Here is a 72,089-nt window from a genome sequence, read left to right as displayed (position 1 = left end):
TTCATTTTTTCAACATAGTGTCTTGTACATCTCATTGTTGCAATGGGTCCACCTGTATCCCTATCTAAATGATTTGTTTTTTTCCTTCCCCTCCCCAAATTATACCTATATCAAATACAGTGAAAACAGAGGTTATACCATGGGGGAGAGACATACAAAGCAGCAAAACAATCACCTTATAAATAGGTTAGAAACAATAGCAAGAAAGAAAAAACCACTTGTGTCCTTATCTTGGGGTTCATTTCACCTAACATCATCTTATCTGACCGTTTCTGCTTGTCTCAGACATATACTAGTTATTGAAAATAAGGGAAACCATGGGACCTATGTTTCTTTGGGCCTGGCTTAATTCACTTAATATAATTTTTTCCAAGTCTTTCCATTTCCTAACAAATGGGGCAATGTCATTCTTTCCGATGGAGGCACATTATTTTATCTACCTACCTACCTATCTATCTAGATAAAAACTAAAGCATGGCGAAGCTTTCGTCACAAGGATACAAAGAAAGGGCCATATAAATGAGTAAATCCAGGTATCTCCAAAGCCTTTCATCTTACTCCACGCAAAATGGCTCTTTGATGCCTTGACTTTGGTGAATGGCCAATCTCCCTCAGGGAAAACATCTAGTTTTGTTAGGACAACTACCTCCCCTTTTCTGCCTCTGTCCTTCTTCCTGATCCAATGGTCATGCCTTAATCTTTAGTATGCATTGTGTTTCTATTCATTCTAGCGGACACAGTGAACAAACTTTTGACTTGGAAGTATTCTCAGACAATGCAGTTCATAATGACTCAATTCAATTCTAGTAAAGAAGTCTTTAGTATGATTTTTTCTCTCACTACGTTCTTAGGAAACATTCTTTCTGTGATTGTGGACATTTGTGTCATAGTGTGACTATCTCCTATGTTTACTTTTCTTTTCTCTTTGTTGGAAACAAGTTGGAGAAAGACAGGTGTCTTTCCATCTTTTGCATTTCCCATTTATCTGGACCGAGAAGGCATCTTATAGATCTTAATCTCCACTCAGTACTATTTCATATCTCCACAACCTAAGTCAACATACAAATGTGCACTGTATTTTATTTAGTATTTATGTCCATCATAACCAATTGGAGATGTACTTCAGCTGATACTTTATCAAAGAGGTCATTGATATCTAAATTTAACTGATCAATTTTAAGTGGCGATTCATCTTAGATATCTACTTCCAAAAACAAGGAGATGTCTAAAATGATCACAAATAAAATCCGATTAAGTACTCTTGAGCTATCCTAGATTTTTATGGAATATTTGCCATGGACTAGGGTGTTGGAAACTGATTTGATCTCTAGTCAGAATAAAGATAGTCTTGTACCAAGCCTGAGTTACTAGCTTTCCTCGATGTTTTTAGATTTCCCATGCATCAATTATGCATTACTGTTATGCATTACTGTATTTGTAATTCTCATTATGCAGGGAGGTAACTGGTTTAGAGAAGTTGAATAACTTACCAAGGGCTATCAGCACTAAGGGCCACACCGAAATGTAATGTCTGATGACAAAACCTCAACTTGACCATATTTCTCTGTCATTTTCCTCACAATGTTTTGAAACAACAACAAAATAATTGCTCTCACTCAATGACAAAATTGTTCAGACAAGGACTTGTATTATATTACAAATAAAGAAAACATACTAAGAATCCTTAAAACCATATTTTTTTTCTATTTTGCTTGTAGAGTTGTGAATGCAGCTTTAAGAGGATAAAATGCCAATCTTGAATAATCAAATGGAAATATATTTCTTTTTTTGGAAATATATTTCAATTGTGATATTTGAATAAGTCTTAAACATCCTTATAAATAACTGACAAGTTCATTCTGAGTTCAGAAATTCTCACATTCCCTTTAAGGATTCATTTCTTTGTCTCTGAAGGCATAATTCAGTTCCTTTCTTTTTCTAGAAAATGTTTGTGAATACCAAAAAAGAGAGCACTCTTGTTACTTTGTCAAAAAAATTGCCACTATAGGAAAAGTAAATCAAAAAGAGGAGAAATGTATTGCTCACAGCACCTAATTAATGCAGCTTGGGACCCATGTTGTTTTAAGTTTACTACTCCTAGTCGCCTTTTCAAAAAGTTGCTTGATGAATATAATCTTTCCCCAGAGATCTATAAAACTATTGATCAGGCATCTTAAGTTGCACAAGAACATAACACATAAGAATGCTTAAACTGAGTCACACCAGCAGGTCATTGAGCCCTATTATTCTGCAAATTTGCTAAATATGAAGATGATTTCTTTAACTTTAATGTAATCTGTAGGTCCGCAGATTGCTTTGAGTACCTTGGAACATTTTAAAAAATATAGTTCTTAATATATCACTCAGGATAAAACAGTTTTATTTTGGACATGATGTGTGGAATATCAGAGCCAAGGAGCAACTTAGCTAATAGTATCTCCTCAGTAACAGAGCAGAAAAGAAAGGTGCCAGGTGGAATGATAGGAATATAATATGATCTTTTTGTATAAGCAAAAATACATACAGGATTTGGTAATATTCTTATGTAGCACTGATTCTAGTCCTAGGGATCTTCTACTTTCTAAATTCTACTAATGAAATGCTTATAGTAACTTTCTGGTGTAGGCATACATATTACTTTCAGATGAGGAAACTGAGGCACTAAACTTATTCAAGAATACACAGTTCCTAAGTGAGCTAGGATTAGAGTTCATACATTTGCTTCCAGCAATTCTAACCAACATGCTTTCCTGTTCTTTTACTTGACTATGTAAGCATAAGGGTTATAGATTCCCTTATGAGAGTTACAGAAATTGGTTGAAACTTAAGAACACAATGTATTGTTTCCTTCCTTCCTTCCTTCCTTCCTTCCTTCCTTCTTTCCTGCCTGCCTGCCTGCCTGCCTGTCTGTCTGCCTGCTTGCCTTCCTGCCTTCCTTCCTTCCTGTCCTTTGCTGGTAGGTATTACGCTCTGCCACTTAAGCAGCCCTTTTTACTTTGTCATTTTTTTCATAAGATGTTGTGTTTTTTGTATTTTGTTTTAATAATTCTATTATATTTTTAAAAATAAATTTTATTTTATTGTAAAGATGATATACAAAGGTGTTACATTTTCAAAAGTAAGGTAATGAGTACATTGTGATGATCATGTGGTTCTTGCCCTTGATCCTGTTGATGTGTTGAATTATATTGATTGACTTGCATATATTGAACCAGCTTTGCATCCCTGGAATGAATCCTGTTTACTCATTAGTTGTTGAAGGCAGTTGGCCAGAAATTTATTGAGTTTTGCCTTGATCTTCGTTAGAGAAATGGATCTATATTTCCCTTTCTTTGATGGGTCCCTATCTGGTTTGGGGATGAGGGTTATGCTAGTCTGAGAAAAATTTTGGTAGTTATCTTTCACTTTAAATATCATTGAAGAGTTTGAAGAATATTGGAGTGAGTTCTCCTTTGAAGGCCTTATAGAATTCAGCTATGGATCTCTCTGGTCCTGGGCTTTTCTTAGATGGAAGGTCTTCTATTGCCACTTGTATTTCAATACTTGATTTGGGGGTATTTAGTTGGTTTAAATCTTCTTGGTTTAGTTTGGGTATATCAATATTAGCTCCGAAGTCTTCCATTTCTTCCAGATTCCCAAATTTGTTAGCATAACTGTTTGTAAGATATTACCTTATAATGTTCAATAATGCACTGAGTCTTGCTCATTTCTGTTGTATATTTTTATTATTTTTAAGTAATTGTACAAAGGAGTTGTCTTTTAGTGAAGCAGTTTTTGAGCACAATGAGTCTTGATCAATGTCACTCCTTTCTTTTCTTTCTTCTTTTTTTTTGTCAGCCTTGGAGCTTGAACTTGGGGTCTGGGTGCTGTGTCTGAGCTCTTCTACTCAAGTTTGGTGATCTATCACTGTGAGCCACCCTTCAGTTCCCATTATCTGGTGGATAATTACAGATAAGAGTCTCACAGACTTTTCTGCCTGGGCTGGCTTTGAATTGTGATCCTCAAATCACAATCCTCAGATCTCAGCCTCATGAGTATATAAGGTTACAGATGTGAGCTACCACCACCTGTCTTCAAAAAGTCACCCATTTCAACATGCTCACCCATCCCTCCTCATCCACCCCTTCCCTCACATTTCTTAATTTTATGGATAATATATTGATTTTATCTTTTTTCTTTGCCTAGGGCAATCTTGGATTTAACCCTTTTTACCTAAGCCTCCCACATGACTTGATTGCAGTCTGACCACCAGGACTAGTTTCTGTTTGCTGAGATGAGGTTTCACTAATTTTTTGCCTGGACTGGCCTGAATGAGCCTTTGACCTGGAAGTATTCTCAGACAACACAGTTCATAATGACTCAATTCAATTATAGTAATGAAGTCTCTATTATGATTTTTTTCTTTCCCTACGTTCTCAGGAAACATTCTTTCTGTGATAGTGGACATTTGTATCATAGTGCAATTATCTCCTATGTTTACTTTTTCTTTCCTCTTTGTTGGAAATAAGTTGGAGAAAGATAGCTCTCTTTCCATCTTTTGCATTTCTCATTGTATCTGAGAGGGGCTTATTTGTTGTAAGTTGTTACCTGCTGAATACTAACTGGGATCACAGAAGCCTATGCTACCATGTCTGGCATGTTGTATGATTAAGTTATTTTCTAACTCCTCCCGAATTAGGCTCGAAGAACAGAGATATTGATGAGAACATACAATAAACCACAGGTAGATTACATTATTAAAATCTCTGTCAGAAAGCTTTGATGAGTACTACCAATGTATTCTTGAAGCATAAAAAATAGAAAAGGAGCCATAGGCTATCTTTGATGAAGAAAGAATAGTGAAAGCTGGTGAATAAAGACAAGAAGTACCAGCTACATGGAGACTGCCTAGAATAAATGTGCTAGGTTCTGACAGGCAAAGGGGGGCCCAGCAGTACCTGTAGGGATTTGAGCACTGGGCATTTTCCAAGGGAGTCTGCCAAACAAGCAAAACAAACACGAGAACAAGTTAGCTACAGAGGTTAAAAAACATCAGAGTGCAGAGAGCTAGCTAAGGAGTTAGGTAGATTTCATTTTAAGCTATTAGCTATCCTGACAGGCTGACAGCTACTTTTAGGATAAAGACAAGGAATTAGTGAAAAGCCAGCAGGGATCTGAGGCAGTGGCTCAGTGGTAGAGTGCTTGCCTAGTCCAGGGCTTGATCCTCAACACTACATGGAAGAAAACAAAAAAGCAGTGACACTGGTGGGGATGGAGAAGGAGGGACTGCTTTTGCAGACAGTTTTACAAGATCCTTTGAAAATATAAGCCAGAAGGTGGATGACTCCAGAGAGAACACCATGTTTTACAAGGCACTGGCTGAGACATTTGATGGACACATGCTAATCCCATTGAAGCACCAATGCAAGCACACTCACTATGTAGGCAAAGATGAGTGATTGTATTCCAATAAAACCTTATTTGAGGATGTCGATATTTGAATGTCACAGAATTTTCATGCATCACAGTGCATCATTCCTCCCTTGATTTTTCTTTAACCCTTTAAACATGTAAAAGAACCTTCTTATCTCAGGGGCTATACAAAAACAGGTAATGGGGAAGATTTGACCTTAAGGCCATAGTTTATACTGGATGCCATCTAGGAAAAATAACCAGTTTCAAGGAACTATGCATGTGATTCTAGACCCATTTTCTCTATGAGACTTACAGAAATGTTACAAGAACTCCTGATTTTCTGCGTGCCAAGTATGGATCTGAACTCTGGAGGTAAAGGATGAACAAAAGAGGAAATCTCCTGCTGCTATAAAGCATATATCTCTTACTTTTCTTCAATGGATGTGAGAGGAGAAAATCATTAAAATGTACTGCATACTGAACTGGTGCCCTGGGCTGGGAATGTCCACACCACTTTGTCCCTGTCATTGCTGAGATGTGCCAGCAAAGTGGCCACTGAGACACCTGCTGCTGGCTGCCCTGTGTCTGACGTGAACAGTGCTCCCTAGAACCGTGATGGGGTGTCTGGGATCTGCTATCTCCTTCTCATGAAATAAGATATTTATTTATCCTAAGTCAATTTGCTTGGAGGCAAGACAAGATCTAGTATGTATGCTTCTACACTTTCTTGTCTTACATTTTTTTTCTTCTAATGATTGTACATACACACATAAAAAAAGCCCTAAAGATAAAACAATCACCTTGTGGCATTCTTTTCTAAGAGTATATGAAAAGGTGAGGTCAAGTTCAAGTACAATTCACTCAGCACTCTTTCCCCTTAGATTTCTTTTGTAGAACCACTGAACTATAACTGGGGATTTGACTCTATGGAAATAAAAGGTTTTTCCCCAGTATTGTATTTATATAACATGCACATTTCCTTATTATATCCCTTCTATTTCTTTGTATTCCTTATAAGTAATATATTCCTCTATTTCCTAATTATATTTATATCATCGTTTCCCCCTTAATGTTATTCTTACATCTGTATTTGGTTATATTTTTAGGTTAAGTTGCATCCCACATGGGTTTCAAGATATATGTCTCTTCTCAATTCCTTATTTCCCACAGTCTAATATCAACTTTGAAAGTTCCCACGAGACTTTTATGACTATATTTAAATGTGATGAGCCAGCTTTCGAAAAATGAAACCCTTAAATTTCCCATTTTACCAGACAACAAAACAAACAAGCAAGTGGGTGCTCAGGGTGGAAGAAACTTTAATGTAGCTGAAAAGGAAGACATGTGACCCTAAATCTGTATCAGCTTGGAAACCAACTTGATAAAGTGAGGAAGAAGAGACCAAGTTTTAAAGTCACCCAGAGGTATGAATCTGCTCGTTATTTCTCATACTGGAGTTCTTTTTTCCTATTTAATAAAGTGGCATTTCCTTCATCCGTTTATATGACCCAGCCAACTACTTTTGTGAGCCACATGGATCTATCTGGAAGGAGAAATCTTACAATGCACTGCTGAGTGACCAGACTGGAAATGGACTCAAAATCTATTACCTGGGTGATCTAAGCAGTAGATGAATTAATTCATGAAAGAGAAATCATGGTAAAGTTAAAATATCTCTAAAATTCTTATGATAAGTAAACCAAAATATCTCTGTGCTTCAAACAGTGCATAGCAGAGTAGTTACGTCTGATGCATGACTGTGAATAATTTTTATTCTGACCAGTAATTCTATAGTTAAGAAAATTTTGGTATGCAGCCAGATGGGGGATGCAGATGTCTCCAGTGTGGTCCAGATGTGCAAAAGCATCTCATTGGTAGCCAGATCCATAGAAGGATGATCAGTGTGTTTGGAGTCAGTGCTAACCACAACGTACATTGTAAGGCCAAAGCAGCTTGCGATTTCTGTTTCTACAGTGAATTGAGCCTGCTGCCCTGTTTGGGCCTCCAGCTGAGCCTGACTTAACTTCCTTGAATTCTGCTACCATTTTTTCCAGCATCCTTTTAAGTCCTGTTTCTTTGTCTCCCTTTCTCCTTAAATGTTCATAACCTAATCCCTACAGCCTACATATGTCTGATTTGATATGGTGAAGATATCTTAGAAGAAGTAAAAGTTAATTTGACTCACTATTTCAGAAGTTTCAGTTCAGCATCAGCTGGTTTTGCTTTGGGCCTGACATGAGACAGAACATCATGGTCGATGAAGTGTGTATTGGCGAGGGGGCTTCCAGGGCAACCAGGAAGGAAAGACGGAAAATGAGAAACCACAGGTAAAATATACTGTTCAGGAAAGGGTGGTGTGACATGTCCTCCAAGTAGGGCTTCTGTCCTAAAGTCTGTCACCTTTCAATAGTCTATACAGCTATGACTCTACCAACAGAATAATCCATTGATGAAGTTATGAGTCCTCATGAACCAATTATCTCTGAACACTGGTGCCTTGGGCATCAAGCCTTTAACATATGAGCTATTGGGGGCCACTACACCCAAAGTATACCACATTATACCATACACTCAAAGAGGGCTCCGATGGAAAAGCAGAGGCTCCTGCTTGCCAGAGAAGGCAAGCAGACAGCAACAGAAACAAAGAAGTTGAAGAGATGTGAAGATGAGAACAGTGCTTGGATTTATTTTATTGTTGGAAGGGGACCATGAGCCAAAGCATTTGGGCAGCATTCAGATGCTGGGGTAGTGAAGGTAATGGATGTTTACCTAGAGGCTTAAGATGAAGCACATTCCTGCAGATCCATTTTAGACTTCTGATCTGTCATTTGTCATACTTTTGTTATTTGTGGCCATTTGTTTCAGCAATAATAGTCAACGAATATACACCTTGACCCCAAATCCTCCTTTTGTACTGCACTTCCCTTCTGTTAGACATGTGTATATATAGTATTCTAAATCTTATGAATCATGCTGGGTATGATTGGAGCACAACTTTAATCCGGAACTCTGGAAGATGAGTTAGGAGAATCAGGAATTCAAGACCAACCTAGAATACATAGGGGAATGCTGCCTCAAAAACAAACTACAAAAACAAAATAAAGTGAAAACCTATAACGCCTAAGAATTGCTTGATGTTTTTCAAATAACGTTTTTCCCACACGATCATTACAATCAAGCTAGATGAGCTTTATCATCAAGTCTCGACACCCTTTAAGTTCAGATTCTTTAGTGGTGGTACGCCATCATATTTATGTTCCATGTCTTCATGTAACTGTCCATAGCTTGGAAGGCCAATCTTCCAAGTAGTAAGATTTCAGGCCCATCTTACTATTCATGGAACCTTCTGTTATTTGGGGACTCACTTTGAAGGAAATCTTCCCATGAGCCCTATGTTAGCAAGAGGCACAGGCCTGGCCTCACTCATTTTCTGACTCAGGCTCCCACGTAAGCCCTTTTCACTCTCTCTAGGAGACTCACTCTACTGCCATGACACATGGCAAGCTCATGTTACTGGACTCCTCTAAAGCTTCCCACACCCCAGGAACTCTGATATCACAGGTTGTGAGCAGGGTTGAAAGAGACATTTGCTCTTTCACACTCCGATAAAAGGCCTTGCAGAAACTCACCTTATGTCCAGCTCTGTAGGGAATCACTTTGAATAACTCTATCAACTTTGGCCTTTAATTCTCCATCTCTGTAGTTGGTCCGAATGATGTAGCCAGAAACAGCGATGGATACAGTATGAACCTCTTCATCACACTATTAATACTCCATCACCGAGGCCTCCTGTCTATAATTCAAATTAAAAAGAAGTCTTATGCATGTGGATGAATTAAGAGATGAAGGGGGGACGTTTCTCTAGACTGGATGCATGTAGGAAAATTGATAACTGATACTGACCGGTACTCTGACCTGTACTTCCATCCTTATTTAGAAACCCTGGTTTGGTAGTATATTGCTGTTATAGCTTTCAGCGTCCCTCTTGGCCCTGTATTTTTAGTCTTGTTGATACCTGATCCTGCCTCCTTGGGAAACAAGAGAAGAACTATTTAATAATTCAAAGCCCATTTGGAGGTCATCTGACAAAGTCCTCAAATTAAGGCCTTTCATGGTGTGGCATTAAGCAGTTCTCTTCTGAGTTTCAGAGAAACCTCTTTATTTAGACCAATGCTGATTTCATCTTGTAGTTAGGTACTCAAAATAATCTGAAGAAGGATCAGGCTGCCTTTGCTTCTATATTTCTATGTGTTCTTCTGAAAGTATCTAGTAACACAGGAATAGATAAACTGACTTTCCGGCTCTGTGCATCTCATCACCCAGGGACCAGGCCAAGATGTAGCATGTGGCAGATTTGATATCAGTGGTGGCCTACAATTTGGTACCTATTTTGGAGATCTTGATGCCACATTCTTTGAGATGGGACTCAGTGGCTCCACAGGAATCTTATTGCAATTCAAATCTATTGAACATTTTTACATACCATAGTTTAGACTAGGGCTGAGAAATGAATCTTTAGAAGAAGGAATGAAAAGCTTTTCTTCAAAACAAAACAAAACAACCCCCTCTTTTTTTTTTATCACTTCTGTCTAGTCTATCACCTGCTATTATACTTATTTGGAAAAAAGTAACCAAAGGAAAAGGGTGGTAAGCACAAAGAGATTAAAAAACCGGGACTGGGAAGGTGGCTCAGTGGTAGAGCACTTGCCTTGCATGCCTGAGGCCCTGGGTTCGATTCCTCAGCACCACATAAGCAAAAAAGAAAAAAGCTGGAAGTGGTGCTGTGGCTCAAGTGGTAGAGCACTAGCCTTAAGCTGAAGAGCTGAGGGACAGCGCCCAGGCCCAGAGTTCAGGCCCCACGACTGACCCAAAATAAATAAATAAATAAAGTTTCTATTTATTTTTGTTTCTTTTTCAATTTTTTAATTTTATTTTACTGAAAAGGTAATGAGTGTGTGGGGGGAGGGGCTATAAAGTTTCCCTTTCTCCCAAATATAAGCCACAGGAACATCCTCTGAGATTCAAGTCTTATTTGATTCCTGAATTTGTTGCTTGGGAATATTTATTTATTTATTGTCAAAGTATTGTACAGAGGGGATACAGTCACATAAGTAAGGTAATAAGTACGTTTCTTGTCAAACTTGTTATCCCTTCCCCAAAAGGTTAAACATTCTGCAAAGGATATTTGTCAACTGTTACATGCCTATATGTGCTTTTGTCCTTAAGGGATTTCAGTCCATCAACTGAAGTGGGGTAGAATAAGGACAAGTTTTTGGACATGTATTTTAGTTACAGAATTAAAAGGAAGAAGGGAGACATTTCCATGTTCAGTTTTCAGTGACAATCCATTTCATGGTGTGGTTTCACTGGCACGTCTGCTCCCTGAGGGAATAATCTCATGTGAATTGCTCTTCCTGCACTGCATTGTCTACCACAGTGGACAAGTCCTAGGTACTCAATGAATGACAGTTTATCAAACAAATAAACACAGCTATTCCAAGTGAAGAATTTGAGATTATTGGTTTCTCCACTTGATGCTGCCATGTGAATAAAGTACTGTATTCAACTGAATCTTCTGCCTAACAACAGAATCTTACATTTTTAAATCCTTACAAAACTACACACACAACACAAACAAAACTTACTATGATGCACATGCAGAATTTACTCAAAATCATCTGAGTGATATTAGTGAGTAAACTAGTTTGGAGAAAGAAATTCTAGGCATTGTCAAATAATTTTGCAGATGGCAAATCTCTCATTCTTACAAATGGTTTCCATGTTCTTTCTTTGTCTTGAGAAATTCATGTCTCCGGTTCCTTTCACTCTGGGCTAACCTATGAAACAATATCTTTGTTATCAACTAAGCATATTCCAGTAATGCAAATCTTATCAGCAAACTGAAAACCATCCTTTACTAGCAATAAAACATTTAACATCTGCATTTTATTTCATGGAAATCCTTTTCCAGCCAAGTTATGTAGGAAAGTAGGAAAGTGCAGATTTTATAGAGAGATCTTGTTCAACAATGTGACTCTTGATTCTTAAAAATAAAACACTGAGTTTCTCTACAACTACTAGTTTATCTATTTTCTTAGGAAATAACCTATAAACCTCTAGAATCATGTGGATTTTTAATTTTACTCTTTAATTATTCTTATCTAAGAGTTACCATGACAGACAAAGGAATTCATCATAGCCTATGTTGAGATTCAAGCATGATTTGATTAGAGAATCTTATAACTAATAGAATAGGATAATCTTCTATATCTCATGATTTAGAAACTGGAGATTGGAATGTTTTAAGTTCAACAAACTTGTAAAGCAGAGTGATTTGAACTCTGCCACCGCACAGGTTTGTGGGAACGTCCCATGAATAGAAGCAAACTTTCTTCTCTCTCTTTTTTTTCCCTTTTTTCTTTCATAGTTTCAAGCTGATTTTATTCTACCTGGTATGTTATAAATGGAAAAAGACATCCTTGAGCTGACTGTCAATTCAGAGATTGCTTTAGTACAGATTTCTCAGTAGACTGCTGGTGAGCTCGGCTCACTGGCAACTGTGATCAGAAGCATCGTAAAGATAAAGGCAGAAAGGTTTCTTAACAGTTTTAAAATTAACAAATGGCAACTTCCTTTGTTGATCTCAAAATCCCTTACATGAAAAGTCAGTCACTAAAGGTATTGGTAGGGGTTCATTTACAAACATCATTCTAGAGGAAACAAAACCATGCCATTTTCCTCCTTAGAAATGGCCAATGTCAGTCTAATGAGAAATGCACACTTATCATTCCAGCAACTAGGTAGGCAGAGATAAGGGGATCAGGTTTCCTGGCCAGCCTTGTTTGAGCAAATCAACAAGACTCAGTCACAAAAACAAAATACAAGCAAAAATGTTAGGGGCTGGGAAGATGGCTCAGTGGTAGAGTGCTTGCCTTGCATGCATGAGGTCTTGGGTTTGATTCCTTAGCACCACATAAGCAGAAAAAGTTGGAAGTGGCACTGTGGCTCAAGTGGTAGAGCACTAGCCTTGAGCTGAAGAGCTGAGGGACAGTGCCCAAAGTTCAAACCCCATGACCACCACCAACAACAACAAAAAATGTTTAGGGCATGGTTTCCAGGTTAGAATGGTCACGTTATGTTCCCAAGGTTCTGGGTTCAATAAACGTTAATACTTCAAGAAAAAGAGAAAGGAAAGGAAAAGAGAAAGAAAAGGGAAAAGGGAGAGAGGGAGAGACAGATTGAGGAGCGAGACCCAATGTCTTGTCACACATGAAATAATCCAACAAAATGCCAAGAATCCAGGTCCCATCGGAATTTCCATTGTACCTCTTGAATCTTGATCCTCAGCTCTTCTGTTGCCCTCTTCATTTGTTTCCATAGTTCCATAGCATTCATGGTTCCCTTTATCAGATTGTCTCTGCCCACAGGTCTTTTCATGAATTCACTGAAATGCTGTCTCTGCACAGACTGTCCATCATTCATCCTCTGTGATTTAGCTCTTGCTGTGACAGTATAAACTCTGCAAGAAGCTTCCCTTTTGTCTAGTGCTATTGTCTTTACCAGTGAATTGTTACGAAGTGGGAAGATGCCATCCAGTATTTGCTAAATAGCTTTTTAAAAAAAGTATGCTTCTTATTCTTATGTACCTTAATTTAACAAAGTAACTTAGCTTCAGTGGTCTACTCAAGATCAAGTCATCAACTGATGAAGTAGCATGGTTGTCAATTGTTTTCTGCTGTCTTGAAATGAGAATTACTTTGTGTTAATCTTTGCCTTTGTTTTTTTTTACTGTTTTCTTCTTTTTAAAATAATTATACTCTTCTCTAAATAATAGTAAGGAAACACTTGTTTTGTTATTTAGAGAAGGATGCCTAGTTTATGAGCAACATTCCCAGTTTTCCATCCAGGAACCTGAAGAGTACATAACAATCTGTGACCATTTGTGTCAAAAATTAAAAAAAAAATCAACATTTGTGTGTGCCTGTATGTGCATTAGGAGACTCTAGAAGGCTATGCAATAAAGCATAAAGGACATTCAGTGAGAGGTAGAGACAATGGATTAGAAAAACAGATAAAATAATATTTGACTCTACAAATTGTAAAGCATTTGGAAACCTTTAAATACTAAAGTAGTAACACTTGTCACACAATTTTTTTAAGTATTTACATATTAAAGGTCACACATGGTCATTTTTACTCTCAGAGGCAGATGGGCAATGTGTTGATAATCTGCATGTGGTCACTAAGTTGAGCAGTTGGGAGTAGGTCTCAGGGTCATTAGTTGTCAAGTTGAGCTCCTGTACAAAAATCCAGAACACATAAGAAGTTCTAAATGTGAACCAATAAATTCTCTTCCACACTAGATAAGAAGGGGAAAAAAACTTATTAAACTTTGGTTGAGAAAACTTAAAGACAAATTCAGATTCCTTTCTTAATTGAAATTAGCTATTCTTTTATTCGAATGACTTTCATGTTGTATAAGTGAATACCACATTCACAATTGTTGCAAAATCTCCCATCTTGACTGATAACAAGTAGGAGAATTGGAATTTAGAATGAGGATTTCATTTAGATGGTGACCATTGACATTGAAAGAAATATAATGATTTTTAGGAGATTTTATAACATGGCTGGCTAAACTCACCACAAACCATCAGACATAATTAAGGTTTAAAAAGTTGATTGACAGTTATGAATTAGTGTGGGGAGGCTAAAAATATGAAAGGCACATCTATGTATACGGGTAAAGATGAATGAACTAATTTTTCTTGGATTATAGGCCTATGAATTTGCAGCATTCCCAATGAATAAAAGAATCCTCTATATAAGCCTTGAGATATTTCTCTGTATTTTCACATTGCATTTTTTTTCTGGGCTAGCGAATTTAATTAAATCTTCTCTAAAACACTAGATGTTAAGAAGCATATAAAACCTAAGATCCTGAGATCTCCCATTTTAGCTTTGATTAAAATCGATGAGTTTGGAGTTTTCTGTTAAAACTTCTAGCTTTCAGCAACCCTTTCTTTTTGGAGAAACAGCTTTTCTTTGTGTAACAAAAAGGCTTAGGAGAGCTTCTTTTTGGAAAAAAAAAGGCTTAAAGACTGCTGAGTCTTAAAATAGCCTTTGAGAAGAGCAGTAGAGGAAGTCAAGGTGTGCAAATGTACTGGGTACAAAACTAAGGGAGTGCAGACTTCCTGATTTAGCAAGAGCCCTCTGTTGGGGTTACAGATGCCAATTCAGGCTCCTGCTGTGTATTACCATCCCCAGAACTCATTACTAAGAGAACAGGCCTTTTCCTTTGTCTTTCCCACCCATTTATCCCATTCCTTAAACAGCCCACAATATCTCAGTGCAAACATTGTATTCATAATGTCATTAATTGACTACACGTATAGAAATCCTGCATTAGTGCAAAAATGTATTTCTCATGACTTTTTTTTTTAATCGCAAGAGATTTGAGATTTATTGGGTGTCTATACTAGAAGTTCTTAGAAAAGAGACATTGGCTCTACCTTTAAGGAATTCCTCAGATAGAGTGAAGAAGACAGAGTATGAAAATTCTGTGTATTAGAGTTTTTCTGTTATAAAAAGTCTCATTTCAGTTAGATAACCTAGCAAAAAGAAAGACTAAAAGCAACAAAAAAAGACAAAAAGTAATCCACAAATAAGTCAAGATGATATCTTCAATTAATATATAAATCTGTAGCCATCAATCACAGTCATTTGACTCTGAGATTTAAGATTGACCAAAGCAATGGGAAAATGAATATGGCAATCATTTACCTCAGAATTAGCTAAAGGAAAGCTCAGTGCAAGATGTACTGTGTCACCATGAAATTTTGAGAAAACAAAGATGAGATGTTCTTCTGTTTTCTCTGAAACTATTTGGAAGATAGGAAGGAGACAGGTACTGGTGGCTCATGCCTGTCATCCTAGCTACTCAGGGACTGATATCTGAGGATTGTGATTCCAAGCCAGCCCAGGCAGGAAAGTCATCACCAAGGAAACCAAAGATGAAGCTGTGGACTAGCCCTGAGCAAAATAGCCCAAGGACAGCACTCAGGCCCTAAATTTAAGCCCTAGGACTGACAATAATAGTAATAGTAATAATAATACCAATTAAAAAATTCTGTGTATGTTGATTACCCACTTGGACATTGCTTGATTTTCTAGTCTTTCTATTGCTGTTTGGAATGGTGGGTAGAAAAGAGCCTCCTCTTTGCAGTGGATTGGTAGAGCTGGATAAGTTCTTTAGCAAACCAACTCCAAACTGCGTTATAATTCAGTGCATAAATGCATTTCATGTTCACACAGAAGGGCAGATAAACAGGTTGGTGGAATTCTTGGCTTCAACAAGTCAGTCCAAGATGAAGATTAGAAAGGTATAGCTATCTCCAGCTAGGTAGCTCCTAAGGTTACCCTGAGGTGGTCCCCATTCTTATAGAAAGGAGGAGATAAGTCTGGAAGCGATTCACATGCTATTTCAGTGAGCTGTACTTGAAGTGTTTCTGCTCACCGTTTTGCTGACTAGAGTTTAGTGGGTACCTGATGACTAAGTAAACTGGGAAATGTGGTCTAATTCTGAGCTCAGAATAAAGAATATAGATTTTAAGGCATACCTATAAATCTCTGATTTGAAGCAGAGATTTTCCCAGGCATAGCACCCTGCCATATCAATTTAGTTGATAAAAGTCTTCTTTATCTCTCAAATATGTCAGAGTCAAATAACTGATTAATGGCTAGAGATTTATATATTAATTGAAGATATCACCTTAGCTTAATTGTGTATTACTTTTTGTACTTTTTGATTGCTTTTTGTCTTTTTTTTGGCTAGGAGATTGGGTTATTTAATTGAAATGAGACTTTTTATAACACAAGAAAGATTGTATTTATTATTATTGTCCATTGTTTCAAAACTATGTAAAAGACTCCCAACAAATCTTTCTTGTAATACACATAAGCAGACATACTATACTTTACAAATAATTATTTGCACTAATGCATTTTAGTGAATACCATTGCTGTGATTCTTACAAGAGTTTGCATATTATTGCTATGATTTTTTTTTCAAGAAAGGTTCTGGAATTAGTTGCAAGGAGAAGATTCATCTAGGACACATTTGCATGCATTCTTTCCCCCATTTATTCTGCAAATATTTACTGTGTTCCTTATATATGCTGGCCTGATGCAATGGGCTTGTTCCAGTCAATGGGCATTGATAATATGTCAGAGGCAAAGCTGGGTGGCACACATCTGTTTCCTCTTTTAATCCTCCTGAAATCCTTCTGAGGCAGAAGTTAAAGCCTCTGAAAAATTGAAGAGCTTCTGAGATTCAATTATTTAACCAAGGTCACTTATTAGTTAAATAGAGTAGCATAAGTAGTTTTAGAGAACCAAATCCATATGATTGAAAACTGTTCTTTCTAGCAACCTAGATTTTTTTAAAGCTAAATGTATATTGCTCTGATCATTAGCATAATAAGACTGAGAAGTTGATACCTTTTTGCACATAAAATAAAGCAATGGGGTAGGAAAGAATTAAATAATTTCATTGATGATACTGGGTTTTTTTTCTCTCTCTCTTTTGTCGGTTGTGGGACTTGAACACTGGGTCTGGGCACTGTTCCTCAGCTCTTCAGCCCAAGGTGAGTGCTCTACCACTTGAGCCACAGCTCCACTTCATGATACTGGGTTTTTGCTCAGTACAGTAGGGCTTGAACTCATGGTCTTGTGCTTGCATTTGACTTTCTTATTCAAGCTGGTTCTCTACCACTTGATCCATGCCCCTAGTCTGGCTTTTTACTAGTTAATTGGAGATAGTATGTCACAAGCTTTGCTGCCCATGCTTGCTGTAAACCTTAGTTCCTGTAGGATTGCAACAGTTTAAGTCGAAGCCATGGATTTGAAGTGCCAAGCACAGATGTGTTCTTCTGCTGGCAACAATTGTGAAAAGCTTCCTAAAGAAGCATGGAGAAAGACCATAGAAAAAAATCTATGTCTTTCTGGGGAGATTTAATATCACATGCTTTCTACAGGAACTACTTCTAACTTCCCGAAACTATGGAAGTAAAACAATGAAACTTTCACAAGATTGAGAGATGCTGGAACATAGAAATGTTATGACTGCTTGCCTACGGCCCAGTTGATTAGTACAAGGTGATGATCCCAGATAAAGGAGACCTATGGTATACAGGTACCAACCAGCCCATTAGCCTGATTGCAGTACTAGGGGTAATTATGTGTCCTTGTGAAAATAAGACAAGAGAGGTCATGAAGAATAGTTGTGATTGGCATAAATACATTTACCACTCACTAATTAATAAGTCTGATTCCAACTTTGATAGAGAAAGGGTTGCTTTATTGAAGAAGACATCAATTTATAGAATATTGATTTTTGAAAAGTATCTATAAATCTTTGCCCTAAATGATAGGATCTGGAAAAGAAATGGCCCAAGTTACCTCGCATAATGACATGCTATATTAGTTGACTTTACCCTAGAATGTTTATTTATAAGCTTCCTATTATCATATGTACCATTTATAATATACTCTGAACTGTTGGGTCATTTAATAGACATCAATGGAGCAGCTACAGTACATCTAAGCTGGGAATTAAGTGTTCAACATGTCAACAAAATCCCTGTTCTGGTCACACTTAGCTCTTCTAGGGAAGACAAGCAAGCATGTAAATAGAAATTAAATGGCATTTAAGGTACTAATGCAAATTAAAGTATTTAGAGGTGAAGGAGCAACTTTTCTTAAAAGAAATTGAATTAAGAGACCAGAATGTTTTGGTAGAGAGAGAAAGTCTATTTAAATAAACTATGGAGGGGTGGAGGAACTATTTGGGGATGGAAATGAGTGAATAGAAGCAAACACAGAAAGGGGGTATTTAAAGCACAGGAAATAGCAAGTAGTGAGTCTGATCCAGGAAAAAAAAAGGGGAGGATAAAATTAGAAATAAATTAATAGGTAGCCAGCATCCTTGCAGACCATGGCAAAGACTCTGAGGAGATGCGGTTGGCTTTAAAGGGGGGATTAGAGTAGCTTAGTGAACTGCACTAGCCTAAAAACAGAAGAACATCCATTCAGAAAGGGCTTAGATTTCTATGTTAGGACACTAGGTTTGACTTTGCCCAGAACGACAACATTAAACAAAATGAGACAGTTAATTGTGAGTCATAAATTTCCAGTTTTAGCTATGATTTATATTAAAAGTCATGCAGGTAAGTTCCATGTCCCTTTTCCAGAAAGCTTACATTTTAGTAGAGGAGGCAAGAAACTGGCAGCTAAATAATGGTATGCAAGTCAGAAACCAAACCAAGCAGTGGCAGATGGGTTGAAATAGTGGCTATGAAAGGGACTAGGAGGCCGGAAGGAACTCTTCTTTTTAAATTTGTTTTCATTTTCCCCCCTTTTTTCCCATTTGAAGTCCATATAAACCTTTGAAGATAAGACTGCTCACTATATTCCACATTGATAATAACCTCTTCTCCTTTCTTTACTTCTCTCTCTTTCTCATTACTCCCATTTGCTTTTCCCTGAACCATTTTATGACAAATTACATAAATGATGCCCCTTTACATCTAACTCCATAAAACTTCCAATTTTATAAAGGGATATTTTCTTGCATAGCAACTCCACAATTATACACATAAGGAAACTTGCATTGCTACAATACCATAACCTAATATACAGATCTTATTCAAGTTTGACCAGTTTTCTAACTAATGGCATTTTTTTCCTCCTGAAACAAAAATCCTAAAATAGGCATGACACTCAGTTTCTATATTTTTTGTAGACTCCATTAATTTGGGGTGACTCGTCAGTCTTACTTGTGTTTCATGACCTAGATAATTTTGAAGAGTATACACCAACTTTTATGAAGTGTCGTCGATTCCCAGTGAATAGATTGAGAATCTGTAGTTAGTTGATAGGAATAAAAGAGATATTGAGCATTATTTGCACATGCTCATGAGGTTAGTTTGTTCCATTGCTAGTGAGCTAATCCTGGTCATTTAGTTAAGGTTAAGGTTTTGCTTATATTAGCAATGGTGGTTAGGTAGACAAATTTCTTGAAAGGTTGCAGTAAAATTCCTATTTTCCCTGTGTACTTAGTAAGCATATTTAGAGTTGATCCTTTAAATATATTGTAAGAAATGGTGGGACAAAAAGGTGCACTAATTCAGCAGTGAAACCTACCAGACACTATGTGAGAAATTAACTATGTACTGTTGATGGGCGAAGGGGCAGCCCAGAGAGAATGAGGGGAGGGCTGATATTGTTCAAAAGGAAGTGTACTCATCACCTGACTTATGTAACTGTAATCTCTCTGAACATCACCTTTACAAGAAAATTGAAAAAAATTAAAGAGCCTAGGACTTTTCAAACTTTCACTCACTTGCTATTCCATAGATCCTGTGATTTTCTTGCCTGAATCATTTCTTTCTTTTTAAAAAAATCTTTATTGTAAAGATGATCAGCAGAGGGGTTACAGTTAGGTAAATAAGGTAATGAGTCCTGCATTTTCTCTCTGTTTTAGTTTTCTGTATCCTTTGTCTTGTATATAAATTTATCTTATCCTTGGAAGGGAAAGGGAATCACAGAAACAGCAGGGTGAAGGAGAAGAGTAGGAAGGGGTAATCAGGAGAAAATCAATCATTTCTGATGATAGTTTCAAAATATTATTTTCTAATCTCACCTTCCCTTCTACATTTTCTAGCTGGCTTTCTCTTCTATTGATTTATTTATATTAGTGTGGACTCCTGGATTCATATTTTATTCAATAGCTTGAATCATTTAGTATTATTTATTTTGACTTGTGTGGATGTCCCAGATTTGACCAGTGGGAGCTCTATTGTGTGTCCTCTGCACTTTGATTGAGCATGCCCTTACTTTCTGGCATAATGAAGTTCTCCAGTCTCATTGTTTATATTTCTTAACTTAGAACTTGAAGGGATATCATGTTTTAGAAGATCTTTGAAGCTATCATACTAATGGCATAACGTAGACAGCTATGTGGTTGTCTTGGAGTTGGAGTGGGTGTGTAGGAATCATCAGCACATAGTCCAAAGGTAGTGATATTATTCCAAGTTCAAGGATCAGAAAGAAAGTTTTTGTGACTCAGTAGTGGTTTGAGAGGGAGAATTACATCAAATGAGGTCAGAAGCACTCAGAGATTTGTAGCAGCATCATTATGAGTGTAAGATTTGCATGACTAATGGGAAAGGATGAGAAGGGGAAACAAAGGAGGAGGCAACAATGCTTGTTAAGAAATATACTCATTACCTTGCCCATGTAATTGTAACCCCTCTGTACAGAATTTTCACAATAAAAGAAAAGATTTGCATGACTAACACCATACATATATTAGCCATTGCTAGAGATGTGTTGAATCCCACCCAGACTGAGTTAAAAATATCCCTTCAAAGGGCTAAAAGATGGGGGAAAGACATGTGAAGGGAAAACACAACAGTAAAAATAGAAAACAGTAAAAATAGAGATGCAAATAAATGCTCATCCCTGGACTTCACTAAGTTATAATTCATTAGCGGAGTAAAGGGAACTTTCACAGATTATTTTTCAGCAGATCTTAAGCAAAAACCAACAGATAATAGGATGAGTTGTGTGTTTTCTCAGCATTCAGGGAGACATATTTATGCTTCTCTAGTGTCACAAAAAAAGGAAGAAAAATAATTATCAAGGAAACATAGAAGAAGTAGAGGGATATTGTACCTAAGAGAGATCATTCTATAGTATAGAAGGTGTGCTTAAGGAAAGGAATGGGTATTATTCCAGGGTCTCCATAGGCAGCAATCTTCCAAGACCACTACTGAGAACAATTATTCTTAGTCTATAAATAAATGCAAGTCTCAAAGAAGGGAAACTTCAGGAAAGAAAAAAATGCAAGGTAAATCTTTCTACTACAAGGCTGTGGAGAGAACAGATTAGCATTTTCTAGTACCGTAGCACTGATCATTAGAAAATATCACCTTTACTTGAAATCTGTATAAATTTTGACCGTGGTGTTTGGATTATACTCAATGGTTCCTCCGTTTCTAAGACCTCACAGGAAAAGAACTCCATTCAGATACTATGGAAGTGGAATCACTGAAAAACTTGGAGCAGCAGAATGAAACATCCCTTCATGAAGGAAGGATTTTCTCCTCCTTCTAAACCAGTGCTAAGTACAGGCTACGATGGGAAATGTTAAATTACTCTTTCCGTACTTGTCCACATCTCTCTTTCCTTTTCACTCAGTCTTAACCAGTCCTTCCTTCTTGCTTTCCCCTGTCCTTTATGGATTTATTTATTGATGTCAGTGTGGACTCTTGGATTTTTATTTTACTTCAATGCTTTTACTATTAGTAATAAAACTGTTAGGTATGGTTTGTACATTTATTGTTATACTTTTGTGGCTCTATATTTCAATTTGTCCAATGCAAATAATTTTTGATTACACCATTTAATCAAAATCTGTGTGAGCCACAAATACTGCCTGACACAAAAGACAAACTCAATAAATGTTTTATTGACAAAGGACTAAACAAAATGAGAGAGTCCCAGGGACATAAGTATCAGCTAATCATCAACTACTTGAACAGATACTATAGTAGATTTTACTGTTATTGGGTTGGCATTAGTTTTTCAGAGCTCGTGTGTGTGTGTGTGTGTGTGTGTGTGTGTGTGTGTGTGTGTGTGTATGTGTACGTGTGGAACAGTGTATAGGTTGCTATGACTGTAATAAGATAGCAGTTTAAAATATATTTCATAAATGTTCCCACAAACAATTTAAAATAAGCTCCTCATAGTCTGGCGAGAGAACATGAGTTCTCATTTTTGTTTTTGATTGAAAATTGAACTGTAGGATTAAAAGATGCCTAAGGACTCAAGCAGATGAGACATCTCTCCTTTCATTGTGAGGGCCTCCAGGCTCCCATATGGAAGTGACATGTATCATAGTATCCTGATCTGGCCCTTGAGCATCAGCATTTCAGAGCTCCAAGGTCCTTACTCACCGTGTGGTTATGACCCCTTAACTGCTATGTGAGACTTCATTATTGTGCTTGCTCAAAATAAGGCAGAGACGCTGGAGAGAAATTAAGAGAGCACGTGGTTAATGGTATTAGTGGTGTTTTAGATTAAAACTGAAGTGTAATCAAGTCAGATATCTTTTCCTATCTAAGACCATTCTGGTGCAAAGGTCATTTCTTTCTTGTGTGCTGTGGTGGTGATTAGTACACAAGGGTTTTGAAGTTATTCCGAATTTCTGGCATCTGTTGCCAGGTAGATCTTCCCATTTTTAGAGAGTTTCAGGAAGTGTAGGAGAGGCTCTCTCGCTCCCCTTTCTCTACGCAGTATTTAGTTCTGAGTCCAGCTTGCTGTAGGTGTGTAATAAATAAACTTAGTGATGAATATATAAATGCATGTGTGTGCATACACACTATCCATATATAAACTGTTACGTGCTGGGTTAGGGACTTCAAAAATTAAGAGTGAAAACCACGTTTGGTTTGTAAAAATCTTTTTTGCCAAAGAAGCAAACAAAAGAAAGCACAAAGAAACAACAGGAACTGTCTCTCCAAAATGATGTCAGTTGGAAAAGGTTTAAAAAAAAAAACTAAAAAAAAGTTCTTTCACAATAGCTTATTTTTTTTAAATAAGGGCAGAAGTAATTTATAATCTAATTCTCCCAATACTGCAGCATGTTTGCTTAAATGAATGAATCAAAAAGTAAATGAGAGAATGCTTTTGACAAAAACAAAGAGCTTTCTTTGGAATTGGTACGATTGCCTTCACATCCAATCTATTTTAAATATAAACTATGCATAAACTCATTGTATGCACACTACTTCTCTGTCTCTGTCTCTGCCCATTTGTCTGTCTGTCTGTCTCTCTCTCTTTCACTCACACACACACACACACACACACACACACACAAACACTCTTTTATTCCCAGGCTGTCTCATGGGGTCCGTAAGTAACCTCACCTTTAGGTATGCTTTGGGGATTGTAACTTAAGCCTGTTTGGCAGATCTTGAGTAGGTGGTGGAGACAGAGCAGCTTTGAATGGGCCCTTTGATAGAGCTTAGCATCAGCTATCACCAGCACCTCACTCTCATTAGCACTTGCCCCTCAGGGCAGCCCTCTGCCCAAGGAAAATTGGATGGGAGCTGGCCTCACATTGGCCCATTCCACTCTCTCACCAGGACTTTCCTCATTGGCCTGCTGCACAGTTGTCAGGTGTTTACTTAGTTCTTCGTTCAGACACTGGGGACATCTTCTGCACACTCTGCCTGTCTCTCCTAGGTTGCTGACGTGAACTCAGGCAAGGACGAGGCAGCTTCTGGGGAATCTATGGCCCTGGAGGCTCAGGGTGCCCAGCAGCTGGCCTGCCTCCATTGTGTGCCAGTAAATGCTCAGAACTTTTGCTCCACTCCCAGGGGACTCCCCATTAAAATGATTTTGCATTCACTACCTGCCAACCGTTGCTGTAAGTGAGCCAAGAGGAGCAGCCGATTAGGCATAATTATGAATTCTGAGTGGAAGGGAGTAGTTTAAGATTGTTTTTCGTGAAAGACCTATTTTATTTCCCCACCCTTGAAAATACACATAAGGAAGTATTGAATGCTCCATGGAGTCTTTATATTTAAATGTGCTTTGCAATGAATTCATCTTAGGCTTTCATGAAACAGATAGAAAACCTCCCAACTTGAATTGGATTTTGGTTTGCTTCAGGATTTGTATCTAATTTCCCAGAGAAGCAGTTTAACATTTATTAACAAGAACTGGTACCAAATGTAACCCTCAAGACATTTCCCAGGCTTAGCTGTCAATGAGCACTTAATCCCTAGGGACTCCTAAACCAGCAAAGCCAAGTAAGGATTCAAAGGTCTCTTACAGGCTGCTCCTAAGTGCTTCACACGTGGGCACCAGCAACAAGCCAATTGTTCTTCTTTATTCTTTGTCTTTCCTTCTTCAGAAATGGGAAAAACAATCCAAGATGTTGAGCATTTGAAAATATTTGCATTGCCTGCACATACCACACTAACTCACTGCTATGCACGCTGACAATTTTTGTGACAGTGTTCCCTAATTTAATTTAAAATGAGCAAGTCTCATCAGAAGATCCCTTCATCTTGATGATACGTCTCTCCAACTGTAAATACTTTTATCTTCAGAGAATTGTAGCATTCAAGACTGCGTAGTAGCTGCTCCACAAGGGCTGGTGTACCCATTACAAATTACTATCCTATTATTTCAAAGGTAAGGTAAGAAGTTGCTTGATAGTAAGTGAACATGCGTACTTTCAAAGAAACTCAGTAAAACCTTGGAAAGCAATAATAATAATATTCATAGCAGCCTGAAGGAACTACATACTTGTAAAGTATCACATATTTTTACATCTCTTATTTCTTTGAATTTTCATAGATCTATGAAGTAGACATCATCATCATCATCATCATCATTATTCCTGTTATACATATGATGAGTCTTGGAGAGATTAAGTCAGTTTCCTAAAACCATGAGGCAATTTTGGGGGGAGTGTATGTAATTTGAGCCCTGACATACATATGTTCCATGTATGCTAAAAATATTTTCAAAAAATCTTTTATTTAATTGCTTTCAGAGTAAGCTTATAGAGAACACACAAGAAAAATCAGTCTCATTTCTTTCTAATTGCCTTTCTATAAAACCCTCCTGTTTCCCATATTCTTGAAAATTATTTAAATATATTCACTGTATGTGATGTAAAAAGCAACTAATGCATTTGGTTGAAAGAGAATCCAGATGTTTATTCAAAGCTACATAGCCCCCAAATCCCAGGTGAATTAAATTTTCACTTTTTATCCAATTGTGTGTTTGGATTAAAAAAGAAATCCACTTTTATTTACAATGTTAAAACAAGATGGCTTATTTTTGTGTTTATTTACAAAATTATGTTTAAGAATTTTTATTATATTTGTCAAAATATTTAAAGATGAAGCAAATGTAAGTATAAAACACAGAAAGACACATTCTATATTTGTGTATTCTACTCTTCTTCATATATTGAACATCTCTGGAATTAGTAGTTTGTGCCTTTAATCCTATTAATAACATTTTTTGTTATTAAAGGTAGAATATATTGCATCTTTAATTGCAGATATTTGATTATTTAAATGGCTTAAAATACAATCCAAGGAATTCTCACATTTTCACACTGGGGACTTATTAAATAGAAGACACCTTCCCAAGGGCTAGGCTTGGTGGCTTACACCTATAATTCCAGTTATCGAGGCAGGAAAATTTCAAGTTTGAGTCCAATGCAGCCAAGTCAGTGAGACTTTATCTTAAAAATAAAACAAAAACAAAAGGAATAGAGTCTCAAGTTGAAGAGCACTTGCCTAGCACATGTGAGAGCCTCCATTCAGTTCCTAGTAAAGGTCTCCCTCCCCCATATCCCTATATACAACATCTTGCTAGTATAAGATTCGTTTCTATTTTTAACTTGTCTTGCTTTACATAAAATAAAAAAAACTTTGATCTGCTTACACATTATTTGATTACCATTAAAATCTGTGAATGGATGCTGCAGGCAGAGTACAATTGTTGCTTTTCTCAACATTGGAATGCCTAAAGGTTTTTGAAACACTTTCACAGCAAAAGAAAAGCTGCATTAAAAAAAAGTGTGAAGGGTCAGAGTATTTATCTAGCCTAGTTATTTTCCTCTCCTCTCCCACTTTCATTATTCAAACATAGTGGTGGCCATGCAGAATGGACCTGGAAAAGCATCAAAGGAATGGTTTTCCCATTTTATATGTGTGCATTCTGGTCTTCAAATACCTGAGAGGCCTTAGAATGTTTGGCTGAGCCCCCTTCTGATAATAAGCCCATAAAACCAACTGGTAGTTGATGAATAACAACTGCATAGCCCCTATGGGTAGGAGTTAAGAGAGTTGAGGAAAGCCATTGAGTCCTTTATGCCTCTATGGTAGTATGAAAATGATACAAATGATGCCAAAACACTTGCATTTTTTCCTATTTATAAAATAAATATATCTGAGTTAGAGAAAAAATAAATCTGAACATCCTATCTGTAAGTTTTCTTTATTAAAATTTACTGATTTTTTTAATTAACTTTAAATAGTTATCCAAAGGGGTTTTAATGTAGCAAGTCAATTTATGAGTACAATGCATCTGATCCATGTGATCCCTTCCATTATTCACCCTACCATCTATCCCAACCCCATCCATCTATCCCAACCCCATCCATCCATCCCAGCAAGCCTCCTGATTCCATTTTCACATTCGCGTCCTGAGTTTTATGACTCTATTCACCTGCCATTCCTGTCTTTATTTGTTTGTCCCTCTCCCCTTTTCTGGCAACACATATTTTGACTTCCTTGTATTATCTTAAACCACGTGTTAATTATTTAAAGTAGTTACACTTTAGTTAGTTTGATGGTGTATGTTGCATGTGGTCTTGTATTTGTTTTCAGGTGTTTCTTTTTGCAGATCTTACTTTCACATATGCCTTTCTGGGCTTGACTTACTTCACTCAAGATATTTTTCCCCTTGATCCATGCATTTCTTTACAAATGACATAATGGTATTCTCTGACTGTTTTCTTGGAGAATATTTAGCAAGTAGATTTAGGACTGTGGTAACTGGAAAAATGCATATTAGGTTGTTGGTAAAACTCATGTTGTCCTTTGCTTCATGGGCTTTGTCTTTATTTGCAGGGGAAAGAACACATAATCAGCTCCTCTTAACCCTAACCTTACCCTTTATGCTTCCTGCCCTCATCTTGTCCTTTTTCTGGCTAAAGACTCAAGATGGTGAGTCTTCTAAAGTACCCTCAAGTGTAAGTGCAGGATGGGAAGTTTGAGTATGAAACTCAGAATGTGGCACTCAGAACTAGAGAAAGCTAAGAGGCAAATTCAGAGCACCCTGCTCTTTTCCTGCTTAAAGCATGTGTGAGGTGTGATAAAGACATCGTATCATGTTACATACAGAAAAGGAATATACGATGCCATTGTGGTGGAATTTCCATAGAACATCTAAGAACTCATGGTTTGAAAGAGTCAACGGCGCATTGTTAAGAAGCAGTCATCATTAAAGGAGACCTGAAACGGGTTGTTAACAGTGTAAATAATTCTAACTTGAGGTGGGGATTTTCAGGTAAATTTCTAGAACTACTAAATAATGATGATTTGGGAGGAGGAAACACGGATAATACAAATGAGTTATTTTCTTTATTCTTCTTATGTAACTTTCTCAGCATCCCACTGAGCTTGGTGTCTCAGAAGAGACAAGTAGGATATATTAACAATACTTCAAGGGGTGTTAGGATTCTCCAGAGAAAGAGAACCAATAGGGTAAATATATTCCGTATGTATCAGGCTAGATGCCCTTCTACCTATACGTATACATGTACAAAAAGGTATCAGCTTACTTGATTATGGAAGTCGAGCTGTTCCATAGTCTGCCATCTGAAACTTGGAGGAGAGCTGAAGATGGTCATAGCCTGAGTCTAATAATCTTAGAGCCAGGAGAGGAAATAGTTGAAGTTCCAGTCCAAATATGAGAGAAGATTGATGGGCTAACTCAAACACCAAGCCAAGAGCAGGTTCACTCATTTTCTGCCTTTTGTATTATATGAAAGCATCTTCCAAATTAGATGAATGAGTCCAACCCTCCTGGAGGAGGGTAACCATCTGCTTTACTCAGCTGTTTGACATTTGAACTATTTCACATGCTAATATCATCCAGAAACAAACCTCAAAGACACCCCCAGAATAATATTTAACCAAATATATGGACATGCTGTAGCCCAGTCAAGTTGACACATAACATTAACTATTACCAGAGGATTAGTGAGTGTGTGACACGTTGTTTGGATTCTCAGCCAATGGAATGAAAAACTTCAATGCACAATAGCAAGCCAAGTGATGGCATGTTAAGAATTTTATAATGTTAAGCCAAGCTTGATGGAGAAGCAATAGTGGAAACTACATGGAGAGGGATGATAGAGAAGGAATAGTGGAAACTACATGAGTTATTTATTTTAGTTTTTACACGGGGGGGGTAGTAGGGTGGGAGATAGGGATATTTACATAGCAAAAATCAACAAGGGCATTTAATCTGTGTGGTAAATAATATCGGTGTTTAATATTACCTAGAACTATATCTTGGAAGTTACTCGTTTTTCAAGCTTCTTTCCTAAGGGCTGTAAATGGAGGTGCAGAACTACTTACTTGTTTGTTAAAATACTGTTGCATAGCAGGTATCCAGAGCAAGTTAGGACGTTCAGAGAGTGACTGGAGAACACTCTTCAAAGAAAAGCAATACTGTAAAGGTGAAAGCTGAGCTCCTCCACGGTGAAGCCAACAGGTCACTGTGGAAAGGACCACACAGGACCAGCGGGCTGGCACCATGTTCTTGTGGCAGGGCTGATGTTTCCTGCATGCAGAACAGTTCTTCAGGTTAAGTGCTGAGCAGCTGCAAGACCTAAGCCCCTGTTGTTCAGCATCTGCTGATGGTTTGTGTCCCTGGTGGGATCACAACCCTTTCACTTGCTCCTGGCTAAGTTTGCTGTCGGCTGCAAGTGACCCCAGCAAGTCTTTCTGCCTCAGACAGGAAGCTGCACGAAAGCCAATATATGACTATAAAACAAAGTTAGGACTTAGTCTTCCTTCTCTTTCAGCCTTCTCACTTTCATCCTCTTGTTTTATGAATTAAAAAAACACTTCATGTGTTCATTAAAACTAAAAATTGTAGGGGACTCTGGTGTAATCGGTACCCTGCTGAATGGTAAGTGGGATAGAATTCATCTAAAACATTCCGGTCCTTGGTAACAGAAGAAGGCTACAAACAACTAAACAGTTTGATATTTTCTAAAAGCGACTGCTAGGAAGCAAACTGGCAACACACTGAGAATGAATGGAAATAGCCCTAATCTCACAGTGTGGACACAAGAAGTCTCAAGAGATCTGTGTTGGCACCTGAGATGATGAACCAGCAAAGGGCTTTGGGAAACCAGAGAAACCGAAGTGGAAAATGAGCCAGGCACTCGAGATTCATGCTTGTAATCCTAGCTAATCAGGAGACTAAGACCTGAGGATCACATTTTGAAGCCAACTTGAATGGGAAAGTCTGTGATTTCCAATTAACCACCAAAAAAGCCACTAGTAGAGTTATGGCTCAAGTGGTAGAGTGCCAGCCTTGAGCAATAAGTTAAGAGAATGGGCTAAGGGACTGAGTTCAGTCCCAAATAACAGCAACTCATGCACACACACACACACACACACACACACACACACACACACACACGAAAAGTTTCTATGTGAGAAAGAACATGGGGTATCCATGCAATGCTTGAAATAAGCCTGTGAGCACAAAGAGGCACAGGAAATATGGGCCCATGAGTCTGTCCATTTACATGCAGTCTTTAGGTAGACTGTAGACCACTCTGCCTGAATTACCAAGGTTGACAATCTCTTCTCCAGAGACCATACATAATGATTAAATGAGATGCTGCATAACACAGACACCTAAATCACAAAGTTTTCCCTTCTGGTACAAGTGATTTATCTTCCAAAATGAAAGACATGGCCTCTTGAGAATTTGACCCTTGGGAAATTTAAATGATTCCTTACCTTTTAAAAACATTTAATCTATTCAAAAATTAGACTTAGTTCATTGACCTGATAATGTAACCATCCAAACTAAGTGCAAAAACAGTTTAAAAACACCAGATTGATTCTTTTTTAATTTAGGTTTTTCGCCCATAATGTACTCAGCTGTAGAAGCACAGACTTCAGCCATAAATCCTAAACGTAGTAGAGGAATTAAATTCAAAATTAAACCCAGTATGATGAATTATCAGTAAATAAATGATTAGCAGGTTAGAAAAAATGGAAGTGGCCGACAGAGTACCTAGGTTTATGGTGACTTGAACAAAGTGGCCCGAGCAGGTCACCATCTTGGACGGGATGGAGGGTCTTCATTTTGGATTGTGACATTATCTGTCACTATAGCCCAGGCCTGGAAAAATCTATTTGTAAACTGACATTTCCTCTGTAGACTATGATACTTTACAGTATACAGTGATCCTGAGATTTGAGGAACGAATACTTTAAAATCAGAAAAATGCAAAGATTAGAAAAGTCACGGGTGAACTGTGTAGTGGGTTGATGATTCAGCTACTCATTCTGCATCCTAAGCCTGCTCAGTCATCCATCCTTGCTTAGTCTTGACTCTCTTCTTCTCAACAGCTGGCCACTTTTTTTTTACTTCACAAGTGTGATACCAGTGTTTTTTAATTTTTCTTCTTCTTATGAAGGGTGAACAGTTCTCTCATACTGAATGCTGTATAAATAAGTGATGGTTCTATTTTCTTTTAATGAGGCTAAACTGATTTGGAAGCTATTCAATGAAATGTAATAGTTAACTGTGCATTAAAACATAAAGCCCTGTATACATATTATATGTGTGTATGTATGTATGTATGTATGTGTATTATTTCTATCTACCATCTATTCCTCTTTCTTGTGCTCTCTCTCTCTCCATCTATCTTTCAGTCTTTCTACTTCTCTATCTATGCAAATCTCACTTGGGAGAAACTGTAACAGGATGTTTCTTTATCTAATTTCTAGGGGTGGGGCTGGGGATGGAATAGTGGGAGAAAAGAATGAGCTACCCTCCAGTTTTTCCAAACCTTGCTACCTTTTCTAATTAGAGGATTCTTCCCATCTCAACTACATCCCCACCCACCCCCCACATGAATACACACGCTTCTGCTTATACATAGCTCATACAGAGTAGTCAAGTCAAATTACTTCTGTGACTTAGGGGTGGATAGAGTTCTTATCTCTATTTAGAAAATGAAAGAGATGCTCTTCATAGTTTCTGTCCCAAGAGATGCTTATCGCAGTTCTGAGAAAAGTCTGTAAGCTTTGTGGAGGAAATGGTGTGGTGAGCCGGTGAAGGTGATGAGTGAAGCTGCACAGTCCCCGCTACCTGCCAGGACTTCTCCGTTCACTTGGTAGAAATTGGGAACGTAGAGTTTCGGCATTATCTACAGAGCCTTTGTTTAAAAATGCATGTTTGCAACCCAATCAATGAATGCTTTCATTGGCTCCTGATTGGAGTTGTAGCAATACCTCATGGCGGGAAGCACGGCCCTCATCCATTGCTTTCTATTCAGCTCTCTTGTCTGTCACTTGGTAGCTATGTGATTCACCTTTCAGAGCATCACTCTTCTTAGCAAAAAGATGGTAGAGAGCCCTGACCTCACAGGTTTAAAGTAAATCGAATCAGTCAACATATGGAAGAACATGGCACTGTATATAGAACACAGTTCACACTTCAAAAAAATGTTAGTTATTACTAGCTGTTTATCACATTCAGCAAACTTAAAGAAGGAGATATAGGAAAAGCAAGATTTGATATGAAGGAACAGGAGGCATTAAGAGAGCAAGAATGAGTTAAAGTGAAAGGAGAGATCAGACATATCTCCAGAGGACTTGGTGAGATCTTACCTCTTAAAGGATTGCTGTGATCACCAAGAGAGCTTGGCTACCAAACAGAAAAATGGTAATAAATGGCCAGGACCACAAACTATTACTTTCTTGTAAACAATTACTTAGTTTTCACTTTATAACTTGTTCTAGGAATTAGTGTATGTTATAGGTAATATCACACATGATATATTACTTATATAATATACTTTCCATTTATGGGTGTAAAATATTAAAGAATAGAAGGGTTCACTAACAAGCCTAAGGACACAGAATGAGTAAGTAGCAGAGCCTGTGTTTGCTGATCCCATGCTTCCAAGTTCCATAATTTCAGTCATTAAATTAAGCTTTACTTTATATCATCCATACAAGGCCTGGTCCTGATGATAGGGCTATGCTTAGTATTTTCTTCCTTCCATGATCCCCACTTTCTTGAGTACTTATTGTATACATATACAAGTACTGTGCCTCACGAGCCTGTAATTGTAGCTACTCAGGAAGCTGAGATCTGAGCATTGTAGTTCAAAGCCAATCTGGGCAGAAAAGTCTGTGAGACTCTTATCTCCAATATGCCAGGAAAAGGCCAAAAGGAGAGCTATGCTAAGGCACCATCTTGGAGTGAACAAATAGCAGATTGCCCAGATCCTGAGTTCAAGTCCCAGTACATACATGCAAGTGCGCACACACATACATAACACACATACACAAGTCTATTTGTCTACCTGTTTTTAAACTTCCTGTGCATTCTCACTCATGTATTTTATATTTTCATTTTTCTAGAAAACTTGGAACTAATCAAATAATTTTACTTCATAACTCACTTAATTTATCAGAATTAGTATGCATTTTCTCTAGAAACATCCATTTCTTTCCAGTTGACTATACCCTCTGTGAAATGTCATCAAGTTAGTGACCATGATCAAAATCTGCAATCGATTTGTCAAAGATAATATACTTTTATTATAATTTTTATAAATTTCATCTTTAAGCAGTTGTACATAGGAGTTGTTATTCAACAAAGTAGTTTGTGAGTACAGCATGTCATGATTAATGTCATCCTTTTCAACATTCTTACCCATTCATCCCAACCCATTCATTCTCTCACTTTCCTTAATTTTGTAGGATGTACATTGAATTTTTGATTGCGGTCCTGGTGCTTCGTGTAATTTAGAAAGAGGTGCTAATTCAATCTGCCTGAGGACTGTCAACATTCAAGTGCATTCATTGCGTCTGTTCTTTTTATGCATGCACTATGAAAGATTTGTTTTGCCTATGAGTGGTGAATTTGTTATCTTTTGGGGGATGTCAACATTCAAAATTATAATGCAGTTATTTTTTTTACTTTCTTAAGTATTTCCAGCTGTAATGTCATAAAGCTATTAAGAGACATTGAGAAACATAAAATTATGTCTACAAATAACTTGTTTAAAAAATTGTAAAAAGGTGAAAATGAGAATAATTTTTGTTTAGTTACTCAGATATACATGTAGCTATTTTTGTCTTTTTTTTCCACTCAGGTGAATTGAAATCACCAGGAATAAAAGTCATCTCTTCATCTACTAGACAAAATAGGATGAGCACTGGACAGGTGTCTGTATGAACCACCTCTGAGCTGGAGACAGCAGCTTTAAGATGATTCTTCTGTTGAGAGCAACTTCCTGTCTCTGGATGCTTATTCAAGATTCTGGCTTATTTTCACAGAGCTCATGCTGGCCATTTTGAATGATGTTCTGTTTCCCAAGAAATCAATAAAAAAATAATAAAAATGTAAAAAAATTGTACCTACATTTAGCAATCACTAAGACAATTTGAGTTACAAATTATAGTCTTAATTGTGATTTTGCCATCATTTAAGTTATTTAATGCACATGACTTAGAGACATTTCATCTCCATCTTAATGACTCAGAAGTGAAATGAAATAACCAAGAAATGTCATAAAACACCCACTGTTTGTCACCTGAGTGCTTATCCTGCAGAAAGGTGGACAGGACTGGGACCTCAAAAAAACAAGGCCCAGGTGAGTGTGAGGCCCAGTTTCTCTTCTGTAGTATGTTTGGCTTTTTTTTAAAACTGTGTGTGTTCGGGGGGGGGGATTACCATCCTTGTTCTTTCTTTTGGGGAAACCCACTTGATTATTTTAGTCAGGTAAAAATAGTTTGTAGATGAGCACTGAGGCTCACCTGGACAATCCTAACTACTCAGGAGACTGAGATCTGAGGACTGTAGTTCAAACAAGCCAGGCAAAAAAGGAGGAAGAGGAGAAGAAGGAAGAGGAAAGAGGAGAGGGAGAAGAAGAGGAGGAGGAGGAGATGAGGAAGAAGAGGAGGAGGAAGAAGAAGAAGAGGAGGAAGAGGAGGAAGAGGAAGAGGAAGAAGAAGAAGAAGAAGAAGAAGAAGAGGAGGAGGAGGAAAAGGAGGAAGAGGAAGAAGAAGGAGAGGAAGAAGAAGAAGAAGAAGAAGAAGAAGAAGAAGAAGAAGAAGAAGAAGAAGAAGAAGAAGAAGAAGAAGAAGAAGAAGAAGAAGAAGAAGAAGAAGAAGGAGAAGAAGAAGAAGAAGAAGAGGAAAAGGAGGAAGAAGAGGAAGAAGAGGAGGAAGAGGAGGAAGAGGAAGAAGAAGAAGAAGAAGAAGAAGAAGAAGAAGAAGAAGAAGAAGAAGAAGAAGAAGAAGAAGAAGAAGAAAGGAGAAGAAGGCGGTGAAGAAGAAGGAGAAGGCAAAGAAGAAGGGGAAGGATAAGAAGGAGAAGGGGAAGTAGGGGAAGGGGAAGGAGGAGGAGGAGAAAGAAGGAGAAACAAGGTGGTTAAAACTCATTTTTAAAGCATTAGTACTTACTAAAAGAAGATGAATGACTTAAAAACATTAGTAGTAATCCTTTTCTAATTCAGTAACAAACTACAGCTGTCTCATCTTAAGTATAAAAGAAGAAATTGAGGCCCAGAGATAAAAACCTAATTTTCATTAAGCAAACAACCTTAAAACAAATGATGAAATATGACACTTCAATCATTCATATTTCCTCAGGTGTTTATGTTGACTATTTTCTATACCTTCAAAGACTACATAAAAATGATATGTCTGTAGTCAGTTCTGGGTAGTTTATGGAGATTTGGCATCAACTCATTGTTATAGATATAATCCTGGTTACTTCAGCCTTGTGGGTCGATTCCTTCCAAGACTCATCGGTCCTACGAAGTCACAGGAATGAGGATTTCCTTTCTACACAGACCCTGAGGTTTCCTTTGCGTCTTCTTCTAGCACATCAAATGGTCTAAGAAAATAATCACACCATGTTAGTTTAAAGCAAAGCCCCGTGCAATGAGTGAAGCTCTTTGTGATCACAATTCAGACAATCTCTTGCCTTTCCTACTCCTGAAAACCATCCTAACTCTTCTCTGTACGTTGTGAACACCTTGAACCCCAGCCGTCCTTCCCCTGTTTGGCTGTTTATATTCTCCAAGTATTATCATGTCAACCTGTTAGTCATCACTCTGGCAAGCGTGTCTGGTGCATCAATCTTGCTGTGTAATTTGTGCCTTCCAATTCCTTTATCATTTGCCATGCTTGTCTCTGAACTCTCTCCAGTGCATCTCTTGCCTTCTTTCCATTGCTGTGAGGCCCAACTTGACTGTGGTATTCTTAGTGTGACTTCGCTACCCCCATCCCCACATCTTCTGTCAGTCATAACGCAAGACAGAACTCGCTGGAGAAGAGCCGCTTCACTCCACAGCACCATGTAACATAACAAACGAAGGTATAAATCACCAACAGGCCAGCTTTCTATTCTTAGTCATCTTCACACACAACTAGTGTTCCCATTACTGGAAACTGTAAAGAGGAACTCCCCGACTTCTTATTTGTTTTAAGATGCATATTTAGAAGGAATACAGGACTTCCTTGGTCTTTTATATAACACCTATATCAATATGGGCACTGCCTTTATTTATTTTTGAATATTCAATAGTTCTTTCTGATAGCAAATATTTCCCCAACATACAACCCAGATACTGACCTACATTTTATTTCAGTCTTCATTTGGAACAACTGGATGCTTTTTATTTAATATTTTAAAACTCATGGTAATTAAGACAACAAGGAATGGTCCAGATCTACACAGATAGGGATAATTTTGAGAGATGTCTCAAGTGCTTTCCTTGCATGGGAAAGTGCCAGGAGAGGTGTTAGGTAGTGGAACCAGATTCTACTATCATTCTGAGCTTAGAAGGAGAGCAGCACATTAGTCTAATGAAGGGAGTGGAAAAAAATATCCCTGCACATACTAATTTGAGCAGCAAAATGATCTAGAGAAGTAGGAGATCTTGATAAATGGGGCCAAGTAATTGACAGAGTGTTATAATTAGGGCAAGACATCTGCCAGTTAATTACCTTTTCCTGAATAAATAATTACCATTTTTACATGTTCCCAGAGCTTATAATTCTTAGCTGTGATTATCCTCTGCATCTTCATCTCCCGAAGCTTTGAGAACAGACAGGAATTGACATAAAAAGAATTGCTTGGTTGTCTTCTCCAGAAAAATCAAATAGGCAATTCAGGGCAAGAGATTTTTGGCTGAATAAGCTATTGGTTTGGTAGAAGAAACCAGAATGAGTCAAATGAGGACTTGCAATCTCAGGTTGCTTTTATGTGCAGTTCAGAGAAACCATCCAAGCCCAGTCATTTATTTGCTCAGTTGTCCATTTATGCAACAGACTAATACTGGATATTGTAATGACTAAAGGGGATACAAAGGCCTAGAAACTTGTGACTCAGAGGAATAAATGTACACATAAACACACAAGCAAACAAAGTGATAATGGGGGAAAAAGATGATATCCACTCTATGATATCTATTATATGCCCTATATGACAAGTGGTGGAGGGCTAGGGAACGATTTTAACAGGGTAAGAAGCATGAAGCATTAAGCATGAAGGGGAGCTAAGGACTCTTAGAGCAGCAGTCCCTCTACTTCAACTGCATGTATTTAACAGGAAAAATAATTGGAACATTGACTCTCATTATGTGCACATTTGTTTATAAATTATGTGTATGTATGTATCTAGATAAAATGATGCATGCATATGCTATATATCATCTACACATATATATGTGCACATATATTCAGTAGTGACCTGAATACTAATTTAGATATTGGAAAAATTCATTTTATTTAATGTTATTTAACTTTTGAAATAAAATACATAGGAATGGAGTTTCTGATTTTCTTAAAAAATATGTATTTTTATGTGTCTAGAGTATTGCACATCCAACTTTGAAATCTCTTTGCTCCAGAAAACTTAGCAGTAAATGCAACTTCCAAGGTGGCTCAAGCTTAAGATATCTGGGCAGCAGAAATGAAAGGTGACACTGGAAAGTTAAGCAATGGTCAGACAATAAATAGTAGTGGATGTTTCTCTGGACATGTTCCCCAAAGTGTACGCCACTGAGTATTAGTAAGAATTCCCTGAAAGGAAGGTATGAAATTCTGTCACTATGGAGCTAATATGCCAGGATGCAACACGACCTCATGGTTGTGTATTTTCTGTTCAAACTCCTGAGTTGAGGAAAAATATTTTCTATTTCAATTTGTAATTGAATTTTGACCTCTAGCAACAAGAACATTTTCGATCCAAAGGTATTTCCTTTTTTGCCTAATATTATTTTCACATTTTTGACTTAATGAACTGCTCAGTTTAGGTTCGGATCTAACATTAGTTATGAAAAACCACCTTTTGCACACCAGTCATCTTTGGAAACGAAAGAAGTCACCTCTTTGGGTTTTTAGTTGAGGGTCTCCCAAAGGGTCCACTTACTAAAGATCTCCACAATTGTAGTAAATGTTCCCACTAAGGTCTCCTGACTTCCAAAGATTTCCACTGCCCAGGAGAAAAACATCTGGATGAGTGAATTTACCCTTTATTGTGTAAGGGTATGTAGATTTTTAATTTGGAGAGAAATATTTCTCAGATGCTCTATGTAATCATCCTGTCTCAAAGATGGCATAACGAATACCAGCTAACCTTTACCCAGTGACACCGAGTTGTGATTATAGTCATTAATCACTGCACCATGATTGATGGAGCCAGTATTACATGGGAGTTCTTGCTGGGTAAGGGTGATTTTTCCCTCCCTGTACTAACTGAACCTAAACTGGGTTCTTAAAAAGTAATTTTGTCCTCTTTTAATAATTGTCTCATAATTAACTGCCAAGTATTTATATATATACGTGCATATGTGAACAACGAATATATTTATGCTTGCACAGACATTATAATGTATACATGTGGTCATTAGAGATGAGAACAATGTGGCTTCATAGATTTAGTTTGAAGGCATTTATTTTATGCCTAATATTTTTTCACATTTTAACTAAACATTAATGAATTGTTTAATAATTTTATTTTGATTTAATGTTAATAATCAAATAGTATATATACATAATATGGTATTTATTTATATGTATAGCATGGTATTTATATGTATAGCATGTAACTATACAGTTGCTACTCTTTTTTTATTAAACCAGGTAATTGGTACATGTGATAACTTAATATAACTTAATATAAGTAATAATGAGAGAACTCAGTTATAACACAGCTCATATTGTCTAGTTGGGTCTCTCTCAAAGATCATCACATATTTATTGAGCACTTAAGAAAAGTAGCAGATACTTTCACATATAATTGTCCCTTATATTTGTGCAGCCAAAAAGCAAATCAGTGATAATTAATTGCATTTTTAGGTAATAAGGTTTTCCAGGTATAGTGGAGGACAATGTTGGACTTCCAGTTAATGCTGAATTTCACATAAATAAGTGAATACTTACATTTTAATACAGGTATGTTTCCAGTGGCAATAATTACAACTCACGTTACTGGATAAAAAAGTTAACTGTGTTCATTTGAGGCACTAGGCAGTGTGGAACATTTTACAAATCTGTCTTTCTATATTCAAACTCTAAAAGTGCCCAGCAGTATAAAGTAATTCACTCCTTAGTAGATGAAGACCCAGCGTGTTTGACAAGGGGTCTTCTGAAGACCGGAGACTTTAATCTGAACATTTAATTCATTGGAGGAATTCTCCAGTAAGTGGACCCGTGGAGAGGCTCTTGCAGACAACCAAAGATGGTAACTTATTTTGTTTCCGCAGATCACCACAAGACATACTTAAATAAAAAGTGACTGCTAATTTATCTGAAACTCATACTTAACTGAGTGTTCTTATTTTCACATAGCAACCTTACAGTTTAGAAGAGGCAGTTCTGAGGGTTTAGGAATCTAAACAAATTTGTATAGCTAGGAAGTATTAAGGTTGAGATTTGGACACTGGGGTCTTGATTTTAAGCTTAGGGTTCCCAACTGTTTTTAATATTGCCAATAATACTGAGGGTGCATCTTACAGATAAGCAGGAAATTAGTATCTATGAGCTACAGTACTTGTGTGTGAAATCGTTAAAATATTACTTTCCTAGCATTGCTGTCACAATTCGCAATTCACTGAGTGGCTTAGGAAAAAAAAAAACCATACACACATTTTCTCATGGGTTTGAGAATAGAAGTCCAAAATTACAGTGTTGACCATGTTCTCATTCTGAGAACTCCAGGGAAGGGTCTTTCCTTGCCTCTAGCTATCTTCTAGTGGTTTCTGACAAGTTCTGATCTTCAGTTATATAGTATAACTCTAACCTCTGCATCCAGTTTTTTATGGCCTCCTTCCTGCATGATTCTGTGCTTAAATGTTTCTTGTCTAAATTTTAAAAAATCAGTTAAAAGATTAGGGGCTACATACATAGTATGACTTCATTTTAACTCTCTCATCTCTGAGTGCCATTCAGCTTTCCTTTTCCTTGGCAAGTGCTTAGGATCATCAACTTATGAAGAAGAAAGGTTTATGGCAGCTCACAGTGTTGAAAATTCAATCTATGATTGGTTAATCCTCTTGGCCTTGTGTCTAAGGCAAGATAAGACTTCATGGCAGAAGCTGTAGCACAGAAAGCTATTCACCTCCTCCCAGGATTGAAGGCGGGAGTGAGGAAGTGGTAGAGGTCCAGATAACCCTTTAAGATCACATCTCCAATGAACTGAAGATCTCCCATGAGGCCCCATCTCTTAAAAATCAGTACCACTTCCCAATAACACTAAAGTGAAGACCAACCCTATCACACATAGGACATCAGGAAAAACACCGAATATATAAACTATAGCAATCTACAAAGGTAACATTGATAATCAATATAAATGTCTTGGCTGTTAAGACTTGACCATATTTTGATGAAAGCACAAAAACTCAACCCATGTAAAGTAATCAGAAGTACAGATTGGAAGATTAGAAAGTTCTTACTAACCCAACATACTTGGTTGGTTCAGTTCAAGAGTTGGAGGTTTGACACTTTGGAAAGCAGTATGGAGGCTCCTCAAAAGACTCTCAAAAGAGCTTCTCAAAAGAGCTCCTCTATGAATTAGCAATCCCACTTTTGGGCAGTTACCCAAACGCTCACAAACAAGGCCATACTAAGGCTACCAGCACAACCATGTTTATTGCAGCATTATTTACTATAGCTAAGATATGGAACCAACCCTGATGCCCCTCAGTAAATGAAAGGATCAAGAAAATGTGATATGTATATATACATATATATATTTCATTATATATATAATGGAATTCTATGCTTCCATCAGAAAGAATGACATCGCCCCATTTGTTAGGAAGTGAAAAGACTTAGAAAAAATTACATTAAGTGAAGTAAGCCAGGCCCAAAGAAAGATAGGTCCTATGGTTTCCCTTATTTGCAATAACTAGCATATGTCTGGGACAAGCAAAAAAGGTCAAAAGCTACGTAATTATGACCTGATAAGATGAAGTTAAGTAAAATGAACCCCCAGGTAAGGACACAAGTGTTTTTTTTTCTTTCTTGCTATTGTTTCTAATGTATTTATAATGTACCAAATGATTTTTTTTGTTTCTTTGTATGTTCTTCCCCAATGGTATAATTCCTGTTTTCACTGTATTTGATGTCGGTATAATTTGGGGAGAGGAAGGGAAAAAACGAAGTGTTTAAATAGGGATACAGGTTGACTCATTGTAACAAAGAGATGTACAAGACACTGTTGAACAAGGAACTTTACAATTTACATAGGGAGATGAGGGTGTGGTGAGGGGGAGTGTAGTTGTGGAGGTGGGAGGGAAGGGATGGTAGGGGAAAAACAAAGGAGGAGGCAACAATGCTTGATAGGAAATGTACTCATTACCTTGTTCATGTAACTGTAACCCCTCTGTACAGTATTTTCACAATAAAAAGCTTATTTAAAAAAAGAGTTGGAGGTTTGAGTGGAGACTGGGGCTCCCAGAACATGTAGCATTTCTGCTGGGTTAGACCCAAAAAATACAGCATAAAATTTGGGAGATGAATAAAACTATCTATAGATATTTTATATGTTTGCCATAGCCAGGTACACCCACAAGTCTAGGCATAAAGGTGTACAAGGTGGCAAAAACTATGATGTTTCTATGCTACAGGTGAAAAAAATAAAAACAAAGATGGTAAACAGTTTGTTAAATCCATGAACCTAAGATGGAATACAATTGAGATGTAGGTTTGCAATCCGACTTGTGATCTCAAACTTAGGCAAGCATCAGACTCAAAAGGAGGAGTCCTTGAAGCATGGGTGCAGGGCCTCCCTAGAGTAACAGGTTCCACAGGTCTTGGCTAAGGCCTGGAAATTTGCATCTCTTGTACTTTCCCATGGAATACCAATGGGCCAAACAGGGACCACAGCTTAGGAGCAAGGGAGAAAGCTGAGATGGAGTGAGAGCAGGAAATGGCCTTCTAATTTTAAGGAAAGACAATAAAGATGTGGCAGGAATAGTTGGTTATTTTATAGGTCAACCTCAAACTGCCCTTTTAAAGGTAACTGTGAAACACTATGTGGGTATGTGTGTATATATTACACACACACACACACACTCACACACACGTCATTCTCACAACTCCTTATAGAAGTTCCTGCATTTACAGCAATCAGAAAGCACCATAAAATTTAGACCTCTGCTAAATAGGACTTGGATCCAAGTCCAGGCTTGTCTCTAAATTAGTCAGGAATTTCTTGCCTTTAGGCCACATTCCCCTGTCCACCATATAAAATAAAAAAATTGAGATAGAATAGCTAAATACATTGTGGTATGTAGCCAATAGTTGCCATTTTTGAGGCAAATGATATGGAAACATGATATGTGATATATTTTTTTTACTAACTTTTTACACAAACATGTTTATTGTAAAAATTACTAACACAATCAGGCAATCTATCTATCTAATCAGACCTTTAAATAAATATAGCCAAAATTGATATTTTATGTGTTCTTTCAATAGATGTTATTCATGTATACATTTATTCTAAGAATATGTACTAATTTGAGGTCATCTTTGTAGCCATATGCCATATTCAAGTTTATGTATTCATACAGGTATTTTAATGTCACTGTTTTTAATACTCTCACGATACTGTGTTGCATAGATATCCCACAATTCATGTAGCCCATCCTTTCTTGTTGGTAATCTAGGCTGTCTCTAATGAAGAGACCATTAAACATGATAGTAGTATAGATGAATGCCTTTTGTTGTACACTTGGACACACTTTTCCATCGTAAAGATGAAATTGCTGGATCAAAGAATAACCTTGTCTCAAAGATTCATAAAATACTAAATGAGAAAAGACTGCACCATGTGTCCAGCACTGCCACTTTCATGTACAAGAAGAGATAGAAAAGCCATGAGTGGATGTGTAGCCATATATCCTTAGATTTGTAATACAGAAAACTCTGAGGAAATAACCTGATGTGTCATGTTTCTTGCACCAGAATGATTTTTAAAGTTTACTTTTTTGTAGTTTTCTACATTCCCTAATTAGTCTCCACTTGGCTGGAGGTTAGTTGGGTTTTGCTGTAGCCAGCGAACTTGATTGTAGTGGCTGTAGCCACCTGGTAATTGGAACCAGAAAAGTAAGAAAGGAACATCTGCATGTGGTAAGAGATAGCAAGAGAGGAATGCTTTCCTTTCTAGACAGCAAAGGAAGAATTTGGCTTAAAAGGAAAGAGAAAAGCTTTAGCAAGGTTCAGATGAAATATATCAATTCCCTGGGGTCTTTGAGCCCCATCATTCGCACACAGAAAAGAAGCAAGAAAGTCTGAGAAATCAAATGAGAACAGAGCCGAAGCCAGCAGACATAACCGGCACCAAGGCCTGAGTGTGCGGGTTTCAGTTAAAGACACTGGTGAATTGAGTTCTGTCTTTTGTGAACCAAAGACCCCAGAGCTGATCCAACATCTTTTTGTTGGAAAGGCTGTAAGGGGGTGAGCTGCAGGAGGGACAGACATCAGGGAGTCCTTCCTGCCTGGAGACCATTCAAACAGGAGAGAGGGAGGGACAGAGACAGAGATAGAGAGACAGAAACAGGGACAAAGAGAGAAAGAGAGAGACAAAGGGGGGATAAAGGGGGGAGAGGGAGAGAGGGAGGGAGGGAGGGAGGGAGGGAGGGAGGGAGGGAGGGAGACAGCCAAGAGTCAGTAGGGGAAGTTAGGGCTCAGCAGATGAGTGCCAAGGAGCCTCGGCCTGACCGGTGTTGTGGCAGTGTCTGGGTTCAGAGCAGCAGCATCGCCAGGACCCCGCGGTGCCCAGAGTGACAGGAGGAGGCGGAGGCTGCCCCAGGCTGTCTGGGCACGCAGGAAATGTCAGAGGCAACATCCTGCTGGAAGCGCAGAGAGCTGGAAGCTGCTCTGCGTGGGAAGGCATCGTCCGATTGATTCCCTGCTACACAAGCTGGTGACGTTAGTCAATCAGCACAGGATCTGTGTGGGGTGGGGAGAACGAGGGAGAGTGGGAGGAGAAGAAGGAGGTGGGAGAAATGTGCCAAAAAGAACTAGTGGTGCCTTGCAGAGCATCTACTGAAAGCAAGCTCACTAATGGCCTGCAAGAGAGGAGGAGAGCTGCAGTCTCCTGCAGCTTGTGGCTCTGTGGCCCAAGCCGTCCTCTGTAGGACGGAGGACTCATGTCCAAGGGAGGTACGGCTGCCTGCGCAAGCAGCTTGTACCCTGAAGAGCTGAAGGAAGGCCCTGTCTTCTTATAATCGAGGACCTGTGACTGGATTCACAGTCAGGACAGGTGCGTGCTCTGGGCATCCTGGATGGAGAGGCTGGGACCCAGTCAGCCATTTCCCTGGGTTTGTGATTTTCTTCACCAGCAGCAACAGAAATCCTATGCAGACCCCAAACCAAAAGACTCAAAAGGGTCTTCCAAAGAGGTAGCTTGCAGTTGCATTCCTCTGAGAGAAAGGAAATCTATTTTTTTTTTTTTTTTGGTCAGTAGTGGGGCTTGAACTCTGGGCCTCGGCGCTGTCCCTCAGCTCTTCAGCTCAAGGCAAGCGCTCTACCACTTGAGCCATAGTGCCACTTCCAGCTTTTTCTGTTTATGTGGTGCTGAGGAATTGAACCCAGGGTCTCATGCATGCAAGGCAAGCGCTCTACCACGGAGCCAACTGCCCAGCCCGAGAATCTATTATTTTTAAATAAGTAGATCTCTGTCAAAGTGCAAAGAGAAAATTTAGCATAAATAAATGAGTGAAGAGAGAAATAAAGATGAAGCCCCAGAGGATTATATACACCTTTACATTCTCAGGAAGGAGTTCAGCATTTTAAGAGTGGAGAAGAATCTAGAAAGTCTGATAATGTTCCTAACCCACACAAGTAGCCATTTTCAAGGGGTCATTGAGCAGCTACTTTGGTATCTACTGATAGAGATCTTACTTTGGCCGAATTGGTCCTTCCTCCAAGAGGCTTTCTTCACAATCCTTTGTGGAGTGACAACCAACAACCCTTCCACACCTCTATTTCCTGCTGGGGTGCCTATCATAGCATTTGCTTCAAGGTCACAAGATATAATTAAAGCACCTATCCATTTCTTTTATGCCTATCTCCACCTCAAGAATACAAACTCCATGAAGGTAAGAACCACGGCTGGCCTGGTCCCTATTCTATCCTCAGAGTTATATCGGCTCATGGCAATATTTACTGAATGAAGTAAGCGTGAGTAGAAGACAAGCTGTGAGAAAACACAGGCCAAGTGTTGGACACAAGTCTGATGGTGGATTCAGGTAGGCCCCTTCCAGTAGGCCACCTATCTATACAACCCAAGGATACTCTTAAATGTGAGGGGAACAAAACCTCATGAGGCGGTTTCAGATTCGTTGACAGTATTGATTGACAGGGGAGAGTGGGGGTAGGGGAAAGATATTCTAGAAATTGTACCATCCTCAGGAGCACATTTATTTTTACCTGTCTTCGCCCTCAGAGATTCACCAGAACATGAACTCAATCAGAAGAGGAGAGGCAGGGCACTGAGTGTTTCGAAGTACTTGGCTGTGCCAGGGAGTTACGCAGTTTATACACAGGACCATTCCCTTACCCTAGGCTTATTTGTGAATTAGGTATTAGTGTCGGGCACACCTTTCAGACGGGAGCTAACAGATCTCTTTGGAGTCATTTCTGGGAAAGCCTGCTCAAGGGTAAAGCCAGGATATTGACCTACATTTACTTCTGACTCCAGCACCTGTAGGTTTTTTTTTTTTCCCTAGGCAACAACCCTACTTAGTGAAATTTGTCTAGCATAGCTGGTTTTCTAGGAGTTTATGTATTCCAAGGCAGTCTGAATTATTCATAAAGCCTCCACAGTGCTTGCTTGCTTGTGTGTGTGTATGTGTGTATGTATGTGTAGTATATGTGTCCATACCTGCACGTGTGTTGTGTTCTAAGTGTCACTGAGCGTGTAAATAGGCCAAACCTTTGGGATAACCTTTCCATTTCAACTGTGTCACCTTCTAGTGAAAGGAAAGAGGTGGAATTTTAATGCCTGGTGACATCAATAATAAAATCAATAGTGTATTTACTCAGTGTAGATTACAGATCACGTATCTAACTGTGTGCTCACACATATACTAGCAAGATTGAGAGCTGGCATGTCTGCTTACATGAGTGTACCTGGGTTATGAAAGAATAAGCAGTCCCCTTAAGTGTTTTGTCCTCTCAATGCCCTTGGGATTTGCCTTGTTGGTGACTCTGTGGGTAGATTATTCTGGTCTGGATTTACTCAAGGAGAAATGCACATTCAAGTTCATAAATAATGTCTCTTCTACACACAGGCCTCTGTTGACCACTCAGCTCTCTCTCTCTCTCTCTCTCATTTACTTTCCTTAGTAAGATGTCCTTTGAGGCCAAACACTGGACTCAGTCTGTGGGTGGGTGTGGGGTGTGAAGGCTGGATGGTCTCCAAGGAACCTGTTGATTCTTGAAGGGGAGTCACCTCCACCGAGGACATGAGTCAGAGGCAAGATGGGGAAAATGGTCAGCCACTTGGCCTTTGTGTTTTTGTTTTTTTACTTGCTCTTTTTCTTTCTACCTACAGAGATAGTTCTGCAGTCTTATTTAATGTGCTTAAACTTTAATGTTACAGATGTGTCCTCATTCATCTATAAAAGCAAAATAGAACTAAAAGGCAATCTTTATCAATGTACTACTACTGTCTCATTTGGGTCATCCATGACTGTACTCATCTCCTGCAGAGGAAATACTTGTGGTGGAGCTTTATTTATAGACAGGATTGTGCATCTGGAGAGGACTGACTCCTTGTTGTATATACCAGGTGGACAGAAGATACTGGGCTTTGCTCTCATTCTGTAAAAACAATTTGTAGACCAAATTAGTCCTGTATACAGGGCTAGGGCGGCTCTCAGAGTGACAGGCCTCATGGCTTGAGAGGTGAAGAAAGGTCTTTTCATGTCGGAAGAGACATTGTGCTAGCCATCAATCAGGGTTTAGTTTCCTCAAGACAACACCTCAGCTGCCTCCTGACAGAAGGCCAGAGGAGCCACTAGGAGGAGCTAATGACTGACCAAGTTTGTGCTCACCAATATATAAAGCAAATTGCCTCCCAGACTGTCCAACCTTGCCTAGCTACAGGCTCAGGGTGTTTAATTATTTACATGGTAATGGATGGGCTAGGAATCGTGTCTGCCCTTCAAGCAGCTCACTGAAGAGAGCAATTGTGTCTCCTTGTTTCAGTTGTGAGGTTTTTCCTATGATGAGGAAGGCATTTCAGCCTTAGTGCAGACAGAAGGATGGAGGAAGGGCTGCATTAGCAAAACTCCCAGAAGGCTCCCATTTAAACACACACACACACACACACACAGGCATGCGCTCCCATGGGGGTGGGTGTGCCCGTGTGTGTGTGTGTGTGTGTGTGCGTGCGCGCGCACGCGCGCACGCTCATGCACACAGACACAGACACAGTTTTTCTGATGGTAAAAGGCATTTGGGGGGAGTCTTAGAAAGTTCTTTCTTCTGTAGTCAGGATGTGGAGTAAAGGAGGAAGAGACCTTGAAATTCAATGCCCAGATGTGAATCCTACATGCGCCATTTAGAGTTTGTCTATCTTTGGATAAATTTCTTAATCCCTGTTCCTCTTTTACTCTCTCTGGTTATGGTGAAGATAAGGCAAGTCAGGACATGTGTGTGCATGTGTATGAGGTAGTGTTCTGTTCTGCTTGCAGGCTTTTTAAACTCTTATGACTGACCCTGTGCATTCCAAATGGACACAGTTCAAGTGTAGTAACAATGTTCTTTACTGATTTTCCATTGCACAGTTGAACACAGTTACTTTCAGAAGAGTCCTCCAGTTTAAAGTAAAAGTAGCCAAGAGGGTCTCTAAAAACCATTCTAAGAAACCATGTTATATTATCCTGCTTGACTTAATTCACAATTGTTTCTTTGCTTTTAGCAGGAATGCTAGCAATTCAAGTATTGGTTTGTCCAGTTTTCTCAGAGTCAACTATCTTGTTGTTCTGTGTCTTTAAGTATCCTTTAAATGGTTAAAAATAATTAAACACAATCTTTTAAATTAAACAGAATCTTTTGAACTTTGAGAGTCACAAAGGGGAAATTAAAATCTTCCTTGCTAAGTATAAAAAAAAAGAAAACTTCTGTTATTTCCTTAATAAATACTGCTGTAGCCTGCCTCCCTCCCTCTCCCCTCCTCTGTCCCATCTTCCTTCATTTCTTGACCAATGAGCTTCCTGATGAAGTAATTATGGTAGGAAGTAGCTGAGGCCCATGGCACAGATAACCTGGAACCTCATTTTGGAGCTGTGGCATTAGTGGCATTAGTGGGAGCCTGTCACCTAGTGTAGATACAGAGGATGTTTCCTGAGTTACAGAAGTAAACTTTACAATTCTCCATCATCCATCCCCACAGCATGAGACAGTGAAGAGCCCCTTTCCTCAGTCCTATGATGTGTGCATGTGAGTGTGTGTGTGTGTGTGAGAGAGAGAGAGAGAGAGCGAGAGACAGAGCAATGCATCCTGCAAAACAACATCTGACTACCTAGTACCTAGGGAAAGTCTTTCAAATGGCCAGCTTGTCCTTTATTTAGGGTGTTCTCAGTGTCTCTGCAAGCATGTGGGTGGGTTTAGGACATCCTACAAAGAAAGGGAGGGAACACATTTCCCTTGTATTTCTCAGTGGAGCATGAGTATATTTGCAACCTTGCCTTGGTCTCCAAGCGCAGACTGGCCTCTCCTGTGAAGATCAATAAGGAAAGAATTAGTGGAATGACTGCATGGGGACTGTGGATTATCTGAGATTTTCACCTACTCCAAGTCGGCCACCTTGTCGTAGCAGGAATTGCATTTGGTTTCTAATATCTTGCCAGAGACAGAGGCCAGGACCTGCATATGTTAGCCCTAAAATGCATCGTTTGTTTCCAAGAAGGATAATGTGATTTGCCTTGCAGAGGATCTCAGCGGTAGTTGGCTCACCCAGAGCTATGTCAGGGTTAAGTTACTTAGGAAGCTGAATGAGTCAGAGGGCCTGGGTAGATGGATGGAGCAGACTTGGCAAGCTCTCATCCGGAGATGGCTCTCCTGTCACAGGAGCCTGTACCCTTCATGCACTGCCTTTCCAGGATGGTTTTCCTGGGTGACACCGTGGCCAAGGAAAATATGCATAATGAAGGCCACACTTGATTTCCAGACTGGACACCACAGTCTCCCTCCTCCGTTCCTCCTGACCGTCTTCCCCATTGTGCACTAGAGCCAAGAGATTTCACACAGCTTGAATGAAACAGATACTAAGTCAGAGGAGACTTTGGATTAGAGCTGCATGCACACAACACTGTGGGATACAGCAGGTGCTGTCAAACGTCCAAGTGTTAATATCAGAGAGATTATGAGAAATTCCTTTTTGATTTAAGCAAGCTCCTTTTTTTTAAATAGAAGCCGATGTGATTCAATTAAATGTGCAAAACTGCCAAAGCCTGTAAGACATATAAACTGAAGTAGGCTAATAAAGTCTTGAGGTATGTTAGCAAAATCCAACATGTTTGTGCTAACAAAAAAAAAATCAGTGATTCAAGGAACTCACACGCCTGTAGTCTCTGAATGAGAGAAATGGCTCAGGAGGTGTGAGTGACTCACTTCAAATACAAGTCTAGACATTCCAGAACTTTATGTGCATGTGTGCAATGTTATTGAAGGAGCCCTATGAAACAGGAGAATGATTAGATAGCCCATCTACTCTTTCAGAAGATTTATGGAACAATTAATCAATTCAGACTAATGTATTTAATTTACTGAGGGTGATAACTAAACAGCATTAATGACAGAGGAAGAAAGACGCCTGGTCAGTCCCACTCAAGCTTATTTAAAGAGTGGAGATGGCATCTCCAACATCAACACCAGCGTCTTGCGAGGAGAAAGAGCTATATTTCACGCAAGGGACTCCACCACGCTGTTGCATTTAGTTTCAACATGTGTGAGATAAACTTTTAAAACTGTTTAGCTTCCAAGTTAACCTCAGAGTGACTCTCCTGTAGAAATAAAAATTCTCACTGGTTATTCTGATCCCCCCACCCCTTCAAACCTCTCTCCCTTCTGCAGGGTTAGAAAAACAATTTAACTTTACAAAAAAAAAAGGAAAGTAAAGAAAAATAAAGAAGCCCTGTTAGAGAGCTTATAGAGATTTTATGCTTAATGTATATAAGGGACAAAATACAAAAGGAGAAACAGAGGGAGGAGAAGCGGAATTCAGCAAATATTGACACCCCATAAACTAAACAACGTGGTGTGTGTGTGTGTGTGTGTGTGTGAGAGAGAGAGAGAGAGAGAGAGAGAGAGAGAGAGAGAGACAAAGAGAGAAAGAAAGAAAACCACTATTAAAGGCAATTTTCACATGGTATCTTTTATCATTCCACTTAAAACTGATGCCTACTATCTACCAATCTGAAAATAGCCTATGGACAAAGATGAGGCTGGTGCAGGTCTGTCTTTGAGTGCAAGTCATGCCAGAGATGAAAATGTGGTGCGTGGGATGTTGAAGGTAGGCACACACAGGAGTCTCACCTTGCAGCTGTCCAAGAAGGCAGTAGCTTGAAAGATAGGCAGCCTGGGTCCCTCCTACTCTCAGACAGCTCAAGCTTGAGATATATTTCATCCTCTGTCTCAAAAAGGAAATACCCTCAAGATAAGCATAGAAACTGTCGGAACAGATGCTTTGTGCATGAAATGAATGGGGGCAGGGAGCACCAAAACACCACATGCAGAACGAATTCCACAGTGTTTTATTCTTTGTGTGCCTATGACTTCCTGATCTTGGAGATGGATCCTAAGGAGATCTTTTGATGAGTGCAAAAAACATAAATGGAGTACTCATTGTGAAGATGTCCTTTAAATGGGGGAGGGGGGAGGATATGACAAAATTAAAAAATAATCTAAATTATTTATCTGTCATGGGGCTTGAACTCTGGGCCAGGGCGCTGTCCCTCAGCTCTTCAGCTCAAGGCTAGCTCCCTACCACTTGAGCCATAGCACCACTTCTGGTTTTCTGAGTGGGTTATTGGAGATAAGATTCTCAAGGCCTTTTCTGCCCAGTCAGGCTTTGAACTGCGATCCTCAGATCTCAGCCTCCTGAGGAGCTAGAATTATAGGCATGAGCCACCACGCCCAGCCAAATTATTTAATTTTTAAAGGATGTCAAAAGTGAACAAGGATTAATACTAGAGCTCCAAATGTGCTGAATGATGAGAATTTGGCTCAGGCCAAAAGCTGCAGACAAAAATAAAAGAAAAAAGAAGGCTGGCTTTCCTAAGCCTATTCTTTGGGAGCTTATTGCTGTGTGATTTTTTTTTCTTTTTCTTTAAAGTAATCTCTTCAACAAAATGGGGATCAGAAAAGGAAACGGAAACCTCCACAATACAAACTGGCCCCTGGGAGCCAGGACTGATTAATGCACAATTTTATGGCTCATTTGTAATAAAGGAAATTGTAACAGAGCCCTCTGTTTACTTTGCTCTCACAATTCATATCAAGAGGACAGAAATTAGAGATGTGGGAGGATGGGGGCATTGTGAGATCTCCACTAACTAGAGCAAATAGATTATGGGCATCTGCGCATTCATGAGCCCAAATTACCTGGAGATTTATTACAAATAACGATTGTCAGGGAATGACAAAATGCTAGCACAGTTTTCATTTTCCTCGTTTTACTAGCCTAGATGCAAGATCAAATAAAGCAGGAGAAGCTTTGGGTTAGCTTCTCAGTCTTTTTTCTTAGCCCACAGAGAGTGCCTCTTATTATAGTGGTGGCTTGCTGGCTTGCTTGAGCGGTTGTGTTCACATGTAGAAGAACAGGCCGGGTGGGATGATCACTAGGCGGGTACTTGAACATGTCAGCATGCTTGCATAGGTTAAGACGCTTGCTAAGCAAGGTTGGTTTTCCCCACTAGACTACCTGGCCAATTCCAGAGAGAAACCCTGCTGATCTCACCCACAGACAAGTTGGTGTTCACTTGGTCCCCATTCCTCCACACTCAAATTTCAAAGAATTTCACTTGAAATTCCAGGATGGATGGATGATGCTCTCCACTGCTGGTATGAATTTGTGTGAGTTGTATTTAAACCTGGGTTCCTGAGGCTCACTCTTCCCAAGCATTGTTCTACAGTCCCTCATTCAGAAAAATGAAAATCAAAAGAAAACAAACACTTACATGGAAAGAAGAGGCCACATGGGGCTCACTGGAATGGACTAACGCTGAATAGCTTCCCCCTTGGAGATGGCACAAGGCAATGTCTGCTAGAACCTTCCATACACATGATGTTTGTGCTGTTGTGGCCTACAGTTCCCGAGGTACTGCTAGATGCCTGTGTATCATTGCAGAGGGGCGGTCTTCCATCCTCCTGAAAACGTTCTAGAGAGGCCTGTTTTCTCCTGACACCTGTCCAAGGCTAGGCCTGGGCTCTCCTGTTTGCTGCTACATGTGAAAAGGTCACCTTTTACTGTAGAAGTCCGTGTTCTTTTGGTTACAAGTGACACAAGCTTTAGCTTGAACAAGTTTGTACAAAGTAAAGTAGGTTTGTTGACTCCTTGTCACCAAATACCACAACTTGCATGTAGGTATAGATAATGCTGCTGGGATGCTTCTCCAATCTTGTGAACTGGTCTTGTTCTCTTCATAGTAGCCAGCCGCACGAAGTTGGCCATGTGCTGTTGAGCAGTGCCAGCAGGGAGCCTAATTCCTTGTCCCAGTGACAGTCTCTAAATGCCATGAGGCATTTATGTTGCTCACCTGAGTCATAGGACCTTTTCTAGACCAGTTTTAGGGCTGGAAGGAGCAGAATGACATACTATCATGGGTTGAGTTTTAGTCCCCAGTCCATCCTTTGTCTCCCCTATAAAGAAAAGGAAAGAATGTGTATAAGCAGGATGGACAGCATCAAGTGTGGCCATTCATCTCCACTAGATTCTGCACCCACCAGGACTTCATTCCTGCTGGTTACAATGACCAAATTGAAAAATTAGTAATACTGTACCAAAGCCTTCCAAATATAGCTTGATGCCACACTATTTCCAGAAATATGGCAAAGAACATGGCAGTATACGGAGAAGACAACTGATAGCAAAGAAAGGATGAGGAAGAGATTTCCTTGTTCCTAATTTTTACAGTCGGCAGCTACTGCAGCTACTACTATAATTTACTTTACTTTTTGTTGTTGTTAAATAGGGAGAACCTAAGCCAAGTGCTAATGGCTCACACCTATAATCAGAGCTACCAGGAAAACAGAACAAGAAGATCATGGTTCGAGGCTGGTCCTGACAGAGCGGTTAGCAAGATCCCTTCTCAATTTATAGCTAGGTGTGGAGACATGCATCTGTCAACTAAAGATTCATGGGTAACTGCGACCGGTAGGATTGAGACGTCAGGCCAGTCAGGAGCAAAACTTCCACAAACTCCATCTCCAAAAAGGGGAAGGTGGACACAGTGGGCCATAGTGTGTGGGAAGAAAGAGTGTATCCTAAAAATAGTCATTGAACAACAAAATTGCAGAATTGCAACAGCATGACAAGTGCAAGGCCTTGAGCTCAGACCATCAGTGATGGCAACAATGATAATAATAAATAATAATAACAACAATAATAATAATATAAAAGGAAAACCTATCAAAATAGCCTGTTAAGAAATCTCACAAAGCCAGACACCGGTGGCTCATGCCTGTAATCCTAGCTACTCAGGAGGCTGAGATCTGAGGATCACAGTTCAAAGCTAGCCTGGGCAGGAAAATCCATGAGACTATTATCTCCAGTAAACCACTAGAAACCCGGAATTGGTGCTGTGGCTCAAGTGGTAGAGCACTTGCCTTGAGCTGAAGAGCTGAGGGACAGCGCCCAAGCCCAGAGTTCAAGCCCAGTGACCAACAAAAAAGAAAGAGAGAAAGAAATGTCACATAAATAGATCTTGATTTTTGTTGCAGAATTAAGAATTATAAATAAGATTCAGCCTATGTCTAGCATAAAAAAGAAGGGAAAATGTAAGCCAAATAACTCTGTTTCTTTTGTTTTTTGCTCTTCCTATTTTTTAACATTTTATTTGAAGTTGCTATACAGAAGGGTTATAGTTACATAAGTAAGGAAATAAGTACAATTCTTGTCAAACATTGTTACTATCTCCCTTGTTTTCTCCCATTTTCCCTCCCCCCACTTCCCTGTTTCTTAAACAAATTATAGCAATAAGTTGAATGACAGGATTTATTTTATTTTTTATTTTTGGTTTTTTTTTTTTTTTGTCTGTCATGGGGCTTGAACTCTGAGCCTGGGCTCTGTCCCTCAGCTCTTCAGCTCAAGATTAGCACTCTACCACTTGAGCCACAGCGCCACTTCCGGTTTTCTAGTGGTTTATTCGCAATAAGAGTTTCACAGCCTTTCCTGCCTGGGCTGGCTTTGAACTGTGATCCTCAGATCTCAGCCTCCTGAGTAGCTAGGATTACAGACGTGAGCTACTGGCACCTGGCAAATGACAGGATTTATTAAAATAATGGGTTTTTAAAAATAAATTATTTAATGAAATACATATTAAATGTGAAAAAATATGAATAGACCTAAACATGAGGATTCTGAATCTTAATTTTGTGAAAGTTCCTATGAAAAAGTTAGTTAAAACAGTGAAAAGAGGTCTTGAGAATATTGAACTAGTGGGGTGTTCTTTGTCTCCTTGCATTCTTCAATTCTTTTGCATTTTTCATTTTTTTCCAATGAGTATTAGTCTATAAGCAGAAAGCAATTACCTTAAAAATATGTCTAAGGACATTGAGTGGCAATTCAGGTTTCTGCTTTAAAAAATATAGTGTGATTCTCTATTATAACAGTGTTTCTACCCTCTTAACTGTTCATTATAAATAATAGCTGGCCGAAGTTTCAGCAGTTCTCTTTTTGGTGTATTATTTTATTATGTTGTTCATTAATGTGGTTGGAAATTCAAAGAAAAAAGAAAATGAAAGATTTGGTAAAATTTTGTTTCTATTTAACTGATTGACTCCCTACAAAAATCATGAAAGTTTTTTTTTTCTCTAAACCCTATTTCAATTAATTAAAGAAATCTAATCATTTATAAGAAAATACTAAAATATTCAATACACACTGGGGTCTTTTCCTTGGAAAGCTTTACAGTGAATAGTTGTATTGAGTCTCAGCTACTTAACAAACTTAAGCTTCAAAAATGTCTCATCATTATGAGGCAATCCGGGCTTATAAGGAAATTTCATTACTTCTCCTGTTGTGCCCCCCTAGTCTATTCTCCTCTCCACGTTTGACTGAGACTACGATTAATTTTGGAGGGAGTCGGGCAGCTGTATCTAGGGAAGAATAAACCTCTAAGTGTATAATTAGTAATTACACACTTGTTTCTAAGTCCTGACTTGTGGAGATCGATTTTGTTTTCTCCAGTTAAACACAATAACTGCATTGAAAAAAGATATTTTTTTTTCTATACTTGACCAGTTACACTGGTTGCTTTCTGGCTGGGGGGTTATGTGAAGGATTTTTTTAAATGTAGGTTTTATTTTCCCTTAGCAATAGGTTTACATTTCAAATGCTTAGAGTGAGCAGCTAACCTTTTCTGTATGGCAACTTTGGTATTGGGCAACAAAGCTAGTTTGCATCACATAAAAGGGCACTTGTTGACATCTGGGTTTACTATAAAAGATGTGATTTGAAAGGACCTCCAGTCTCTCTCTCTTTCTCTCTTTCTCTCTGTCTCACTCTCTCTGTGTATGTATATACATCTATGTATATATATATATATATATATATACACAGACATACACACACATATGTACACATATATATATGTATGTATGTATACATACACACATACAGATATACACACACTTATGAGATACCCTCCACTCTCAGGCATCCCTTTAGAAAGTGGTGTTATTTTGAACACATCATCATGAATAGCATTTGTTCAAAAGATAGCCTGGTTGTAGCACCTTTTGAAAAGAAGTTTAAGAAAATTCCAGAGAGTTTGATCATTTGACTGAGCAAAGACTTACCCATTTCTTGTTTTCTCACACTTAAAGCTCTTGATGCTTTACTTACGTTAGAAGGGACTTTATGTATGCATACACGTATGTATGTATGTATGTATGTATGTATATATTTTGGTACCATTTCCAGGACTTGAAGCCAAGTCGTGAGTAGTGTCCCTGAGTACTTTTGCCCAAGGCTAGCACTCTTATTTTTTTTTCTTATTCTTTTTTAAAAAAATATTTTATTTTAAAAATACTATACAGAAGGAAGGCTAGCACTCTTGAGCCATGTCTCCATTCCTGGCTCTGTGTGTGTGTGTGTGTGTGTGTGTGTGTGTGTGTGTGTGTGTGTGTGTGTGTGTGTGTGCTTAATTTAAGATAAAAGTCACATGGACTTTCCTGCTTGGTCTGCCGCTTCAAATTGCAGTCCTCAAATCTTAGCCTCCTGAATAGCTAGCATTCCAGGTATGAGCCACCAGTGCTTGGCTCCAAGGGACGTGGTTGAGTGCTTCCCCTCCTGCCTTCAAAAGAGAACATCTAAGATGTGGTGATAAAATCCTGCAGCTCCAGGCCCCTCAGCTCATGAGATCCCATTTGTACTAGTAATAAGATAACAGTTTTGCCAAATAAAGAGGATTCAACTCTTTCTGGTTGGAAAGTCACTATTTGTCCAGCCACTTAGTCATTTGACGTTCATCTATGCTGCCTCAAGGTAATTATTCTGCCCCTAGGATTAGGATAAGCTTCCAAGATGGCCCTGTGAACAGTGACAAAGGCCTATGTCCCCTACCAGAGTTGCAAAACTCTTTCCATCAGTGTCTCTTCTCTCTCCCATGCCTCCTTTCTCCCAAGCAAGAGCCAGAGCTGTACCTGACCTCCTTCCTAGATTCTTCTGTGTCTCTCCTGGCAGAGCAGAGAGTTCTTACCTGTTTTTGTTCTATTTTGTTATCTTATAGTTTTGTGCCCACAGACAAACTGAGGACTCTCCCAGTCTCTTCTTCACATAGGTCTTCCCTGTGGCCTTTTCTCTCTCCTGTAGGAGAGAAGCTTGACTTTTCTAAAAATGATGTGACTTTTCCTTCATAGGAAGTATCTCTTCTGCTGGCTTAATGTCTATTCTACAACCCCACTGGATAGAAATGAGGTGTCTCTTATACCACAATGGTGTACACAGCCTTGGAGGGACTGGAATCCCACACTATGATTCTGATTGCAGGATTTCTTCTCTGCTCTCTTCTTTCAAAACCTTGTGGGAATGGGCACACACAGCTGGGTCAGGCCTAGCTACCCAAGAGGCTGAGATCTGAGTATCGTGGTTCAAAGCCAGCTGAGGCAGGAAAGTCCATGAAAGTCTTATCCCCAATTGACTACCAGAAAACAAACAAACAAACAAATAAACGGAAGTGATTCTGTGCTCAAAGTGGTAGAGCACTAGCCTTGAGCTGAAGAGCTCAGCGACAGTGCCCAGGCCCAAAGTTCAAGCCCCAGCTGGAAAAAAAAGAGGATAATAAATAAAAACTAAAAACCTTGTGGGAGATGGCCACTTGCCTGGATCTGAATTACTCACCAGATTCACAGGATGGGTCTTTGCCTTGTCTCTGGGTGTTTGCTTGATATTCAAATCAAGCTTTTGAAATTGCTCTTTGTTGAACAATCAAGTTGATATCTGACCGCAAGGATAGTTAGCACATCTGAAAAACCGTACTTCTGCCTAGGTGTTTTGGACACTTAGTCTTCACCAGGTGTCAAAGAAAGTAAGCAGGTAGCCCCCCCCCCCAAAAAAAAAACATACTCACAAATGCATGACACATAACACGTGCTCAAGCAAGCGTGTCCTCACAAGAGTCATTTCAAATATCATTCCCCACTGCCTCCCCTCACACCATTTTCTATATTTTTTTTCCTCTGTCTGAAATGGTTTTTATCTGTTGTAGTTCTCATCAGGCTTCTCAAAGTCACCTCCAAGAAACCTGGTCTGACAACCTATCCCTAAACTCATGTACTCCCTATTTCAAATAAGATTTTTCCATTGTGTTTGTGATACAAATCATTAGGATTTTTTTTTTTTGGTTAGTCGTGGGGCTTGAACTCAGGGCTTAGGATCTGTCCTGTGCTCTTTAGCTCACGGCCAGCGCTCTGCCGCTTGAGCCTGAGGGCCACTTCCAGTTTTCTAGTGGTTTATTGGAGATAAGAGTCTCACAAACTTTCCTGCCAGGGCTGGCTTTGAACCAAGATCCTCAGATCTCAGCCTCCTGAGCAGCTAGGATTATAGTCGTGAGCCACCGGCGCCCAGTTTAGGATTTCTTTTTTCAATGCTATGTCATTCTCTTCACTGAATGCTGGTGTTGAGGACTGGAAAATGAAGTAGATAAGCTAAGTGCAACTTCATGAATTATAAGCCAGAGAGGAGCCACCTCAGGCACTGATACACTGACTTTGATGTCTCTGTTCTCTTTCTATCAGGATGCCCTTGCTTGGGAATGGTGGGGAAGGAAACAAAGGACACTCTAAATTTAGGGAAAAAAATGGTTGATTGCTTGAAACTCATGCACAGAAGCTTTCCCAGCTGTTGTCTTCAAGATATTTAGTATCTTTCCCTTATATAGTCCCCACAGAGAATATTTTACACGGTCTCCACTAAGCATACTTTCTCTTGCATGTGCACCATTATTTAATGTCTTTTTTTTTCTGCTGCTGTCTGAACTGCCTTTTATCCTATAGGTTTCCATGAGGCTCCTCAAAACTATCTTATGGAAACCTGCTGCTCAGAGGAGCTATCCCCAAACTCACTGGTGGGTTCTTGCTGCTCCATGTTCCCCAAACCCCCTGGAGTGAACTCCCATTATGAGATTTATTGTGTCACTTAATAGGGCATTGCTTATATCCCAGTATCCTTCACCAGATGGTGATCTCTTTGAAGGTAGGAGCTGGACCCTCACCACCTAGGACTGCACAAAGAATAGCAATGTCTGGCACATACTTTCGACCAATATTGGAGAAATGAATGGCTTACTACCAATGGAAGAGCCCAATGAAAATAAACAGAATCAAACAAAAAGGGCAAATGGAAAAGATGAACTTTGTTCATCTGTTTTTCCAATGAATAATCTAGAATTTAATAATCAGTGAACCAGAATCTACTGGTATGAAGGGAATAAATTGCTCACATGGTAGCAGACGTATTAATTCTTTGGGGCTATTAAGATCCATTTTGATTTTGATTACACAATTCTCAGATTGCCTGCTAGCATTGTGAGAAAATCAGTTAAAGCTGGTGGAGTAAATCCTTACATTGGCAAGGAGCCAAAACTAAATTACTGGGGTGTTAGCTTTTTATTTGGGAAATTGCAGGTTTATAATTTTAAGGTGAGTGAAATGCCAGGTCTGCTTTAATGAATAAATAATATTTATTTGTAATTATCCAAGGACGTTTTTGATATGTAAATGGATATCCTGCTAGTTTAACAAAAACATTTTTTTAACAAAGTTGCTCTTTACAAATAATCTCATAGTAATCTTGTCTGTACAGTTCCTTCAAAATTACCTTAAATTTTTTTGTAACAATGCAAAGGTAAATTTTAGTTCAACCTAGGTGGATGCATACCAATTTTCTTACTAGCAAGGTATAAATTACAGAGATCATATTTTATCCTGTGGAATTCAGGGTTCTTTTACTGCACATGTTCTTCTCACAACAATGGTTATATGAACATTCATGTCTATCATCAGCAGTACCTTAATCCTGCACTGTAATCTGTCTAAAATGAAAATATGGTATGCTGCATGTCTGCTGTAAACTTCGCAGTGGCTTTCCAATATGCTCAAGTCCAAGTTCAAATTTGCAACTTGTTTCTTGTTTCCTCCATCCCTTCCTTCTGGTCTCCCGCAGCAACTACTGTGCTCTTCCCAATAGGAGTCTCTTTGCTCTCTATGCATCTGGCTATACCTAGGTCACCCAAGATCAGCTTCACCTCCTGCCAAGGTGGCTCATGTTGTCCCTTGCTCCCAGGTCTGGGTTAAATCACATCCATCTTCCCCAATATAATTTAATTAAACTGAACTTGAGTTTGTCTTTTCCCAGGCTGTGTCTTCCACAAGTGTTTGAGCTGTTTGAAGGCAAGATCTTCATCATATTATCTTTGGAGATGTGATTGTACCCAAATATTGTAGGCATCAAGCATTTGCCAATTGCACAAAGGGGACTCTTGTAGACACAAAGTTATCTTCAAGATCTTGCTCCACAGACTTGAATGAAATTACACTTCACTTAGCCTTTGTTGTTGTTGCTGCTGCTGCTGGTGGTGGTCATGGGGCTTCAGTGCTGTCCCTGAGCTCTTCTGCTCAAGGCTAGTGCTCTACTACTTGAGCCACAATGCCACTTCTGGTTTTCTGCTGGTTAGTTGGAGATAAGATCTCACGGACTTTCCTGCCCAGGGTGGCTTTGAACCATGATCCTCAGATCGCAGCCTCCTGAGTAACGAGGATTATAGGCAGAGCCACTGGCACCTGACTTTCCACTTAGCTTTTAAATGTATAGTTTTTAATGGCAGTGGTACAGCATCATTACTTTTTCCTTCACTTTTATTTACATCCCAAAGCACTTCTTAGCTATCATTTTGTTTCTGGAAAGTTAGAGGTTTGGGAGCCAGCCGTTGTGTGGGGAATTAGAAGAATTTAACTCTCTCTTCCTATTCCTTGCTCCACATCTTGGCAATTCCATCAAGATTTTCTCTGAAGCTTACACATATCAATTAAGTTCATTATTCCTGTCGTTTGTAATTCCTGTCATTAATGTAGACTGGTGTATATCATTTCAGTTTGAAAGTGGGTGGTTTTTTTTGAGCATCCTGGCAATCTCAGAAAATGAGCTGTGACTAAGGCGATAGAGGTAAGAATGCCCATGAACTTCCACCAGCACTTTACCATCACATCTGTGAAATGGACTTACCTCCCACTTCCCATGAAGATAGGAAACTGACAAAACTCTAATTGATTTTGTCCTGGTAAATCTTTGTATCTCTGATCTCTTCGATCTCAAGTATCTTATATCTCTTCTGGCAACCAAACATTTATCAAAACTGAAGATGAGTTTTAGAGTTATAGGTTCCCTGATGGGACTTTAAACCTTTTCTTACTACTATTTACACTAAGTTCTTTGAGATTTGTCATATACATACACACCTTAGAAAACTGTGTAGAATGAATGAGTATAAGATTACATCTCAAACTCTGTGCTGATTATTTCTTCATTACAGCTTCATTCCCTTGGAACATGAAAGCTTATTTATTCTTGGATGCAAATGCCCATGGGGGAAGCAGAGCACATCATTATTGTTAGCTAATATTTATGGGGGATTTATCAGCTGTCAGCTTAGATCTGCCAGAGGACAGGAAGTAGGAGCTTGTGCATAAGTCTGAGAGTTTAAATACACACACATATGGCCGGGGATGGGGGGAGAGAAAGAAAGAGAGGATGTGGGGAGAGAAAAATAGAGATGAAGAAGAGAAAAGGCAGTGTCTCTGATGAGGTGGAAAAGCCTGGAAGCTGGGAGCACAGTCTATCCTCAAAGACTCCGGTCTTCTCACTGATTTGACTACAGTTATTTGTCCTTTCATTTTCTATTACCAAACAATTTGATCTTCAAACCTGGTTTTGAGTGGATCTTCATTGAGATATTCTAGTTGTAGGAAATTTTCAAAACATCTCTTCCACTTGCTTTAAGAAACGTCACTTAAAAAAAAAAAACAACACTAGTAAGGAACTTAATTTTCCCTAGGTACCTAAATATTCTAGGGTACATTTAGGTTGAATGGACTCTGTTTGATTTAAAAATGCTATACACTGATTTGATTATTTTGCAGTGTGTTAGTTAGCTTTCCATTTGTATAACCAAAAATGCCTGAGATAGGTAACATGTGAAGAGGAGAGTTTTGTTTTAGCTCATAGGTTTAGAGAATCCAGCGGATGGTCAAGCAGATGGCTGTCTGGAGGTGAATGGCATGGAGTGTGTAATAGAGCAAACTGCTTCCATCATGTCCATAAAGCAAAACAGAGCGAGGAAGATGCTGATGTCCCACAATTCCTTCAAGGGCATTTCCCCAATGACTTAGAGTCCTCCCTCTAGGCCCCTCCCCCTGTAGGTTCCCTAGCTCCCCAAAGCTCCACCCTGTGAACAGGACTCTGATATGTGAACTTCTGGGGGATGTTCTACCTCCAGCATTCTACCTCCAGCCTCCAAAGGCTCACACCCACCTCATAACGCAAAATGCGTGTAACCCATTTTCAAAGGTCCTCAAAGTCTTAACAGTTCCAGAATTACACAAAAGTCCAAATCAGGAGTCTTCTCCAAGACTCAAAGCTCACCTCTGAGCCTCTGTGAAATGGATAAAGTTATAGACTTTCAAATATATAACCATATCTATGTAATTTTAGGGAAGGCATAGGTTAAACATCACTGTTCTAAGATGGCAATCAGAAAATAGTAAGGAGGGATCACCTCATAGCAATACTAAACCCCAGCAGGACAAACACTGCATCCTAACGTTCCATGCCTGGCATCTGGGCACAGCGGTGGGATATAGACTCCAAAGGACTGGGGCGGCTGCTTCCCTCTAGTCTGTCCCATTGCAGTTCACATGCCCTCGGGGTGGCTTTGCCTGCTGCCTCCAGCTATCCCTGAGAAGGCTTATGTGTTTCTGGCACCTCTGTTCCTGGAGTCCCAATCAATGTTGTAAGCTGCTTACAGGGATCACAGCCCTGGAGCACACTGCCTGACTTCCTAGGCTTTCCTTTGAATTATCACTCAAAGCCACCATGACCCCACAGCTCTTTCATTTTGCATGCTTGCAAAACAGCATCATGTGGCCAACACCCAGGTTTGCTGCTAGTGTGACCCATAACTGGGCCTAACTGAACTATGACTGTCACAGTCTGACTATGTTGCTGGCTAGACACAGCACGATAAATCCCAGGATATTCCTGCCCATACAGGGTGTCTGTCCCAAGACTTTTTTTTTTAAACATTGATTCGGGTCCTGGAAAGACTTTGAGACAAATGCATATTTCCACATCTCATAGCTTTGAGGGCTGCAGTTTTGCCAATTTCCAAGATTGCCTTTGAATAGCTTTTATAATGTCCCAGAGCAAAGCACTTGGCTTCTTTTTTATCTGTGCTAATCTCTTCAGCAACCCAATTCTTCTTGGCCACATCTTTATAGTCACTGTTTTTCTGGACAAGCTGGAAATTTTCAGAATCTTTCTGCTTCTAATTCTCACCATAAGTTTGGCTAACAGTGGAAAACAATACTGGTGCTACAATGTGAATGCTTCCTTGAAAGCTCCTCTTCCAGGTAAATTGGAACCTTTAAATTTGATACTTCAAAATGCCAGGGCAGACAACACAGTTCAGACTTTGCCATGCCATTACAATGGGGTTCTCATCTCCATCTGAGCACTCAAAACATAGCCTTCACTGTAAGTATTTCTAATAGTATTCTGTTATTCTGAATCCCTACCAGAATTACAACTCTTGCTCAGTTTACAACATTCTCAATTTTCTCTAATCTGCTCGCTCTATATCTTGCCATCTCTTTTCCTAAAACATTTCCTGAAGAGTCTTCCACATGTTCCCTAGTACCAGAAATCTGTTTAAGTCAGGAAATCTTTACAGAAAAATAACCGATCTAGTATTGGTAACTGCTAGGGGGGATTAATTAGCTTGGCTAATTAATTATCATAAAACTGAAAAGACCCATGATGTCTGTCTGCAGCCTGCAGGGCCAGAAAAACAAGTAGTTGCTAAGTCCAAGAAGCCAGAAGCCCGAGTTGAGAGAGAGGCCAATGATACAACCCTTGTTCCAGGCTGAATCGTCACTAGAGCACGTCTCAATTCAAAAGTCAATGAGCCTTGAATCCGGAGTTCATGGGTATCAGAGAAACACACCTGCCTTGAAAGGGAGAGGTAGCTTCACTCTGCTTCCATTTTTTCTTTCTGATCAAGTCCTTAGTCTGTTGTCTAGAGGATGGACCTTCTATACCTGCCTCACTGATCCACCTTGCTGATCTAGACATGCCCTCCCAGAACTTTGGGTTTCTCCCCATTCAGTCAAGGTGACAATCAAAATTAACAACCAGTATACTCATAGACATAAACCTGAGTCAAGAGCCTTGTGGTTTTCATATTTTTGGACCTCAAATACTTATGATTTTTGAAGGCTGACTGTCTCACTAAGGCAGGGGACTTTTACAAGCAAATAGTACAAGGCGGTTAGGTAGGGAAGAGATCTGGAGCAGCTACTGGCTTCCCTTTGGCCTCAGCCCTCCAACATTGTCATTTACTCTGGGCTGGGGCTGTGTTGCTTCAGCTGTGAAAGTTGATGGGCTTCAGAATAATTCTCTAGTACAAACAGTTGGGAACCATGAAAACTTGGAAGCAGAGAGAAGAACATTCCAGTATCTAATTTTTCCATGAGTGGCATCCTAGGGAGTAAAATAAAAAAGAAATACTCTCATTGGTTTTGTAGTATTTCCTTGTTTTCTGGCTGTTCAGAAGGTCTGGAGGGCTATTCTGGCCTTATAACTGGATAAATGGTCTGATTTCAAAGATGAGCATGACTTGTTAGAACACTAATATGACCTTTTTCGAATTTACTACAGTTTGTCTTTAGTAACCAAAAATTAACAACAGAGACACAGGGTGTTTACCAGAGTCTGGTGACTCCTTGTTAGACAGTGTATAGTCCTTCATCAACTCAGGATGCAAAGTAACATAATCAACAGGTAATCCCAACAGTAGCACTAATGCCTAAGCTGCTAGCAGGGTACCATGCACCACTTTTAAACGCATTACCTCTTATCTCTACAGCTCTATGGAAAGATAAGGAATGACATTCAGATTTTATCGGTGAGGAAACTAAGTGTCAGAGAGATTAAAAATATTGCTCTCTTTATCTTTTTTAACAGCATGTATTAATTATACAATGGGAAGGTTTTAATTGTGATATTTTTATAATGCATGTAATACACTTTGATTTCTTCTTGATTAGTTATGAGTGAAAACTCAGGCTTTCTTCTTCTCTAAGTCATTGCTCCAAACACTTTCAGGGATCAAGAATGGAAAACTTTACCATTGTCAAGGGACAGCTTGTCACATGCAACTCTGAGCTATTAGTAAATGATCACAAAAGTATCCTTTCCCCTAGTCGAAGTTTATAATGTAAATAAAGGACATGGGTTTGGATAGCCATCTGCAAAGCTGTCTGATAATGGCTTGACACAGTTGGATTACATTATTGGATGTCATACTTACGCTTCCAATGAATGATTGTATGGAACTAGTTTCACAATATTTTTTATATTTCTACCAGGTAAACATATAATAGAAAAAAGAAAATCATGACCAGAAATTGATACATTTTCATTTTTAAGAAAATCAGTGAATTCTTATCACTTTAAGCATATGAACAATAAAGAACAGTTCTAATAGAAAATAAAAATCAGCCATAATCTCATCAAAAATCTAGAATTTCTGTTTTTTCATAGTAAATATGCTGCATTAGCAACTTCTATTGGACACTTGAATTTTGGTATAAATTCAGCATCCTTCCATCTCCTTGAAAATACTTCATGGACAATTTTCACACCTTGCTGATTTTGCATCATGTGGCTGTATTATAATTTCCTTAGCTTTCTCCTGTTTTTAACATGTAGATATTGTACTCTGTTTCCAATTTTCTCTCTTTATACAAAACCAGGGAAGAGTGTGTTCTGCTTTTCATTTTCACATAATTTCAAATATGAAAAACGTTGCAGAACTATTCCAAGAAATTCCCATATAACTTTTACCAGAATTCACTAATTATTTACTTTTTGTACCAGTTATTTTATCAGTCTTTCAGCCACACACACACACACACACACACACACATCTATTTTTAAAAAACTATTTGAGATTGTCTCTTTATCCCTAACACTTCAATGCATATTTACTTAAAACAAGTACATTTCTCTTTATAAGAACATAATTTTCAAAAATTGGAAATTTAATATTGTTTCAAAGAAGCCATCATGATCCAGCCCACATTTTATCTTTAAATTCATTTTGTTCCAGACTACAATCTAATCCAGCAGAGAAAAGTACATCTTTGTATATGAATTTTTATTTGGTTTTATAATGATCTCCTTAGTGTAGATTCTTAAAAGTAGAATTATTGGGTAATTGGACAACATTTGGGCCTACTTGTGCAACTACAACAGAATATTGGAGTCTGAGTAACATATAATGAACACATTATATTGTCTGGGTAGCTCAGAATTGGAGTTCTGGTATCTGGCTATGACCTTCCTGTATTATCATCTCATGACAGAAGTCAGGAAGACAAAGTGGAGGGGCGGGGGGTGGGGAGTAATAAGGAGTTAAATTTATTTTTTTTATCATACTACTGATCTTGCCCCTAAGAGTGTTGTAAACACTTTTTAAGAGTCTCACCTCTTAATTGTTGCAATGACAATACAATTACAATGTGAGTTTTAAAGGAGACAAATACTTTAAGTATGTCTGTTTGGACTCAAGTCCCTGCTTGGTATGGTTCATGAGCAATCTAGGACCACTCTGGTACAGAGCTTAGAATCTCAAATTTCTTAAACATGAAATTGAATGGCAGTGTCCACTTTATCAGTTTAATTTATGTACTGAAGAGTCATGTGATAAAGTCTTGTTATATATATTATTGTATAGACTTAGAGGTAAGGAGAGACTTCTGTGCTACATTTAGTTTTCATGAAGGTAGAATTCATAGGAGAGTTTTATGGGTAGACAAGAATTTACGGGCAGTGGATTGAGGTTATCTGGAGTATATGTGTAAATTTCATGGCACAGCAACCAAATAAAAGCTTAAAAGTGGAGACTTGAAGGGTAACAACCAAGAAAGACATTCAGAATCAAAATCAGAGATCTAGGGGAAAATTGAAAGAAGATTCTTCATGGAGACATTACAGATCTGTTAGGAAAAGTAATGAACACATGGACACTTTGAAAATAATTGACTGATCATCTTTCATCTAAGAAAAATATTATGACCTTTGTAAGTCAAGTGTAGTCTTGGTGTTATAAAATAACAAGAGGACTAAGATCGATCTTTTTTCCTCCTTGGGTTAAAGTCTCCATGGAAGAACAGTGCATGTGAAATATCACACAGCACCATTATGATGAAGAAGCAATACGCAGGTTCATCAGTGTGTACCAAGGGCCTATTTCTAATATGGACCTCTTTCTAATCTAGAAGACGTAAAGGAAGGTAGAAAAGATTTCCAGCTGAGGAAATAAACAGTGTTTTGCAGGTTTATGCTTACTTCAGGTTATATAAAGCATTAAAAGGATCAATCCCAAATTCAAAATATATCAAAATACACCCATAGATGCACTGAACATGCCTACCAAGGATTGCTATGTATCAATGTTGGGACTATAAGACATGAGGCTCCTAGTTCAAGGTGCTCCTAGAAAACTAGGTCTCACATGAAATAACCCAGCTGAGAGCTGCCCATGGAGACCAGGAAGAAGAGAGTTCTGTCTGGTACAAATGTGATATTAGGGAAGAAAGCCTGGATATAGGTGCCAAGGGTAGAGGAGCTCACAGACAATGAAAGCATAAGGGAAGGGCAGGAGACTCCTGGAGGGAAGAGTAGATTTGGTCTTGGAAAGGTATGATCAGCACCAATGAAGCCATATGGAAAATGATGAGTGAAATCTGGGCATGAACCTCAATCCAACTGTGTTCAATCTGTGGCCATATACAACGCCTGCCATGCGCAGCCCCACCAATGGCATGGTCCAAATAGATACAGGAATTTTTAGTCTGAATAATGACAGGCTTTTATTTCATTTCCTCAAAGCCATGAAGTAGGTCAAGGAATGTAGAAATAACCTTCAGCATTGACACCATTCTTTCTGGATACTTCTGCAGCTTTTGAGCCTGCCTGAGTTTCCTAGTCTAGGAGTAAGGGCTCTGCCCATCAGAACACACACATACCTGCAGGTTGAATGTCGCCTTGGGAGCTTGGAGGGTAAGAGAGGGAGAAAAGTAGTATTCACAGAGAATGGCAAGGTCTTGAATTTTACAGCCGAAGCCTAAGGAACTGGAGACTAAATGGTTAAAGGAACAGTTCATTTTAAATATAAATAAAATACTATATACTCTGTTTTATGAGCAAACTGCAGTTCAGAAAAGCAGGCTTGGTACAGCACTAAATGTTTTAATTTTTTTATATGCTTCACATTAGAGCTTGCATTTTCTCATCCCTCCAAGGCATAGTCTTTTATGGCTCTGGAGATAAAAGATTTACATTTAAATCATGCTTTCCTCATGCCACATTTTAACAATAGCATTTTAAGTTCTTCTGTTCACCCAAAGGTCAGAACACTTTTTTTTTTAATATCTACATATGCTACCACCTTAGCCAAGTGAACAAATCCTTTCAGCTTTGAATGTCTACACATTATTTATAGTTTATGTAAAATGGAATCCAAATGCCAAGGGTTTCTCAACAAAAATGGAAACAGGGACGTGTCATCATCCTGGGATTGTTGGAAAAAGCAAAGACATTGCCTCGGTCCAGGAATTCAAAGCTAGACAGGATATGTCTCCTCTTAGAGGGGCAGCTCCTTGTGCAAAGCATGCTACCAGATGACTGTGTTCATGTTTATAGAGATTCCTGAAAGGTACAGTCTGGAGAATAAGGAAGCAAGACCCTTTTATCGCCGACTATTGCAAAGTTTTGATCTTCCCTTTACTTTCTTCCCCTTCATAAGGAAGATGTCAGGGAAAGAAAACACAGCTCATGCGTGCGCACACGCGTGTGTGCACATACACACACACACACACACACAAATCACATCCTAATAATTATTTGGAAATGGGATTATGGACTGTCTTGGAGCTGTCATTAATACTCATTCTCAGCTCATCTACTATCTTGTTCTGATCATTAAAAGCAGGAGGTAGACTAGAGCACTTGTCTTTCAGGATTCTATAGCTCCTCTTGAGGAATACTTAAGAGGTTGATCTCATAGGCTAAGGCATTGAATTGTACCTTTGACACTTTACTTACAGCTCAGTCTGTGATTTTAAAATTGCACTACAAATAAGTGGTTGTCAGGTGCCAGTAGCTCATGCCTGAAATCCTAGCTACTGTGAAGACTGAAAATGGAATCAAAACAGCTTGAAGCCAGCCTGGGCAGAAAAGACTGTGAGTCTCACTCTCCAATGAACCACCAAAATGCTTAGCTGGAGGCATTACTCAAGTGGTACAATATCAGTTGAGAAAATCAAGACCTTGAGTTCAAATCCAGAAAAGTTAAAAATAAAAATACTAAATAAAATGCAAAAGGAGAAGAGAACTTATTTTTTTTTCTTTTTGCTTATGTGGTGCTGAGGAATCGAACCCAGGGCCTCAGGCATGCAAGGCAAGTGCTCTACCACTGAGCCACCTTCCCCGCCCAAGAACTTAATTTTTATGAAGTGAAAGTAAGGTGTTTTGAGAGGCATGTATCATTTATCTATATATGTATATATACTTATGTAAGTATATATATATTTATATCATGTATAAGTGTATATATATATATATATATATATATGTATGTAAGTGTGTGTGTATATATATGTATATATATATATGTACCAGTGGTGGGCCAAAGAATAAGGTTATTTTCAGTAATTATTAGATAGCTAGTTATTCCTTGGAATATCTAAATATTTATCCAGTAGCTCTTTACATTCAAGAATGATGTGAGCAGGGCCCAAGACCTTTAGTAGAAAAAGGAAAACCAGAGAAGCTCATTGACAAACCATCCCAAGAAAAAGGAAAAAATCATTTAGAAAATTTGCTCACTTGTGTATTTGCTCACTCTGTGTATTCCTTATTAAAAAAATAAGGCTGCAAGAAGGCATTATTTTTAAGTATGTGAGAAATTTTCTGTTTCCATTGACATGAATGTATGAATTTTCTCTGTTTCAGGGTGCTCTTAAGGTAAGAGTCAACTGAAGTGAAACATAACTCATTCTTTTAATTTCAATGAAACATGGTACCAGGAGAACCCATTACAGTAAGATGTTAAAATTGAACCCACAGTGTTGCTCCAACCTCTTCTATTCTTATATCTCCTAGCTACACAATCTTTCAGAAAAGAAAATCTGGGAAGACTTTGCTTTGTCTACTTTGGGCAATCAAGACACAACTCTTCCTCTTAAAAGAATATGGAGGTCATGTTGTACCTGTAATGTTTTCATAGGCAGGAGCTTCACCAGGATGAATAGCCTAACATATTAATCACCATTTACATTTACCATTTATTGTCAAGGTGATGTACAGAGGGGTTACAGTTAGATACATAAGGTAATGAGTACATTTCTTGTCGAACATTGTTAACCCCTCCGTTAGTTTTCTCTCACTTCTGTTGCCCCCATCGTACACTCCCAAGTTGTAAGGTTCTTTTCCAACCTATTGTCTTGTGAGTATCACTGTTGCATTAGTTTGCCCTTTGTCCTTTGTCTCACCATATTGTTGTTGCTGTTGTACACATTATTGCGACTTAGAAAAGTCTAGTGAGAGTCTTCTGAAAGGAGTTCTGGTTGCACATCCGTTCCTAGTTCTATGTAACAAAACTACTCTCCTTTCAGATGAGAAAATTTATTTATTTAAGAGCTACAGAGTGCTACCAAGAGACAGCCTCAGGCATGCCAGAAAGTTGGAGAATTTTTCCTCCATTGCTGTCTGAACCTCCCTTCATCTATCTCACCCTTATTCACTATTTTTATTTCCACTCTAACCAACTATCTACAACATTTGAACACCGACCTGACTTTCTCTTGTCTACAATTCAGTCTGTAGACGGCATTCAACACGCCATTGTATCATAATGTAGACTTACTCATTTATATTTTCTCCTCTATTTGGTTTTGTTTTATATTCTTTAATACTTTTCGTAGCCATTCAGATTAGCCAGTAGTTAAATGCAGTAGAAGACTCAATGATTTGTAGAAACCATGCCATGGATAAGCTTCCACTCACCTTACTCCAGCTTAAACTTCCCAGAGTAATATTTATTCAGTTTCTCACATCACAAGAGCCCAAGAACCATCTATGATATCTATCTGGCCCCTGGATGCCTTGACAGATATTACTGATTCATCAGAAACAAGCATATTCCATGTGAGCAAGCGCAGATCTCTGCGTTCTCAGACTGCAGATATGTCACCAAATCATCAGACTTTCAGAGGCACACTCAGAACAGAGAAGGAATGACAAATGTAGGGTCACTCTGTGTAGTTACCATTACCTTGGTGTAGAGTCCTCTTTCCACATTCAATCCATGCCTAAATGTTCTAGAAACACATCTCAGATTTGACTTAACTCTTGCTAGAAGATACTATATTTTGCTGGAATGGATATCTATGGGTGTAATAAATGCTTAGAGCTTTGTACAACCAACTCATGGGAGAAGGGTTCCTAAGAATGAAGCCAACACATGCAAGAGCAGAAATGAGAGATAGGGAAACACGTGCCTTTGTGATAGTTCAGCCTTTGGGCAGAGCTGGGCTTGAAATCAGCTACACCTCTGGACTCTTCATTACATTCTAATCTGAAATTGGTGTGAGTTGGTCTTTTATCATTTGTGACCACAGAAGTACTACTTAGCTACGAACTTCGTCATCAGTCCTGTCCACGAAGATGCCAGACAACGGATTACAACTATGAACACACAACAGATACAACTGCTGTGGCCAAGCCCAAGGTGACATTGATGCTAGCCTTTGTTGAATGTCTGCTTCATGACAGATGATAGCGATGCTGCAGACACACGACCCCTTCCACCCTATCACTGGCTTTTCTCTGATAGGTGATTCCTGATTGACAGTAGGAACACATTCCTGGAGTAGACATCAAGGTGGTATGTGACACCAAGCTATTTTTTTTCTTCTCAGTTATTTAATAGTGCCTGCTGCAACTGGTTCCTCTTTGCCAAAGGTCATCCAAAAAAATCACCCAATTGTTGGTCCATCCTTGCTCAATTGTTGATGTTAATGCCATGTGGGCTGAAATCAAAGCCTTGCTGAAATTTGTCTATCTTACATCTGTTCCTGGCTTGGAACTTAATGAGATGCATGGCATAATGAGATGTGTGTCTGGAGTGTGTAATGAGATTCTTGATTCAAGTGTATAATGAAGCCTATAGCCTAATGAAATATATAGTCTAATGAGATGCATAGCTTACGTATACAGTGCAGGTTTGAAAG

Source organism: Dipodomys ordii, unplaced genomic scaffold (assembly GCF_000151885.1).
Source record: "Dipodomys ordii isolate 6190 unplaced genomic scaffold, Dord_2.0 Scaffold1, whole genome shotgun sequence".
Classification (NCBI taxonomy): Eukaryota; Metazoa; Chordata; class Mammalia; order Rodentia; family Heteromyidae; genus Dipodomys; species Dipodomys ordii.
Note: the sequence above shows the minus strand (reverse complement) of the source record.